The sequence below is a fragment of the Pristis pectinata genome, chromosome 33 (assembly GCF_009764475.1).
Source record: "Pristis pectinata isolate sPriPec2 chromosome 33, sPriPec2.1.pri, whole genome shotgun sequence".
Lineage (NCBI taxonomy): Eukaryota > Metazoa > Chordata > Chondrichthyes > Rhinopristiformes > Pristidae > Pristis > Pristis pectinata.
This window is the reverse complement of record NC_067437.1, coordinates 17937049-17995489: the sequence shown is the minus strand read 5'-3', so window position 1 is coordinate 17995489 and position 58441 is coordinate 17937049. Positions and strand designations below refer to the sequence as shown.

The window sequence follows — 58441 nt, the reverse complement described above, 5'->3', positions numbered from 1 at the left end:
GTTTCCTGCCACATCCCAAAGGTGTAAGGGTTGGTAGATTAAGAACTCAGTGCCTCATTGATGCACTGTTATATCAGACACTGCTGTTGGCTAAGTTTTTAGCCTTTAACAAAGGATGTTTATTATCTTAGCTAACAACAGCGTACCAGACTTGTGGATAGTGAAGAAGGTTGTCAACCAATTCAGTAGGATATAGGCCAGTAGGAAATGTGGGCAGAGAAATGGCAGATGGAGTTTAATCCAGACAAGTGTGATGTGTTGCACTTTGGGAGGTCAAATATACAGTAAATGGCAGGACCCTGAGGAGCATTGATGTACAGATGGGTCTTGGGGTGCAAGTCCATAGTTCCCTGAAAGTGGCAACACAAGCAGATAGGGTGGTAAAGAGGCATACGGCATACTTGCCTTCATCAGTTGTGGCATTGAGTATAAAAGCTGGGAAGTCATGTTGCATCCATATTAATCTTTGGTTAAGCCACATTTGGAGTGTTGTGTGCAGTTCTGGTCACCACACTACAGGAAGGGTGAGGAGGCTTTGGAGAGGGTCCAGAAGAGGTTTATGAAGATGACCCCTGGACTAGAAAGTAATCGCTATAAGGAAGAGTTGGACAAACTTGGATTGTTTTGTCTGGAATGTTGGAGACAGATCCAATAGCAGGGTTTAAGACACATGAACAAACTGGGAATGGAGGGATATGGACCAAGTGTTGGCAAATGGGATTGGTTAAATTTGGCATCATGGTCGGCACAGACATCATGGCTCGAAGGGCTTGCCGCTGTGCTGTACTGGGTTATGTTTCTTTAGAGGTACTAAATATATTGGATCTTGGGACACACTGGGCACTGGGGCCACCTCGTGTCTCTGGCTGGTTCCAAACTCTTATCGGGTGGTCATTGAATTCTTCAGTTTTGGTTTCTGGCCCCACTACTGTTAAAGGGTCAGGGTGATTCCTGACCTCGGATTAGCAAATGCCAGTGCCTGTCATGGGCGGACATCCTTGCAACCCCTCACCTGAACGCTGACATGAACGTGTGCCTGGATCAGTGGAGGAACATCCGGGGCAGGGATGACTGACCTTTAATAAACTCAACCACACTCACCTCTCTGGTGAAACAGGGAGTTGCTTGTGTCGAGACTCTGTTCTAATTAACTTGTCAGAATGAGAAGGTTGGTCTTGGTTTATTAATGTCACCTCAGTAACAGTGAAAAGCTTTTGTTTTACGTGGCATCCTTTTCCCATTCCTTCCTTGCTGACCCTACCTTTCCAACAGTTAACGTCCTTTGTATTGAAGTTGCCAAGGAGAACCAGTTCGGTTTCATTGGCCAGGGATTGCGTGCGGTCAGATCCCTCATCCATGTTCGTAGGTGCAGAGAGTGCACTGTTGAGTCGCGAGGCCTTCACTTTCCCTAATGAGGCAGCAGACACTGACATTGAATCCAACCACGGAGGTGACATCCTGTTTGCCCACCGTCTTGTCCTTCCAGCTGGCGTTCGCCCATCAATCCAATACCCCGCTAGTCCCACCTCTTCCCACACCCTGGATCAACCACATACATACTCAGGCACACAGACAAAAGTCCAGTCAGCACTGGACAATAGCTGGCCTTGCCCACACCAAAAAAAAAGATAATGAGGAAGAGGACAGAGAAAAAGAGACAGAGAGCCCAGAGTCATTCTAGTCAATTTTCATGAAACTTCCTCCAAAGAGATGTGCCAATAATTCTCTCCGGACTTCTCTGTTTAGACTTTGGAATGTCCTGTGTTCTAGCCAAGTCCTGTACCAAAGCTTTGCCAAATCCAAGGGCAGGCAGGTGGCGTTTGCAGAGAATCGGACAGCAAGATCTCAGAGTTCAATCTAATAGGAAGTGTCGCCTGCAGAGGTGGGCCAAGAGCACAATCACCAGGTGGGCTCCACCAGGACTCAGGACCCTGCCTGTATTCCCAGCCTGCATGCAGCTGCATTCCCCAGCCTTGGGGCCTTCAGGCCCAGGGGGTTCTGCTGGGACGTCACAGTGCATCCAGTCATGGGGCGTCGAACCCTTAAATTCAACCTCAATTTCACCAGCTCGCATCCTCCAGTAGGTCAACCCTTTGAAGAAATATGTGGTACCTGAGGGAGAAAGCAATGAAGGAGGGTTATTCCAAGGCCTGCGGCATTTGGCACAACGTTGCAGGAGGGGTGGAACCCTGGAACAAATAACTTTTGGGAAGTGGGAGGTATTGGTGAGCTGAACTGTGGATAAATCCCCAGGGCCAGATGAGATATATCCCAGGTTGCTCAGACAGAGAAATGTTCAAATCTTCTGTGGTCACAGGTTGAGATGCCAGAAAGTATGGCATCTTTTATTCAAGAAGGGCAGCAGATAAGCCAATTAATTATAGGCTGGCAAGTCCAACATCAGTGGTCGGGAAGTTATTGATAAAAGTTCTGAGGGACAGTATGAATGTCTATAGAAGAGCTGGGACTAATCAGCAGAGTCAGAGGAGGTGACTAATTGTGTTGATGAGGGTAGTGTGGTTGACAATAATCTACATGGACTTCAGTAAGGCCTTTGACAAGACCCCATTTAGAAAGCTGGTCCAAAAAGTAACATTGGGATCCAGGGCAAGGTGGCAAATTGGATCTGAAACTGGTTTGGAGACGGGAGGCAGAGATCGATAGTGAAAGGTTGCTTTGTGATCGAGAGCCTGTGGTGGAATCAGTGCTAGAAACCTTGCTGTCTGTTATATTCATGTGTCTGTAGGAGATATGACTAGTAAGTCTGCAGATAACAAGAACGTTGGCAGTGCTGCGGACTGTGAGGAGCCTTTGGCTATAGAACAATATTGAAGAGTTGGCAAAATAGGCTGAGAAATGGCAGGTGGAATTTTATCCTGAAAATGTGGTTTGACACATTTTGGGAGGACTTATCCCAATCAACAGTAGGATCCCAGGAATCACCCAGGAACAGAGGGACCTTGGTGTACATGTCCAAGGATACCTGGAGGCAATAGTCAGGGTATATAAGGTGACAAAAAAGGCAGACAATTGCCTTCATTAGCCAGGGCATAAAATATAAGATGGGATGTACAGTACAACTACATAGATTTGTAGTTTGGCTGCAGGTGGAGTACTGGGTGCAGTTTTGCACACCACGGCCTTGGAAGGACGTGACTGCACTGGAGAAGGTGCGGAGGAGGTTCACAAGGCTGTTACCTGGGACAGAGCGATTCCGCTAGTGAGAAGGGACTGGATACGCCGGCCATGTTTTCCTCGGAACAGAGGAGGCTGAGGGGGGTTTCCTCAGAACAGAGGAGGCTGAGGGGGGACCTGACTGGGGAAGAAACTTTGCTCTATAGCGTGGCTGTCGTCGATCAGAGGGCACAGGTAAAAGGCAAGGGGGTATGAGACTTGGAATGGATTTGAGGAAGTTTTGTTTTCACCCGGGAGGTGGTTGACATCGGGATGACACAGAGTGAGTGGTGGAGGTAGAGATTCTCGCGACATTCAAGTAGTATTGGTCAGCACTTGAAACTCCAAGGTATAGACGGCTACAGGCCAAGTGCAGAGAAATGGGATTAACATAGATCAGTATCTAATGGGCAATGGGAAAACTGGGGGCAGGAAGGGCCAGTTCCTGTGTAGGACCCACCGTGCAGACAGCACATTTGTTATATATGTTACGGTTGAATCAGTGCATCTACAAATTCAACTTGCACACTCACTAACAAACTGCCTATCTTGCACATGTACACACACACACACACACACACACACACACACACACACACACACACATTTATATTAACACACTCAGTGGCATCCCCCAACACACACACACACACCCTCACAATCCCATTCTCATCCCGAGTCACCGAGTATGGAAGAGCCTGTTTGGTTTGTATCCCATCCACACCCCAGTGTTCATTCCCTCTGTCACTGCTGCATTGAAACAACCTTCTCAGGATTTTGCAACAGCAGCTCCCAAGCTCGCGAGCTCCATTGTGCAGAATGCCAAGGCAGCAGGTAGATGGGAACACCACAGCCTGCCCTCCCCTGAAGGAAAACACACAACAATATGTTTCAGTATTCCTTTCTCACTGCACAATACCCAGTCTATGACAGTCTGATCTCATCTGTTCTCAATGTATTGGGCCGCAGGACCACCCCTGGGGTTCTGCCTCCACAGTACTATTGATAATTTGGTGAGTCCAATCTGTGAGTAGATAAAGTCACCCATGACTACAGCTGTAACCCTGCTGCAGACTTCCTGTTTAATGCGTCCCTTCCACCACTGCCACAGTCCGGCGGCCAATAGACAACCCCCACTGATGCTTTCTGCCATTTGATGTTTCCTAGCTCCATCCATCCAGGTTCCACACCAAGGTTTATGACCAAATGTTCATTGGCTCCATTGCACTGATTTCCTCCTTGACTAATGGCACCAACACACCTCCCTTACCGCTTCCCCCCCCCAGCATGGTAGTGTAGCAGTTAGCGTAACGCTATTACAGTGCCAGCGAGCCGGGTTCAATTCCCACCGCTGTCTGTAAGGAGTTTGTACGTTCTCCCCGTGTTTGCGTGGGTTTCCTCCGGGTGCTCCAGTTTCCTCCCACATTCCAAAGATAAGATAAGGCATCTTTATTAGTCACATGTACATCGAAACACACAGTGAAATGCATCTTTTGAGTAGAGTGTTCTGGGGGCAGCCCGCGAGTGTCACCACGTTTCCGGCGTCAACATCCACGCCCACAACTTCCTAACCTGTACGTCTTTGGAATGTGGGAGGAAACCGGAGCACCCTGAGGAAACCCACGCAGACACGGGGAGAACGTACAAACTCCTTACAGACAGTGGCCGGAATTGAACCCAGGTCGCTGGCACTGCAAAGTGTTACGCTAACCGCTGCACTACCATGCCTGTCCACAGGTACAGTACATGGGACATACAGGTTAGGAAGTTGTGGGCATGCTATGTTGGTGCCGGAAGTGTGGCGACACTTGCGGGCTGCCCCAGAACACTCTACGCAAAAGATGCATTTCACTGTGTGTTTCGATGTACATGTGACTAATAAAGAAATCTTATCTTACTGGGTACCCTGGTGTTCAGTTTCCATCCTTAGTCACCCTCCAGTCACCTCTCAATAATTGCAACAATGTCAAAACTGATTTTTATCTGTGTGCGCTCTTAATCTATTACAAACCCTCGGCGGGTTATAGTACAGTACTGCAGCAGGTAGTGCTGCTGCCTCACTGCTCCAGTGACCCAGGTTCAATCCTGACTGCGGGTGCTGTCTGCGTGGAGTATGCATGTTCTCCCTGTGACCGTGTGGGTTCCTCCTGGGTGCTCTGGTTTCTATGTCCCAAAGACGTGCAAGTCGATACGTTAATTGGCCGCTATAAATTGCCCCAGTGTGTGGGTGTGTGGCAAGAGGCGGGGGGGGGGGGGGTGGGGTTGATGGGGATGTGAGAAGATAAAGTAGGATTATTGCGGTTGAGTGTAAGTGTGTGATTGACTGTCAGTGCAGACTGAGTGGCCGAGACAGTCTCTATCCGTGCTGTAATGACTCCAGAATTCTTTCTGTAAACAGTTTTAGCCCTCTTTGCTTTTGAGTTATGGCCCTATTTACCACTCACCCTCATGTCCTCTGCCTTCTGATCTCGCATCTTCCTCTTCTGCTTTATCTCTCCGTGCTTCCCCTTCCCGTCTCCCTCATACACATACCAACAGTCCAACGTGCACACCAGCACCTAGTCACATGCACTGAAACGCCCTCACCTACCTACACCCACGTATACAAGTACCCAGCAACAAACACACACACATGGATTCTCACACTTACATCCACCCCATGTAACACTCTAACGTTCACATAGACTCAAATACATACATGAGCAAACAGTAACACGCACACACACACACACACACACACACACACACACACACACACACACACTAGCAAGCACAGATATGTAGCAATGCTGTGCATACTAAAACTCACAAACATGCACATGTTAACATATAAGCACATGATAACACACATGCACTAACACTGGGACCAATGCATACTCTAGTGCTTACACAGACACACAAAAACTGAGACTTTCACATGCTAACACCCACACATACCAGCTCCTGAACATACAAACATACAATACTTTAAAACTTGTGCAGGCACAAGTGTAAAAACTGGAACACACACACACACACACACACACACACATACACACACACACACACACACACACACACACACACACACACACACACACACACACACACTAACATTGACACATACACACTAACATTGGGACACACAAACACTAAGACCCATCCACAAGAACATGCATGCATACACACTGACGTACGTACATATTAAGTACAGTTCACAGCCACCAAGACAACAACTCACATACTGACCGTTATCGAAGCCCATGATATCGTCCAGATGAGGCGGCACACCCTTCCAGAGACTCACTTTCTTGGGGTAACCCACGTCCATCTTTTTCCGCTGCTCATCAAATCGCCAGAAGTCATCCCCTCTGAAGAAGTAGGTCTTGCCGTTGTGTGCCCAGACAAAGGCTGCGTCCACGCTGTCTACTGGCAGTTCAAAGTCCCTAATGGACCGTGGATAGCCCGGTTCCACGTCCGTGTTGGTGAAGACCCAGTACTGGGCCCCTGGGAGACGGCAGAGAATGGAGTTAGCAATGCAGTGGTTTTGTTGGTTCACTTGCTTATCAGGAAGCCACATTTCCTGTGACAAATTTTTGCCTCTGTTCTTCCCTTCAGGTCAACCAATCAGCACCTAGGCAGGATTGGAGGCATTCAGTCATAATGCCAGGGATGGCAACTTCTCACGGTTGGCTTTTCACTCAAGCACGTCGAGCAAGTGTCCGAAGCTGCGGTTCCCCTCCTACTGAACAGGTTGGAGGCTATCTACTGCAGCCAACGTCATCAGTAGGGTCATACTAACCCGTTTTGTCACAGTCTAAGTCCAGCTCACGTTCCCATATAGTGGGTGAACCGGTTAGGGAAGGGATCTCAAGAACTCTGCTGCCCCCCCTGCTTCCCCATCTGCTCCACGTACCTTGTCTCCAGGCTTTCTCCAGGCTTTCATCAGCTAACTCAGGGACCGGGACATTACTGCTCACTGCCTCGGTAAAGCAGCCAGCATAATCAAAGACCCCACCCACCCCGGACATTCTCTCTTCTCCCCCCTCCCATCGGGCAGAAGATACAAAAGCCTGAAAGCACGTACCACCAGGCTCAAGAACAGCTTCTATCCCACTGTTATAAGATTATTGAACAGTTCCCTAGTACAATAAGATGGGCTCTTGACCTCACAATCCACCTCGCCAAGGCCTTGCACCTTATTGTCTGCCTGCACTGCACTTTCTCGGTAACTGTGACACTTTATTCTGCATTTTGTTTTTCCCTTGTACTACCTCAATGTACTGATGTAATGAAATGATATGTATGGACGGCATGCAAAACAAAGTTTTTCACTGTACCTCGGTACATGTGACAATAATAAACCAAGTTCCCAAGTGTGTGTGGGGCTCTGTGTGGGATGGCGGGCTGATACAGGTTAGGTGCCTCACCTATGAAGAAGACAATCTTGTGGTCAGTTATCCTCTCGTAAACGCTGTCGACCTTCTTCAGATCCAGAGGTAACCCTCGCCAGAAATTCTTAATCTGTGCTGCACTCAGGGAGACAAGATTGCCAGCTCGTTGCATGCGCCAGAAGTAATGATCTTTGTAAGAAAGGAAGAACTGGTTAGAACACAGCACAGGAACAGGGCCTTCGGCCCAACAGGTCCATGCCGACCATGATACCAATCTAATTAATCCCATCTGCCTGCACATGGTCTGTATCCCTCCATTCCCTGCTTGTTCACATGCCTCTTAAACCCCTCTATCGTATCTGCCTCCATCACCACCCCTGGCAGCACATTCCAGGCACCCACCAGTCTCTGTGTAAAAAACTTACCCCACACATCTCCTTTAAACTTTCCCCTTCACACCTAAAACTACGTCCTCTAGTATTTGACATTTCCACCCTGGGAAAATGACCATCTACTCTATCTATGCCTCTCATAATCTTATAAGTTTCTATCAGGTCTCTCTCCAGCTCCCAATGTTCCAGAGAAAAACAATCCAAGTTTGGCCAACCTCTCCTTATAGCAAAGCTCTCCAATCCAGTCAACATCCTGAAGAACCTCTTTCCTTAGATTCCTCAAAGGACTTGTCCGGTTTCAGCTTCTTAAACCTGTCATATGCTTTGTATTTGTTCTTGACTAAACTTTCACTACCTCTTGTCATCCAGGGTTCCCGATATATAGTCAAACTCCTTGTCCCAGCAAGCAATGACTGGGCAATCACAGCTCGGTTCAAATATTAAGTCATGCTCCGTTGCTACAAATACTCTCTGAGGAGGAACAGCAGTGCTTAAATACAGAGTATAGTTCTCTCCACACTGCCACATCAAACACTGGGCAGGTACAACATGGGTGTGGTCTGTCACCCAGTCCCTCTCTGACCTCCCCACAAAGCACTCAGCCTGTGAGATGGAGCACACTGACGGTCAGATGTTGTGGAAACACCGAATCCTGTGGCTGAGATCCTCCAGCTGAATCACACCCGGTGTGAGTCTGAGGCACTCTGATTAACTCACAACAGAAAGCAGAACACCTCTCCCTCCACTGCAGTCACATCCACCATCTGTTCCCAAGACCTGAATCAGCCTTTGCTGACAGTAATTACCTGGTAACCAGCTCTAGCTAAACAGCCGATTAACTACGTCAGAGCAAAGAGCAATCACTGACAAATAATGTGAAAGAAATCACGTTAATGTTAAAAGATGCAAAATTCTGGAACAAGAGTAACCCATTCAAAAGCTCAGAAATCTCCTCCACACTAAACGCCTAAGTTTCACACTGTGTAGACTCAATGGAAGTGAAGGTTATACAGAGCACCAGATCAGACCCTCCTTGCCACTGTCCTCTTGACCATTCCATCAGGTTGTCCCCTCTGCACCTCAGGTGAGACACAGTGTTTTCTGTGTCCAGATCGATGTCAACCTCCCTCAGCGCATCAGAGACAACTCCGCTCACCACAATCCCTCAGTACCTCAGAGACTACCCCGCTCACCACAATCCCTCAGCAGATCACAAACTATCCTGCTCACCTTTGAAAAAGAAGGATTCACCTCGGATATTGGCAACTGCATCAAATGTTACAGTACAGCGGTCAGGGGATTCATGCCCAGGCCTAAACAAAAACAAAGAACAAACAATCTTCATAAGGAAGACAACATTTCACTAACCATTCCCCCAATCCCTCAATCCCAACACCTCTGACACCATTTCCTTCTATCGCTCAGTACAAGATTCAAATTGTGTTCCCCAATGGCACCTTCCCTCCACCCTACTGATGATGTGTTGCTGCAGTAGTAATTCTGCTCAGTACACGAGGAAGGGCAGCCTCAGACATGGTGAGTGTGGCTGGCCGCGGAGCCAGGAGTACAAAGCTGCCATCCATGGGATTATGACTGAAAGTCTCTAAAGCAGAATCCCAGCTGGTATACTGCAAGGATCAGTGCTGGGACTCTTACAGTTGTTGTAGAGAGTAGTGATCTGCTCAGGAACGTAGTAGGTAGAATTAGTAAGTTGACAAATGATATGAACGTTGGTTGAGATGTTGGTGGATGTAGGCTGCAGGGTGCTACTGATCGGTTTTACTTACTTGCTACTAGGATGTGGTATTGGAACCTCAGGGATACTTGGATGGAGAGCTGGGTCTTCTGGTTTTTCTTCATTTGGATGCTGCCTCCTCCCTGTTAATAAAAGAGAAATTATGAAAATATCATCCTGTTATTTGTTTTCTCTGAGAATTTTTATGTGTGTGTGAGAGATAGATAGAGAGACGTAATGGTATGAGTGTGCGTGAGAGAGAGCGTGTGTGTGTGAGAGAGGGTGTGTGTGTGTGTGTGTGAGGGAGAGTGTGTGTGAGAGAGGGTGTGTGTGTATGAGAGAGAGAATGTGTGTGTGAGAGTGTGTGTGTGTGAGAGAGAGAGACGTAATGGTATGAGTGTGTGTGAGAGAGAGTGTGTGTGAGGGATAGTGTGTGTGAGAGAGGGTGTGTGAGAGAGGGGGTGTGTATGTGAGAGGGTGTGTGTATGAGGGAGAGTGTGTGTGAGAGTGTGTGTGAGAGAGGGTGTGTGTGGGAGGGTGTGTGAGAGTGTGTGTAAGAGTGTGAGAGAGGGCGTGTGAGTGAGTGCAGTGTGTGTGTGTGAGAGACGGTGTGTGAGAGAGTGCGTGTAAGAGTGTGAGAGAGAGTGTGTGAGAGAGGGTGAGTGCAGTGTGCGAGTGTGCATCAATAAAGAACAGTAACACCATTCTCAATCAATGTACATTCTAATGGAAGATAAGGAACTCCATAGGAAAGGTCGACAGCTAATTGCACTGGTTAAGTGTTGGATAAGATAAAAGGATCTCTGAAGTCTTGCCAGCAATCATTCCCATAATTTCTGGGGGGTTTTTTCTCAGTCGGTTGTCAGGCTCCTGCTGAAGCCCATTTGCTGACCTTCTGATTCACCACCCACAGAGTTTCCACAGCCTGAGCCCCAGCCCTTCCATCACCAGGCTGGTGACCCACACGGAGCTGACCTCCGTCAGCACACCTGGACACAGGCACAGTGGCAGCGCAAAACACCCAACTCTGTGGTCTGAGTACCCAACATGGCAAGAGTTTTCTGTCTAACTCTCTTCTCATTTGTGCTAACCTTTGACATTTTCTTAGTTCATTAAAGGACTTCCGGTCGTACATTTCGCCCTGTCTGAAGTGGCCGTGAGTTCATTGCTTTGTGCTCAGTGACATTATCTTGACAACTCCATCTCGTGCACATGACTTTTATCTCCCAACATGTTTCTTCATCAAAGCTAATAACTCACATGAGGATATTTTGGATGGAAGAATAAGATGCAGAAACAAAGAGCACAGGGTGCGAGACTGGAGATGCAGGGTATTTGCTGAAAGTGGCAGAGCTGCTGAAGAATATGGTTAAAACAAAATCCAGGACCCCAGGGTCTGTAAACAGAGGGAGAGAGGACAGGAGCAAGCAAGTCACGGTGAACTTTTATAAAACGCTGGTTCAGAACAATTGGAGCATTATGCCCAGTACTGGGGGTTACGTCTTAGAAAAGATGTGAAGGCTTTGGAGAGACGTGCAGAATAAACTTACCAAATGATTCCAGGGATGAGGGACTTTAGACCATAAGACAAAGGAGCAGAAGTCGGCCATTCGGCCCATCGAGTCTGCTCTGCCATTCTATCATGAGCTGATCCATTCTCCCATTTAGCCCCACTCCCCTGCCATAACCTTTGATGCCCTGGCTACTCAGATACCTATCAATCTCTGCCTTAAATACACCCAATGACTTTGCCTCCACAGCCGCCCGTGGCAACAAATTCCACAGATTCACCACTCTCTGGTTAAAGAAATTTCTCCGCATCTCTGTTCTGAATGGGCGCCCTTCAAACCTAAAGTCGTGCCCTCTTGTACTAGACTCCCCTACCATGGGAAACAACTTTGCAACTTTAACAACTAAACAACTTTAGTTCGGTGGTTAGACTGGAGATGCTGAGGTTGTTCTCCTTGGAACAGAGGAGGCTGGAAGAGGATTTGATTTTAAAATCATGAAGAGATAGGTCAATTAGTCAAGAACTAAAGGCCATAGAATGAAGGTGACTGGCAAAATAACCAAATATTTAGTCAGTTGGGGTCTCGAATGGAGGCAGGTACAATGTCAAAGGGGAGCTGGGGAAGTGTGTGAGAGGAAAGAGTTTCTGGGGCTGTGGAGAGGGGAAGGTGAATAGCTCTAGCCCCACTGCGGTTACACAGAGCTGGTAAAGATTGCACGGAACCACACGTGACTGTGTAAACGCACCCAGGTCCTGTTGCTGGGGAGCTCACAGAGTCAAAGGTTTGTGGGGTCAGAGGGTGCATCACGGAAACAGGCCCTTCGGCCCACTGAGACCATGCCGACCATTTACACTCCTCCCGCCATCTTATTCTCTCTACATTCCCATCAACTCCCAAACCTGTTCCAGATTCTACCACTTCCCTACGTACCCAGGGCAACTGGAAATGGCCAACTAACCCGCCAGGTGTGGGAGGAAACTGGAGCACCCGGAGGAAACCCATGGGGTCACAGGGAGAGCATGCAAACTCTTCTCAAAGTATCTGAGTCCTTTTCCCAGGGTGGAGATGTCAGATACTAGAGGGCATGGGTTTAAGGTGAAGAGGGAAAGTTTCAAGGAGATTTACGAGGCAAATTTTTTACACAGTGGTTGCCTGGAACGGGCTGCCAGGGGTGGTGGAAGCAGATAAGAGATATTTAGACAGACACAATAACGGGCAGGGAATGGAGGGATATAGACTGTGTGCAGGCAGATAGGATTAGATTGGATTGGCGCCATAACTGGCATAGACATGATGGGCCAAAGGGCCTGTTCCTGTGTTTTCTGTTTGTTCCACACTGACAGCACCAGAGGTCAGGTCAGGACCCAGACCTGTGGAGATGTGAGGCAGCAGCTCCAAGTCTAAGTAACCCCAAAGTCAGTTTGAAAAGTATTACAATTAAAGAGCAAAAAAGAAGTGTTTCTGAAATATGTTGAAGTGAACTTCCCTGTGCTACCAACCTAACGGACAAGGAGGCTTTCCCAGAGCTGATTCTGGGAGAATTGTAACACATATCAGTGGGAACAGTGATCATCAGATCCAAAGGTTTAACTGAATAAGAGAGGAATGGAGAAATCTATGGTAGAACTTCGAACTTGGAGGAGAGCAAATTCCAATAAAGTGAGAAGGGACCTGGCTGGATAAATACTGCTGGAGTAATCCTGTGGTGGAAAAATGGGTGACCTTCAAAGAGCAGACGCTTCAGGTAGAGATGAGGTATGTTTCCAGGAGGAGAAAATCCAGAACTAAAAGTCAGAAAACAGGAGATACTAGAAATCTGACATAAAGACAGAAAATGCTGCAGTTCTGGTGAAGGCTCTTCAAGCTGGTTTCTCTCTCCACATGTGTGTCCTGACCCGTTGACTGGTCCCAATCCCAATCTAGAACATAGAACACTACAGCACAGTACAGGCCCTTTGGTTCATGATGCTGTGCTGACATTTTATCCTGCTCTAAGATCTATCTAACCCTTCCCTCCCACATAGCCCCCCATTTTTCTATCATTCGTGTGCCCACCTAAGAGTATCTTAAATGTCCCTAATGTATCTGCCCCCACCACCTCTGCCGGCAGTGCGTTCCACGCACCCACCACTCTCTGTGTAAAAAAATTTACTCTGACATCCCCCTTATACCTTCCTCCAATCACCTTAAAATTATGTCCCCTCATATTAGCCATTTTCACCCTGGGAAAAAGTCTCTGACTGTCCACTCGATCTATGCCTCTTATCATCTTGTACACCTCTATCAGCTCTCCTCTCATCCTCCTTCTCTCCGAAGAGAAAAGCCCGAGCTCGCTCAACCTATCTTCTCTGTTTTAAATCTTTGAACATAGAACAATCCAGCACAGGAACAGGCCTTTCGGCCCACAATGCCTGTGCCGACCATGATGCCAAATTAAATTAACCCCATCTGCCTGCACAGGGTCTGTATCCCTCCATTCGCTGCCTGTTCCTGTGCCTGTCCAAATGCCTCTTAAACAACACTGTCGTGTCTGCTTCCACCACCACCCCTGACAGTGTGTTCCAGCCATCCACCACTCTCTATGTTAAAAACAAACTTGCATCACACATCTCCTTTGAACTCTCCCCCTCCAACCTTAAAGCTCTGCCCTCTAATACTTGACATTTCCACCCTGGGAAAAAGACTCTGGCTGTCTACTCTATCTATGCCTCTCATAATTTTACAGACTTCTCCCTTCAGCCTCTGACGCTCCAGAGAAAACAACCCAAGTTTGTCCAACCTCTCCCTATAGCTCATACCCTCTACTCCAGGCAACACCCTGGTAAACCCCTTCTGCACCATGTCCAAAGCCTCCACATCCTTCCTATAGTGTGGCAACCAGAACTGCACACAATACTCCACACGTGACCTAACCGAAGACAGCTGCAGCATGACTTGCCAACGTTTCTACTCGATTGTCAGGAAGTCATGTTGGGTGACAAAGGATATAAAGATGTTGAAAGGAAAAAAAGTTTTATGGAGCATGTCAGGTAATCACTGCAGTGAGAACCAAGCTGAAGATAAGAAGCTGAAATGGGAATTGAAGGAGAAAATCAGACAAAGAGACAGTGTGAGAAGGCAATCAGCATCAAAGGAAATTCAGAAGCCGTTTATGGTATCTGAATAGGTGTGAGACTGATTCGGGATAAGTAAACGATCTGTGCAATACGGCAGAAGGCAGGGCTGGGATCCCGAACGTGCGCTGTGTAGTTTGACTGGAGATGAAGGGAGAGGTACCAAGGAACTGGGTTGTGGGGGGAGGGTTGTTCTGAGGGATGGGAGAGGGAGGCAGAGGGACACTGCACGCTGAGGTTGAGGGCGAGACGGATCGGGAATGAGGGCATAGAGAGGGGATAAAAAACTGGGTGATTAAGTCAAGTGTAGCAGGACAGTTCAATAAGGTAGTTAAGTCGGCAACTGGGTTGCTTGCCTTCATTGGCCATGATATAGACTATAAGGAGGAAGGGGTTATGTCTGAAAATTGCAAAATACTGCAGATGTTGGAAATCTGAAATAAAGACAGAAAGTGCTGGAAACACTCGGCATTGTCTTTGACCCGAAACATTCAGTCAGAAAGCAGCATTCACAGAAAAACAGATATTAAACATAAACTATTCACAATTTTTACAAGAACGCAATTAGAACAAAAAAAAAAACAAAAGTCGATTTTAGTCCAAAGTGGTCATAGTGTTGCTAAACTGTAGTGATCAGGGTTGTGCCGGTCGGTTCAAGAACCGAGTGGTTGAAGGGAAGTCGCTGTTCCTGGACTTGGTGGTGTGGGACTTCAGGCTTCTGTACCTCCTGCCCAACCCAACACCTCCTCCTCAATATCAACATGTCCTCGACTATCAACACACCCCTCCCTGATCTCGCCATCATGAATGCCCTTCTGCTTGGTGAATACCGGTGCGGTACTCAGTTAGGACCTCTCCCACTTCCTTTGGCTCCAGGTGTAAATTCCCTCCTTTATCCTTTACTCTTTCCCTACCTACAGTCTTACTATTAATATATGTATAACATACCACGGGCTTCTCTGTAATCCTACTTGCAAAGAGCATTTCATAGCCCCTTTTTGTCCTCCTAGTTCTTCTTTAAGTCCTTTCCTGCTTCCTTCATATTCTGCAAGGTCCTTGTCTAATTTCAACTTCTTAAACCTTACAGGTGCTTTCTTTGTATTTTTGACTAAACATCACCTGACATCCAGGGTTCCCGAACCTTGCCATCCATATCTTTCATCCTCACAGGAACGTGCTGGTCCTGAACTCTAACCAGCTGGCCTTTAAAGGATTCCTAAATGTCAGGCGTGAGTTTAACCCCAAGCATCCGCTCCCACCCTGCTCTCGCCAGTTCCTGCCTAACCCTGCTGGAATGACCCTTCCTCCACAACTGAGGGGAAGTGACGAAGATTGCAGAAGCAGGAGGAGGCTCTGGGTCTAGAGATGGAATGGGAGCTGAGTTCCAGAGACGGGAAAGAGACATGGGGAGACACAAGAGATTCTGCAGACGCTGGAATCTGAAGCAATACACAAAAAGTGCTGGAGGGACTCAGCGGGTCAGGCAGCATCCATGGAGGGAAATAAACAGTCGACGTTTCGGGCCGAGACCCTTCATCAAGACTGGAAAGGAACAGGACAGAAGCCAGAATAAGAAGGTGGGGGGAGGGGGAGGAGCACACACAGGCAGGGAATAGGTGAGTCCAGGTGACAGGTGAGTCCAGGTGAGAGGGGGAAGGTAGGTGGGTGGGGGAGGGGGAGAAGATGTGATAAGCTGAGAGGTGATGGGTAGAAGAGGCCGAGGGCCAAAGAAGAAGGAATCCGGTAGGAGAGGGCAGTGGACCATGGAATAAAGGATGGGGGAGAGGAGGAGAGGAGATGGGCAGCTCATCAAAGCAGGGGAAGGGAGCCACAGGAATAAGGGAAGACGAAGGAGTGGGGGGAGGGGGGGGAGAAAAAGAAGGGGAGGGGTTACCGGGAGTTAGAGAAATCGATGCTGAGGCCGTCAGGTTGGAGACTCCCAAGGCGGAATATGAGGTGTTGTTCCTCCAACCTGCGTCTGGCCTCAACGTGGCAGTAGAGGAGGCCATGGATAGACATGTCAGTGTGGGAGTGGGATGTGGAATTGAAGTGGGCGGCCGCCGGGAAGTCCTGGCTGTTGCGGCGGACGGAGCAAAGGTGCTCGACGAGGCGGTCACCCAATCTGCGTCGGGTCTCACCGATGTACAGGAGGCTGCACCGGATGCAATAAATGACACGTAGAGGGTCTGGATGTGCAGGATGGAGAAGATGCTGAGGAGCTGTAGGCAGGGTGAGGGTGGAGGGAAATGGAATAATGGGAGAAGTGAGGGTGAGCGAGCAGCTGGGACAGGCCCTGAGAGGTGAGCCTGAAGGAGAGAGCAAGAGATCGGAGACTTGGCATCTGCGGGGTGGAGGGACACTGGGGAAAGGAGAGGTGCAGCGGGGGTGGTGATGGACCGGGAATTAACGTGAAGGAGAAACAGAGTCTAAAGATGACAGGAGACGGGGTAGAAGGGACACTGAGATACTGGGAGGGGGAGAAAGGAGATGGAGACAGACACTGAATGACCAGAGATGGAGGGAGGGAGAGATTTTACATGGACAATTGTTTGAGGAGAGGAGAGAGGAGGGGAGATAAAAGAGAGGGAGATTTCGGAAGCAGGGAGGTTTATTCCCAATGTGGGCGAACACTAACCATACAGTTGTTCAATTCCATAGACGTCATCCTGAGGGAGTTGATATTGTCTGACTTCTCCGGCCGGACCTTGGTAATACGGCTGCATTATCGACTGTCCTGCCGAGGAATGCGCCAGGCCGATGGCATGTCCAAACTCGTGGATGGCGACGGCAAACAGGTCTGTACCGACATCACCTGGGTTACAAGCAGAATTAGTGTCACCGCAAGATACACAAACCCAACAGGAAGCTTCACCTTGTACCCGACCTGCTTCGTACCTGTACCTGGGTCCACTGATCACAGGATTTTACTCTTTACCTGCCATGTGTTTTTATATATTTTTAATTTTCAAAAACAAGTAGGTAGACAGGGTGGTGAAGAAGGCATTAGGCACACCGGCCTTCGTCAGTCAGGGCACTGAGTGTAGAAGTTGGGATGTTGCAGTGGTACAAGATATGGGTCACGGCCGCACCTGGGGGATGGTGTAGAGTTTGGGTTACCCTGTTATAAGAGCTGGAAAGAGTGCAACGAAGATTTACAAGGATGTTGCCGGGACTCGAGGGCCTGAGTCATAGGGAGAGGTTGGGCAGGCTAGGACTTCCTTGGAATGTAGGAGACTGAGGGGTGACCTCATTTGGACAGGTACATGGATAGGAAAGGTTTAGAGGGACACGGACCAAATGCATGGAAGCTTAGATGGGTGTCTTGGTCAGCATGGACAAGTTGGGCCAAAGGGCCTGTTTCTGTGCTGTATGACTGTTATGTTAACTAATACGTCCCCTGCCCAAGATACCCTCCAGATGCCACAAAACCCATCAGTCCTGGTGGCTCCAGCGAGACCTGGGCATGATCTTAACCTTGCAGTCAGGTTGCATGGACACACCCACCTCCAAACCACAGTGACCGCTGCCCAGAACTGTGAATGGCCACTCTGGCCGGGCCCAAGAGCAGACTGACCAGGAAATCTCCCGTCCGATCCGCCCCCTCTGCACCAAGCACCAAATATCAGTCAAAACATGAGGGGCAGTCACTTCAAGGCTCAAAGAGCATCCACAAGTTATCACGTTCTTTAGTAGGTGGACTCACAACTACAGGCAAACCAGATGTCACTAACTCACCCAGATACTCTGTCCAGCACCCTCCAACACATGAAGTGGGAGGACTCCACTAGTGATCCCTGGGTAACTAAACAGAATCATCAGGGCACGTCTGGACACACTGGAAGCCATTGGTGTTTTGTGACTGACTCCAGGCAGGGCAGGCAGGAGAACGGTCCGCCCAAGTGAAGGTTGGCACAGCAGGTTCACCTCATACTCTTAAACCCCCCTCAACAGCCACCCTGATGGGCTTCCCAGAGTGGACATTGCCCAGCTCACTCCTCCACCATCCACGTTCTTCCCACATCTGGTTACCCTTTAGCCCAACTCATCCCTGCCAACCAAGATGCCCACCTAAGTTACTCCCACTTGCTCACATTTGCCCCATATCCCTCTAAACATTTCCTATCCACGTACCTGCCCAAATGTTGTTATTGTACCTGCTTCAACCACTTCCTCTGGCAGCTCTTTCAATACACTCATCATCCTCTGCGTGAAGAAGTTGACCCTCAGGTTCCTATTAAATCCTTCCCCTCTCACCTTAAACCTCTGTCCTTTTGTCATTGAACAAAGTTCTGAGAGACAAGACTGATCTACACTTGGGAAGGTAAAGGTCAATCAAACAAAATCAGCATGGCTTTTTTACTGAGAGATGCTGTCTGATTAATTTGATTGGATTTTTCAAAGAGATAACAAAATATATTGTTGAGGGCAGTGCAGTTGATGTAGTCTATAGCCAGAGGTCGTTGTACAAATTGGTACCAACCACACAGGTAGAAAAAGGGATATTCCTGTAGAGTGGACGTAGGGAATTCAGTTTAGGGTTAAAAAGCAAGACATCAAGAGTTGTTATCTCTGGATTTCTCCCAAAGACATGTGCTAGTGAGGGCAGGAATAGGAGGATGGGGCATATGAATGTGTGAGATGGTGCAGGGATTCAGGTTCTTGGATCATTGGGATCTCTTCTGGGGCAGAGGGGACCTGTACAAGAGGGGCGGGTTGAACCTGAACTGGAGGGGGACTAATATCCTGGTGGGGAGATTTGTCAGGGCTACTCAGGAGGGTTTAAATCAGTCTGGCAGGGGGTGTGACCAAAGCAGCAGTGTGGCAGCTGAGCAAGTCGAGGCAAATATAGAAGTTAAAGCAGGCAGGGGCAGGGCAGGGGCAGGGCAGGGGCAGGGCCAGGGGCAGGGGCAGGGCCAGGGGCAGGGCAGGGGCAGGGGCAGGGGCAGGGGCAGGGCAGGGCAGGGGCAGGGGCAGGGCCAGGGGCAGGGCAGGGGCAGGACAGGGGCAGGGACAGGGGCAGGGCAGGGGCAGGGGCAGGGCAGGGGCAGGGCAGGAACGGGCAGGGACAGGGGCAGGACAGGGGCAGGGGCAGGGCCAGGGGCAGGGAGTCTGATAGACTAAACTGCATTTATTTTAATGCAAAAATCCTAACAGGTAAGGCAGATGAGTTCAGGGCATGGATCGGTACAGGGGACTGGGATATTGTAGCTTTAACAGAAACCTGGTTGAGGCAGGACTGGCAGCTCAGTGTTCTGGGGCACATGCTGCAGGTGTGATAGAGGTGGGGGGTAAGGGATGAGGGGGAGTTGTGATTAAGGAGATCGTCATGGCAGTACTTCGAGAGGATATTCCTGGGGGATCGTCCAATGAGGCTGCATGGAAGGAACTCAGAAATAAGAACTCCTCAGACTCCTCAGACAACTCCTCAGACACACATTCATATGCCCCATCCTCCTATTCCTGCCCTCACTAGCACATGTCTCTGGGAGAAATCCAGAGATAACAACTCTTGATGTCTTGCTTTTTAACCCAAAACTGAATTCCCTACGTTCACTCTACAGGAATAAAATATGATCACTTTGTTAGGATTGTACCAATAACCAGTGGAAATTAGAGGAGCAAATATGTAGGGAGATCGCAGATCAGTGTAAGAACAATAGCATTTTAATGGCAGGTGAAATTAGCCTCCCCAATATTGACTGGGACTGTCACAGTGCTGAGGGCTTGGATGGGGCAGAATCTGTTAAGTGTGTCCAGGAAAGTTTTCACAAGCAATATGTAGATAGCCCCACTAGTGAGGAGGCAACACCCAACCTCTAGGAAATGAGGCAGGGCAAGTGACTGAAGTGTCAGTGGGGGAGTAGTTTGGAACCAGTGACCGTAATTCTATTAGTTTTAAAATAGTTATGGAAAAAGATAGGACTGGTCCACAGGTTAAGGCCCTACATTGAGGAAAGGCTCATTTTGACGGCATTAGACAGGAACTTTGAAAGGTTGAATGGGAGAGGCTGTTTAGCAGGTAAAGGGACATCCGGCAAGTGGGAGGGTTTTAAAAGTGAAATAGGGAGAGTTCAGGGCCAACGTGTTGCTGTTAGAGTGAAGGGCAAGGCTGGTGGGAGTAGGGAACCCTGGCTGACAGGGGATAGTGAGACTCTGGTCAGGAAACAGAAGGAGGCGTATGACAGGTACAGGCAGCTGGGATCAAGTGAATGCCTTGAGGATTATAAAGGGTGCACAGCACATACTGTATAAGAATGAAATTAGGAGGGCAAAAAGAGGACATGAAGTAGCTTTGGCAGATGAGGTAAAAGAGAATTCTACAAGATTCTATAAGTATATTAAGGGTGAAGAGGTAACCAGGGAGAGAGTAGGTCTCCTTCAGGATCAGTGTCCATGGGAGCTATGGGAGGACTTAGATGAATATTTCTCATTTCTATTTACCGTGGAGGAGGTCATGGACGCTAGGGAATTCAGGGAAGAGATTCATGATTTCCTAAAACATATCCACGTTACAAAAGAAGAGGTGCTGGCAGCCTGGCCAAGCGGTCTGAGGTGCTGGATTAAGGCTACAGTCTCTACAGAGGCATGGGTTCGGATCCCACCACTGCCATTTGGGTTAATTTAGGGTGAGCACGGCGTGTAGCGGTTAGCATAACACTATTACAGCGCCAGCAACCCGGGTTCAATTACGGCCACTGTCTGTAAGGAGTTTGTACATTCTCCCTGTGTCTGCGTGGGTTTCCCCCGGGTTCTCCGGTTTCCTCCCACATTCCAAAGATGTACAGGTTAGGAAGTTGTGGGCATGCTATGTTGGCGCGGGAAGCGTGGCAACACTTGCGGGCTGCCCCCAGAACATTCCACGCAACAGATGCATTTCACTGTGTGTTTCGATGTACATGTGACTAATAAAGATATCTTAAATCTTAAAGTACATAAAGGTGGATAAATAATCCCTGGGGTCTGACCAAGTGTACCCTAGGACATTGTGGGAAGCAAGAGAAGAAATTGTTGGGGCCCTGGCAGAGACATTTGTATCATTGCTAGCCATGGGTGGGGTACCTGAATTCTGGAGGGTAGCTAACGTTGTGCCTTTAGTGAGGAAGGCCTGCAAGGACAAGCCAGGGAACCACAGGCTGGTGAGCCTAACATCAGTGGTGGGAAAGAGGAAGAGGTAGAGATAGGTAGGATTACAATGTTTAAGAGACATTTGGCAGGTACATGGATAGGAAAGGTTTAGAAGGATATGGGCCAAACACAGGCAAATGGGACTAGCTCAGGTAGCAACTTGGTTGGCATGGACGAGTTGGGCCGAAGAGCCTGTTTCTGTGCTGTATGACTCCATGAATCTATGAATCTACACGGGTGGTCCAAAAGGTTGGTTGCAAGGCAAGCTGGCAAATTGGATCCAAAGCTGGCTTGGTAATAGGAGAGAGAGGGTGATGGTGGAGGGTTGCTTTTATGCCTGGTATACGGCAGGGACCGTTACTGCTTGTCACACACATTAACCATTTAGGTACGAATGACGGAAGTACATGTAGTAGGTCTGCAGATGACAAGAAACTTTGTGGTGATGTTGACGGTGAGGACAGTTTGAAATTGCAGAATAATGTGCTTGATTTGGTATTGGGAAATGAACCTGGTCAGGTGTCAGATCTCTCAGTGGGTGAACATTTTGGTGATAGTGATCATAATTCTATCTCCTTTACGATAGCACTGGAGAGGGATAGGAACAGACAGACTAGAAAGGCGTTTACTTGGCGTAAAGGGAATTATGAGGCTCTCAGACAGGAAATTGGAAGATTAAATTGGGAACAAATGTTCTCAGGGAAAAGTACGGAAGAAATGTGGCAAATATTCAGGGAATATTTGTGTGGAGTTCTGCATAGACATGTTCCAATGAGACAGGGGAGTCATGAGAAGATACAGGAACGGTAGTGTATGAAGGCTATAATAAATCTAGTCAAAAGGAAAAGAAAAGCTTACAAAATGTTCGGAGAGCTAGGTAATGTTAGAGATCTGGAAGAGTATAAGGCTAACAGGAAGGAGCTTAAGAAGGGAATTGGGAGAGCTAGAAGGGGCCATGAGAAGGCCTTGGCGGGCAGGATTAAGGAAAACCCCAAGGCATTCTACAAGTATGTGAAGAGCAAGAGGATAAGGTGCGAAAGAATAGGGCCTATCAAGTGCAGCAGTGGGAAAGTGTGTATGGATCCGGAAGAAATAGCTGAGGTACTTAATGAATACTTTACATCAGTATTCACTACGGAAAAAGATCTGGGGGATTGTAGTGGGGACTTGCAGCGGGCTGAAAAGCTTGAGCATGTAGATATTAGGAAAGAGGAGGTGCTGAAACTTTTGGAAAGCATCAAGCTGGATAAGTCGCCAGGACCGGATGAGATGTACCCCAGGCTGCTGGGGGGGGGGGGCAATGGAGGAGACCGCAGAGCCTCTGACGATGATCTTTGCATCATCAATGGTGACAGGAGAGGTTCTGGAAGATTGGAGGGTTGCGGATGTTGTTCCCTTATTCAGGAAAGGGAGCAGAGATAGCCCAGGAAATTATAGACCAGTGAGTCTTACCTCAGTGGTTGGTAAGCTGATGGATAAGATCCTGAGGGGCAAGAATTATGAACATTTGGAGAGGTATAATATGATTAGGAATAGTCAGGATGGCTTTGTCAAGGGCAGGTCCTGCCTTACGAGCCTGATTGAATTTTTTGAGGATGTGACTAAACACATCGATGGAGGGAGAGCAGTAGATGTAGTGTATATGGATTTCAGCATTGCATTTGATAAGGTACCCCATGCGAGGCTTATTGAGAAAGTAAGGAGGCATGGGATCCAAGGGAACATTGTATTGTGGATCCAGAACTGGCTGACCCACAGAAGGCAAAGAGTCGTTGTTGAAAGGTCATATTTTACATGGAGGTCGGTGACCAGTGGTGTACCTCAGGGATCTGTTCTGGGACCCCTACTCTTTGTGATTTTTATAAACGACCTGGATGAGGAAGTGGAGGGGTGGGTTAGTAAATTTGTGGATGACACAAAGGTTGGATGTGTTATGGATAGTTTGGAGGGCTGTCAGAGATTACAGAGGGACATAGATAGGATGCAAAGTTGGGCTGAGAAGTGGCAGATGGAGTTCAACCCGGATAAGTATGAAGTGGTTCACTTTGGTAGGTCAAATATGATGGCAAAATATAGTATTAATGGTAGGACTCTTGGCAGTGTGGAGGATCAGAGGGATCTTGGGGTCCGAGTCCATAGGACGCTCAAAGCGCCTGCGCAGGTTGACTCTGTGGTTAAGAAGGCATATGGTGTATTGTTCTTCATCAACCGGGGAATTGAATTTAGGAGCCGGGAGGTATTGTTGCAGCTATATGGGTCCCTTGTCAGACCCCACTTGGAGTATTGTGCTCAGTTCTGGTCGCCTCACTACAGGAAGGGAGGGAACTTGGCCTTTCCTCCTTGGAGCGACGGAGGATGAGGGGGGACCTGATAGAGGTGTATAAGATGATGAGAGGCATTGATCGGGTGGATAGTCAGAGGCTTTTCCCAGGGCTAAAATGGTGGCCACAAGAGGACATAGGTTTAAGGTGCTGGGGAGTAGGTATAGAGGAGATGTCAGGGGTAAGTTTTTTACTCAGAGAGTGGTGAGTGCGTGGAATGGGCTGCCGGAAACGGTGGTGGAGGCGGATACGACAGGGTCTTTCAAGAGACTGTTAGATCGGTATATGGAGCTGAGAAAAATAGAGGGCTATGGGTAAGCCTAGTAATTTCTAGGGTAGGGACATGTTCGGCACAGCTTTGTGGGCCGAAGGGCCTGAATTGTGCTGTAGGTTTTCTATGTTTCTATGTTTCTAATAAATTGATCACCCTGTATGTTGGGTGGAGCAATGGCAGATAGAATTTAATCCAGGTTAGGAAGAGATGCAGCATTTTGGGAGGACTAATGAGGATAGGACATATCCAATGAATGGCAGGCTCCTCGGGAGTATTGAGGAAGAGAGGGATCTACGTGTACAAGTCCAAAAGCTCCATGAAGGTGGAAGCACAGGTAGACAAGGTGATGAGGAAGGCATACAGAATACATGACTTCACTTTCTAGAACATAAAAGCAGGGAGACTATGGTACAACTTTGTAAAACTTTGGTTACTCTGTAGCTGGACCACTGTGTATAGTTCTGGTCACCACAGGAAGGTTGTCAATACACTGGAGTAGGTGCAGGGGAGATTCTCCGGGATGTTGCCTGGGATGGGGTGTTTCAGTTATAAGGAGAGACTGGATAGGCTGTGTTTTCTTTTCAGCAGAGGAGGCTGAGGGGGGAACCTGATCGAGGTGTACAAAATCATGAGAGGGATAGAGAGGATTGATAGAAACGCTTTCCCATGACAGTAGTGTCCAAGACCAGAGAGCAGAGGTTTAATGTGAGGAGTAGGAGGTTTGGAGGGGATCTGAGGTAGTATCGTTTCAGCCAGAGGGTGGTTGCAAACTGGAACACACTGTCCGAGAAAGTGGTGGAGACAGAAACTCTCGCAACATTTAAGGAACATCTGGACAATCACTTGAATCCCCAAGGCACTGTAGACTACAGACCAAGTGCCAGTAAATGGGATCAGTATAGATAAGTACTTGATGGTCCACATGGACAGGATGGGCTGAAGGGCCTGTTTCTGTTTCCCACAGATACAGCTATGTCTTTGTTTCAATTTGTGTCTCATCATCTTGTTCCAAATGCCAGCTTGTAAAGTAGTTTTAACTTTGACACTTGGGCTCTGCGTCCTATCACAGACATTTCCTTTTTACCTGTCACCCACACCAACGTGAAACTGAAAAAGTCTGTTGCTCCACTTCTCCCAATTCTGATTGAACTGAAAGGCTGACTCAGGTTCTTTCCCCACGGATACTGCTTGACCAGCTGAGCACTTCCAATATTCTCTCTGTTTGTTTGTGATTTCCAGCATCTGCTCCAACTATAAATTAATTTGTAGTTGCCTGGGATCCCCTATCTCCTTCTGAACAAGGGTGATCTCCATCTACAAGTTTGCAGATGATACTACCATTGTAGGCCGTATCTCAAACAGCGATAGAGATAGAGAGCTTAGTGATATGGTGTCATGACAACAACCTTTCCCTCAATGTCAACAAAACAAAAGAGCTGGTCATTGACTTCAGGAAAGGGGGCGGTGTACATGCACCTGTCTCCATCAATGGTGCTGAGGTCGAGAGGGTTGAGAGCTTCAAGTTCCTGGGAGTGAACATCACCAACAGCCTGTCCTGGTCAAATCATGTAGATGCCACGGCCAAGAAAGCTCACCAGCGCCTCTACTTCCTCAGGAGGTTAAAGAAATTTGGTTTGTCCCCTTTGACTCTCACCAACTTTTACCGATGTACCATAGAAAGCATCTTATCTGGACATATCACGGCTTGGTACGGCAACTGCTCTGTCCAGGACCACAAGAAACTGCAGAGAGTTGTGGACACAGCCCAGTGCATCACGGACACCAGCCTCCCCCCCTTGGACTCAGTCTTTACCTCTCGTTGTCTTGGCGAAGCAGCCAGCATAATCAAAGACCCCACCCACCCAGAAATTTCTCTCTTCTCTCCTCTTCCATCGGGTAGAAGATACAGGAGCCTGAGGGTACTTACCACCAGACTTAAGGACAGCTTCTACCCCACTGTGATAAGACTATTGAACGGTTCCTTTATACAATGAGATGGACTATGACCTCACGATCTACCTTGTTGTGACCTTGCACCTTATTGCACTGCACTTTCTCTGTAGCTGTGACACTTTACTCTGTACTGTTATTGTTTTTACCTGTACTACCTCAATGCACTCTGTACTAACTCAATGTAACTGCACTGTGTAATGAATTGACTTGTACGATTGGTTTGTAAGACAAGCTTTTCACTGTACCTTGGCACAAGTGACAATAATAAACCAATACCAATACCAATCACCAGATATCTAACCGTGCTGTACCTGCCTCACTGTGTTTTACAGGATAACATAGATGGGATTTGCAAGGTTTGTATTCAGTACAGTTCCTGTTCTTGAGAGTGTTTGAGTGTTGACAGAGACCTATTCTACATCTAACTTGTGCTTAAGTTACCTACAGAGTGTTTGATGGGACAGTGAGGCATGAACTTCACTCTGTGTCCCCGTTCATGCTGGGATGATACTTACTGTTGTAGGTCCATGTCTCATCTTCATCAAAATGGGCATCTCCAGATATTGGATGGTCCCCTGGAAAGAAAGCATGTGCCAAGGTGCCCCCAGCTCCATCAAATGGGTATCCATCGCCATGCTGAGATTTCCCAAACTCAATGAGAATGTCCACGTCCTCATTCGGGCGCTGATGGAACTCCAAGGGTGAGACCTTACTCCAGACCTGGAAGGCATGGTGTAGCAACAGAGTGATTGTGTTCTGCTCCAGGTTGCTTTGCTCTGGATATTTCTTGATCCTGTGGGAGAGAGAGGGAAGGGTTGGGATAGTCAGTCTTAAAGGGTGCAGGGACAGTGAGCTGGGGATGCACCATCTTTGAAGGTGACAGGACAATGTGGGATAAATAGATTGGGAACAGGAGTAACTGTTTTCAACTAATTAGTCTCCAGCTGTATTTAATTGGGTAGTGTAGCGGTTAGCGTAACACTTTACAGCACCAGCGACCCGGGTTCAATTCCGGCCGCTGTCTGTAAGGAGTTTGTACGTTCTCCCCGTGTCTGTGCGGGTTTCCTCCGGGTGCTCCGGTTTCCTCCCACATTCCAAAGACTTACGGGTTAGGAAGTTGTGGGCACGCTAGCGTGACGACACTTGTGGGCTGCCCCCAGAACACCCTATGCAAAAGATGCATTTCACTGTGTGTTTTGATGTACATGTGACTAATAAAGATATCTATCTTAATTCTGGGCTTCTTTGGAATGAATGTCAGGGTCATGGAAAGGATAGAGGGAAGATATGTGAGAATGACATGGAGGGACTGGAGGAGTGGATAAACTCCTCAGGGTTTAGGGTACCTTTAATGGAGGTGTTTGAGATCACGCTGAGTTTTGCCATGGTTAGTTTTGTATGGTTGTCACAAGTTAGCCTTAACTCAAGTTCGGAGAGTCACTGCATGGGCTTCTGGTTAGTGTCATAGAGTCATACAGCATGGAAGCAGGCCCTTCAGCCCAACTCGTCCATGCTGATCAAGGTGCCTACCTGAGCTAGTGTCATTTGCCCGCCTTTGGACCCTTCCCTCTGAACCTTTCCTATCCAGGTACTCATCTAAGTGTCTTTTAAATGTTGTCATTGTACCTGCCTTAACTACTTTCTCTGGCAACCCGTTCCATAGACCCACCACCCTATGGGTGAAGAAGTTGCCCCTCAGGTCCCTTTTAAATCTCTCCCCTCTAACCTTAAATCTATGCCCTCTAGTTTTTTCTTTCTTTTGGCTATCCCTGGGAAAAGACCTGTGTGCATTCACCCTATCCATGCCCCTCATGATCTTATACACCTCTGTAAGGTCACCTCTCAGTCTCCTATGCTCCAAGGAATAAAGTCCTAGCCTGGCCAACATCTCCCTATAACTCAGGCCCTCGAGTCCTGGCAACATCCTCAGAAGTCTTGCACTCTTTCCAACTTCTTTCCTGTAAAAGGGTGACCAAAACCGTACAAAATAGTCCGTATGCATCTTGTGCTTAGTCTTGTTGTATTCCACGTTTAGAAGTGAAGAAAATGGGATTCCCAGTTAGGGCAGCTTCGACTTATGCTTAAAACGGGCAGATCTACTAAGGCCATCCGGATATGGTTAATGGCAGGCTGCCGGTACTGCAGTGAGGGAGGAGACTGTGGGCCCAGATGTGGTGACCATCTGTGACCATATGGTGCATCCTGACGTCTCCCTCAGGCTGTGGAACGAGCTGCCGGAAAGGATGATAGAAGCAGAATCAATTGTAACTGTCAGGGAACTGGATACAGGCAAAGTCCAGGGACCGGGCAACTGACTGGACACATCAACTAAAAAGCCAGCCGGACAGAATATGTTGAATGGCCTTTCTCTGTGTGGTAAAGCCAGGACCCTTTTCCACCTGAATTAAAAGGTTCACAGCCTTTATTTCAATCGGGAGGGGAGCTCCGAAATGTTCTGGGGTCAATGTTGCCCCTTTAATCAAATTGCTAAAACCGATCATCTGGTTGCAGCACATTGCTGCCTGTGAGACCTTGTTCTGCACAGCTGCAGAAAGAAGGAGAAAATTTATCACAGACTCAATGACTCCATTGGGAATATGCTGATTGGAAAACACTCCCCAGTCTTCCAGCTGTGTGTGTGTGTGTGTGTGTGTGTGTGTGTGTGTGTGTGTGTGTGTGTGTGTGTGTGTGTGTGTGTGTGTGTGTGTGTGTGTGTGTGCAGCATCCTGGTCACTGAACACAGAACGGTACCGCACAGGAACAGGCCTTTCAGCCCAGCATGTCTGTGCTGACCATAGCCTAAACCCATCTGCATGCACATGGTCTGTTTCCCTGCATTCCCTGCCTGGTTGTGTTCCTGATTAAGAGCCTCTTAAACATTACGATTGCATCTGCCTCCACCACCACCTCTGGCAGTCCAATCCAGGCACCCACCACCCTCTAGGTAAAAAACAAACTTGCCCCGCACATCTCCTTTAAACTTTCCTCCTCCCACCTTAAAGCTCTGCCCTCTAGTATTTGACATTTCAATCCTGGGAAAAAGACTCTGGCTGTCTACCTTATTTATGCCTCTCATAAAGTTCTATCACCCCTCAGCTTCCAACACTCCAGATAGAACAATCCAAGTGTGTCCAACCTCGCCCTACAGCCAATATTCTCCAATCCAGGCAGCATCCTGGTGAACCTCTTCTGCACCCTCTCCAAAGCCCCCACATCCTTCCTGTAATAGAGTGACCAGAACTGCACATGAGAAAGCAAATGTGGCCTAACCAAAGTTTTATACAGCTGCAGTATAACTTCCTAACTTTTATACTCAATGCCCGAAAATGATTGTCACAGAATTCTGTTGTCACTTTCAGTGAGCTGTGGACTTGCACCCCAAGGTCCCTCTGTACATCAGTGCTCCTGAGGATCCTGCCACTTCCTCGTACGTCTGACCTCCCAAAATGCAGCACCTCACACCAGTCTGGATTAAATCTGCTATTTCTCCACCCACGTTTCCAACTGGTCGATATCCTGCTGTATCCCTTGACAACCTCCCTCACTATCCACAACTCAAACATTCTTTGTATTGCCTACAGACTTACTAATTGGATCTTTTCATCCAGATCATGTATACATATCACAAACAGAGAAGTCCCAGCACTGATCCACCGGAACACCACCAGTCACAGAATAACACCCCTCCCCCACTGTGCCTTGGCCAAGTCAACTTTGAATTCAATCTACCAAGTCACCGTAGATCCCATCTGACTTAATCTTCCCGATCAGCCTTCCAAGAGGGACTTGGTCAAAAGCTTTACTAAAGTCCATGTAGATAACATCCACTGCCCCACACTTTGTTACCTTCTTAAAAAAAACCCTATCAAGTTTGTAAGACATGACTTCTCCCCTCAAAAAGCCACACTGACTATCCCTGATGAGTCCATGCTTTACCAAATGCACCTCAGCTGCTCTTGTCTGACATGCCTCCTATGTTACAGTGGCGAAGTCCATTGTAGTCTGTGAATCCTGTATGGACCTCAGAGGTGTGCACATGTATGACTTAGCAACACCCATCCTTAAATGAGGAGGGGCAGCACAGTGGTGCAGTAGGCACAGCTGCTGCCTCACAGCTCCGGAGCCCCGGGTTCAATCCCGACCTCGGGTGCTGTCTGTGTGGAGTTTGCACATTTGCCCCTGTGACCCCGTGGGTTTCCTCCAAGTGCTCCAGTTTCCTCCCACATCCCAAAGATGTGTCAGTCGGTAAGTTAATTGGCCCTGTAAATTACCCCTTGTGTACAGGTGTGGGATAGAATCTGGGGGAGTTGTTGGGAATGTGGAAAGAGTAAAATCAGATCAGTGTAAGTGAGTGTTTGATGGTCGTCAGGGACGTGGTGGGTCACAGGGCCCGATTCTGATACTGCATCCAACACTCCAGATGTGGCCTTACTGATGTCCAATGCAACCTCCCTACTTTGCATTCAATTCCTCTTGCAATAAACAAAGATGTTCTCGCCTTCCCAATTACTGTGTAATGAATTGACCTGTACGATCGGTATGCAAGACAAGTTTTTCACTGTAGTTCAGTACAAGTGACAATAATAAACAATACCAATACCACTACTTTCTGTATCTGCATACCAGCCTTTGTGAATCAAGCACTACCTCACCCACTGCTTCCCACAGCTTTGTAATACCTCACTATTCATTAGCTTTATTTTCCTGCAAATAGCTATCATTTTCCGTTCTCTGTTTGCCAGTTCTTGAGGCATTTTGAGCCTCGACACTCAATCAGACCAGTGAACTCTACACTCCGCCTGTGCCCAGCCCAGCCTTCCCTTCCTCCATGTCATGCTTACCTCCAGGTGAGGGCCGTCTTCTTCCAGGCGTTTCCAGCCAGCGCATACCGCCTCCTCCTCCTCCTCCTCCTCCTCCTCATGATCTCTGAGGTCCCGATGATGTCGGGGAGCGAACACCTTGGTCTCTTCATCATGTCCAGTGTTTTCTGATCTGGCACAGAGATTCGGGGATATAGTCAGGGGGGTGGCAAAGATTGAGAAAGAGCAATACAGAGAGAGGGAGAGAGAGAATAAAGCCTTAGGTTTCCTTATCCAACACCTTTGCCCTACCTGGCTGAAGGGGAGACTTTTTATTTCAAAAATAAACTATATTCATAATTAAAGATATATACAAAGAGAAACACAGTGCAAAAACTTTTTACATCCTTGGTGTCATTGGTCAATAAATTAAACTTTTTAAATTTTTTTAAAGTTTTATTTACAGTGTGGTAACAAGCCCTTCCGGCCCAATGAGTCCGCGCCGCCCATTTTAAACCCAAATTAGCCTACCCGTACGTCTTTGGAATGTGGGAGGAAACCAGAGCACCCGGAGGAAACCCACGCAGACACTGGGAGAACGTACAAACTCCTTACAGACAGCAACGGGAATCGAACCCCGATCACTGGCGCTGTAATAGCGTCACGCTAACCGCTACGCTACCGTGCCGCCCCTAAATATAGTGTCAGTAATGTTAACTTATTTTTTAAACCACAGCACCATTGCCACACACGTGACCCCCTGAGGAGATACCCCTTTCATTGTTCAAGGGGCTTCCCCACCCAACTCAGCCCCTCCATGTGTGGTAGCGGAAGGACCCTAGAATGTGGTCCTTCCCCACCGAGCCTTAGCATTGGCTGCACCCAGCTTCAGTGCGTCCCTCAGCACGGACTCCTGCAGCCTGGAATGTGCCAGTGGGCAGCATTCCCTTATGGAAATCTCGCTGTGCTGGGAGACCAACAAGTTTCGGGCAGACCAAAGGGCGTCTTTCACCAAGTTGATGACCTTCCAGCAGCAGTTGATGTCCGTCTGTGTGTGCGTCCCTGGGAACAGCCTGGAGATCAGAGAATTCTCTGTTACGCAGCTGCCGGGGATGAAACGTGACAAGGACCTTTGCATCTTTCACCACACCCTCCTCGCAAATCCACAGCCTGCAAGGAGGTGGGCGACCGTCTCGCCCCCAGCGCAGTCTTCCTCAGGGCAGCACACGCTGGGGGTGATGCCCCAACCATGCAGGACGGATCTGACTGGGAGGGCCCCCCTCACCGCCAGCCAAGCGAGGTCTTGGTGCTTGTTGGTGAGTTCTGGCGATGAGGCAGTCCGCCAGGTGGTCTGGACGGTCTGCTCAGGGAACCACCCCACAGTGTCCATCGAGTCCTTCTCCTGCAGTGTCTGCAGGATGTTCCATGCTGACCTCTGTCTGATGGACATGGTCAAAGGTGTTGGTCTGGAAGAACTTTTCCACAAAGAAAAGGTAGTGCAGCAACGTCCAGCTGACTGGGACATTGCGCGGCAATGGGGCCAGGCCCGTCCTTCACAACACCGGGGACAGGCAGAACCTCGGCACGTAGTGAACCTTGGCTGAGGGTGACTGTCGAACCAGAACATTCTACTTCTCTGCTGACGGAATGGGCAGTAAGTGCTGGTCTCTAAAATCTACTGTTCTTGTTGTTCACCCCCCCCCCACTCCCCACCCCCCCCCGTGTCTCGAACAGCTGGACTAAACATCTGGAAATTCAAATTCCACCAAGGCAGCTGAGGAATGAAAAGTTCTAATCAGTCATGGCTGCCATGAAACCATTGGGCTGACGTTAAATTATATCGATTTCACATATGTCCATTAGGGAAGGAAACAGAAGCCTTGCATCACCAAATCCCTGAGAGTATATATCAAGAGAGAGAGAGAGAGAGAGAGAGAGAGAGAGAGAGACAGAGAGAGAGAGAGAGAGAGAGAGAGATGAGAGATAGAGCATATGACGAGGGAGGGAGAGAGGGAGCATATGACAGAGGGAGAAACATGAGGAGAGAGGCAGTGAGGGAACAAAATGGAAAGACAGGCAGCAAGAGAGAAGCCATTGTGCTGTTGGCTGTGCTGGCAGAAGGACTGAGGGAGTGCTTCAGGGTTGCAGAGGCCGTACTGCTGCAGCTTAGGGGATGCTGTCGTCCAGCTGGTTAGGGAGCGGTGCAGTTGGAGTCCTGCATTGTTGGAGAAACTGAACTGAGGGAGCCGAGGTAGTCTGAAACCTGGGGTCGAAGGTGACCTGCGTCCACTCCAGTTCTGATGGGTCGGAGGTGACTGAAGGTACCAGGCAGGACCCAGAGACTCTGCCACAGGTGGGACAGGGATTGGTGTGTCCTTTGGGATGATCTGAGCTCCTGCTCTTTGCGTTTGTCTTCCACATGTTCCTGGTGTGGAGACCCGAGAGTCTCAGTGCCTTCCCAATGCCCCTTCTCCATTCTGGACAGTCATGGGCCAGGCACCCCCACGGATGGGTTAGGAGGCCACCCTCTGGCCCGGAAGGACCTTACTTCTGACTGTATTGCCAGGCAGGACCTGCCCACTGGAGCTGCTGGAGTGCGGTTAAAGCCTGAAGGATGGGAAAGTGGGCCCAGTTTACCCATCCTGTCCGTCAGTCTCCAAGTTAGTCTCCAATGCCTTGAGGTGCCTGCTGTAGGCTGTCCACAGTTACATCTTGTACAGGAGGGTAGCCCTGCACCAGCAGTGGGACAGAAAGAGAGCACGCTGTTACAGAAGGGTACAGTCCTTCTGTTAATGTCGATACAGCTGTCCATCTTACTCTTTCCCAGCCTGGTCTCTCCAGACAGAGCAACCCTCCTCATCCTATCCAGCTCCCGGTCACTTATGACAACACAGACATTGATTCAGCCAACATCTCCCACCGCACCAGATCTCACCGAGAATTCCAGTCTCCTGAATCCCAGCAAATCTTTGCATGGATCTGATGGCATCGGTCAAGCTCTCCAGGGTCTGGAGCTGGGACGTCAGAGGGTCAGGGCGTGGCAGGTAACCGTAACGGGTCAGCCAGTCCTGGAAGGGAATGAGAACAAACGGTGACATCTGTAACTCTGACCAGTGTAACCCAGCGTCAGTCACTGTCTCACAGTGACCAGTGTAACCCAGTGTCAGTCACTGTCTCACAGTGACCGGTGCAACCCAGTGTCAGTCACTGTCTCACAGTGACCAATGTAACCCAGTGTCAGTCACTCAGTCTCACAGTGACCAGTGTAACCCAGTGTCAGTCACTCAGTCTCACAGTGACCAATGTAACCCAGTGTCAGTCACTCAGTCTCACAGTGACCAATGTAACCCAGTGTCAGTCACTCAGTCTCACAGTGACCAGTGTAACCCAGTGTCAGTCACTCAGTCTCACAGTGACCAATGTAACTCAGTGTCAGTCACTCAGTCTCACAGTGACCAGTGTAACCCAGTGTCAGTCACTCAGTCTCACAGTGACCAATATAGATAAGATCCTTATTAGTCACACCTACATTGAAGCAGCGAAATGCATCTTTTGCGTAGAGTGTTCTGGAGGCAGCCCGCAAGTGTCGCCACGCTTCCGGCACCAACATAGCACGCCTACAACTTCCTAACCTGTACGTCTTTGGAATGTGGGAGGAAACCGGAGCACCCAGAGGAAACCCACACAGACACAGGGAGAACGTACAAACTCCTTACAGATAGTCGCGGAATAACTCAGTGTCAGTCACCCTCTCAACAGCATATCCCAGTGTGTGCGACTGACATGCAATATTTAACTCCAAAAAGTCAAAGGGATCAGGTCATTGTACTATAAAGGCAGTTTTGCGGTCTTTATGTTCTTCAAAATAAAGCAGATGCTGGAATCTGGAACGTAAACCAGAACACTGGAAGAACTCAGTGGGTCGAGCAGCATCTGTGGGGGCAGGAGGTGTCTGTCAATGTTTAGGGTCGAGACCCTACAATAACACACCATACTTCATATCCCAGCATTCTAGACCAGCTGTGAGGGAATTCTGTTCCCTTCCTGATGCCTTGTGATCTAGTTGTCCACAAGATTTACACGTGCAGAAAGAAGTCACAAATGTGCCTTCACAAGTATCATGTCCATCCCCAAAGCCTTGGAAATGTTAAATCATTGCTGGAGTAAAAGTTATTCAGGAGCTTTTTAAATTGCTGGTAATCCTAGAACTCTTCCCATCAACAGCAGCCTTGTGTGATGCTGGTCAAAACATCCATCAGGAGGCCCTTCCCTTGGGAAAACAATGGATTAATTCAATAGCAGAAGAGAGAAGGAACCTTTCCGCAGATTTACAGCAAACAGACAAGGTTATGATGAAGAGGGTACAATTAAAGTGGGGTGGGGTTGTGTCAATCAAATAGACATGGGTGTGATCTCTGAGGATCAAACAAGGCAAACTTCGACAATTTGGAAGGAAACTGCAACTGGGATTGATCACCTACGTGGGAACAAACTCCCCTGAGTGACTGAGGGGACACGTCTGAGATTATCAGCATCTAACAAGAACTGTAGATGTGAGTAATATTTACAGCTGAAGAGAAGATTGCAAAGAAATGTTAGACAGCATGTACAGATGGGGATGGCTTCTTCAAGGGATCTCGCTGAGAGCAACTGGGTGAGTCGATCCAGCAGAGGTCGATTAGGTGAGCCTGTTTGAAGGGAAAGGAAGGAATACCAAGTGGGAGGCATTTGAGGGTGAGATATCAAGAGTCCAGGGGCAGCATGTTCCTGTCAGGGTGAAGGGTAAACCTGACAAGTTTAGGGAACCTTGGCTGACGAGAGATATTGAGGCTGTGGCCAAGAAGAAGAAGGAAGCATACATTGGGTTTAGAAGGTCAGGGACAAGTGAATCCCTTGATGACTATAAAAAAATTAAGAATACTCTTAAGAGGGAAATCAGAAAGAGATGGTATGAGATGGATCTGGCAGGTACGGTTAAGGAAAATCCCAAGAGGTTCTATAGCTATATTAAGAATAAAAGGGTGGCCAGGGAGAGAGTAGGTCCCCTTAGAGATCAGCAGGGCCACCTATGTCTCAAGCCACAGGAGATGGGTGGGATTTTTGACGAAGATTTCTCCTCGGTGTTTACTAAGGAGAAAATCATGGTTGTTCAAGAGATAAGGAAAACTAGTGGAGATGTTTCATAGAACATTCATTTTACCAGGGAAGAGGTATTTGCAGGCTTACAGAGCATTAAGGTGGATAAATCCCCAGGGCCTGACCGAGTGCATCCTAGGACTTTGTGGGAGGCTAGAGGAGGAACTGTGGAGTCCCTTGCGGAGATATTTGCTTCATCGTTAGCCACCGGTGAAGGTCCCGAAGACTAATGTTGTTCCGTTGTATAAGAAAGGTAGCAAGGACAAGCCAGGGAACTACAGGCCAGTCAGCCTGACATCAGTAGTGGGAAGTTACTGGAGGGAATTCTGAGGGACAGGATCTACCAGCACTTGGATAGACAGAGTCTGATTAGGAGGAGTCAGCATGGCTTTGTGTGTGGAGAGTCATGCTTGACAAACCTTTTAGAGTTTCTTGAAGAGATAACCAAAAGGCAGATGAGGGTAGGGCAGTAGATGTTGTCCACTTGAACTGTAGCGTGGCCTTCGACAAGGTCCCACATGGCAGGCTGGTCTGGAAGGTTAGGTCCCATGGAATCCAGGGAGAGCTAGTTAGGTGGATTCAAAATTGGCTTGGAGGTAGGAAGCAGAGGGTGGTTGTTGAGGGTTGTTTCTTGAAATGGAGGCCGGTGATAAGTGGTGTGCCGCAGGGGTCAGCATTGGGACCCTTGTTATTTATAGAAATGATTCGGATGTGAATACACAAGGCTTGATCAGTAAGTTTGCGGATGACATGAAATGAGGAGGTGTTGTTGATAGTGAAGAAGGCTATCGTAGACTACAGGAGGATCTTGATCAGTTAGGGAAGTGGGTTGAGGAGTGGCAGATGGATCTCAATACAGATGTGTGAAATGATGCGTTTTAGAAAGTCGAACCAGTGTAGGACTTTTACTATGAAGGGTAGGGCACCAGGGAGTGTAATGGAACAGAGGGACCTAGGAGCACATGTGCAGAGTTTGTTAAAAGCGGTGTCACAGGTAGACAGGGTGGTGAAAAAGATGTTTAGCACGCTGGCCTTCACCAGTCAGGGCACTGAGTATGGGAGAAACAAAGGACTACAGATGCTGGAATCTAGTTGAAAAACATGATGTAGCTGGAGGAACTCAGCACCGAGCTCTCCAATTCACTTGGACTATCTCTGACACCTCCCTCGATCTTTCCGTCTCCATCTCAGAAGATTGCTTATCCACCGACATCTTCTACAAACCCACTGACGCCCACAGCTACCTCGATTACAGCTCCTCCCACCCTGTCTCTTGAAAGGAGATGATCCCTTTCTCTCAATTTCTCTGCCTCCGCCGCATCTGCTCCCACGATGAGGCTTTCCACTCCAGGACATCCCGAGATGTCCAACTTCTTTTCTAACCGTGGCTTCCCCCCGACTGTGGTCGAGAGAGCTCGCACCCGTATCTCTGCCATTTCCCGCACCTCCGCTCTCACCCACACCCCTTCCAGACCCAACAGGGATAGGGTCCCCCTTGTCCTCACATTTCATCCCGCCAGCCTACGTATTCAAAGCATCATTCTCCGCCACTTCCGCCATCTCCAACAGGACCCCACCACCAAGCATATCCTCCCCTCCCCACACCTTTCTGCCTTTCGCAGGGACCATTCTCTCCACAACTCCCTCGTTCAATCCTCCCCACTCCCCCCCACCGATCCCGCTCCCACCCCAGGAATTTTCCACTGTCCCCGCCATAGATGCAACACCTGCCCCTACACCACCTCCATCCAGGGACCCAAACAGTCCTTTCAGGTGAGACAGAGATTCACCTGCACCTCCCATATCATTTACTGCACTTGGTGCTCCAAGTGAGACCAAACACAGACCAGGTGACCGTCTCGCAAAACACCTGCGCTCCGTCCGTAACCGCGATCTGCATCTCCCCGTTGCCGGTCACTTCAACTCCCCCTCCCACACTATCACTGATATGTCAGTCCTCGGCCTCCTCCACTGCCGGGAGAATTCCAAGCGCAAACTAGAGGAACAGCACCTCATTTTCTGTCTTGGAACCTTGCAGCCTAACGGCATGAACATTGAATTCTCCCACTTTAAGTAATCCCCACCCCCCCTTCCCCACAACACCCCCCACCCACCAGGCTTCTTCTCTTTCCTAGCCCTTTTATCCCTCTCTCTCTGACTCGTCCCCCAGTGGATCTGCTCTCCCTTCCTCCCCCGCACCTGCCCATCACTATCTCTTACCTGCATCGACCTATCACCATCCTGTGCCCACCCCACCTCCCCTCTTCTGTCCACCTATCACCGCTCTGCTTTTCTCCCCTATATACTGGGCTTCCCCTTTTCCTAACTTCAGTCCTGAGAAAGGATCCTGACCTGAAACGTTGACCGCCTGCTTTTCTCCACGGATGCTGCCTGGCCTGCTGAGTTCCTCCAGCATCATCGTGTTTTTCACTGAGTATAGGAGTTGGGACATTATGTTGCAGTTGTATAAGTTGTTGGTGAGGCCGCACTTGGAGCACTGTGTACAGTTTTGGTCGCCCTGTTATTGGAAAGATGTGACTAAACTGGAAAGAGTGCAGAAGAGATTTACGAGGATGTTGCCAGGACTAGAGGGTCTGAGTTATAGGGAGAGGCTGGCCAGCCTAGATCTTTATTCCTTAGAACATAAGAAAATGAGGGGTGACCTTATAGAAGTGTTTAAAATTACGAGAGGCATAGATAACAGTCTTTTCCCAAGGGTAGGGGAGTCCAAAACTAGGGGGCATAGGTTGAGAGTGAGAGGGGAAATATTTAAAAGGGACCTGAGGGTCAACTTTTTCACGCAGAGGGTGGTGAGTGTATGGAACCAGCTGCCAGAGGAAGTGGTTGCGGAAGGTACAACAGTATCATTTAAGAAGCACTTGAACAGGTACATGGAGGGGCGGGGCTTGGAGGGGAATAGGTTGAACGCAGGAAATTCCATTTTACACTCTCACAAGGCTCTTTGTACACTGATTTCTCATTTTCTGAGAATAAATAACGGCAAGTCAGACACACACTTAATGCCGATCAATGGAAGGCATGTTTACTGAATGGGAATGGGAAACAGGCGTGGCAGTAAAATACACGGTCGACATATGCTGCCTGTGACACACACTACACTCAGCCGTTACCTACCCCAGGGAGTTACCGTTACTATCAGAAACAGGGGCAGGGTAAAGCACATAAGAACATCGTTACTATCTTGTTCACTCTGCATTTTTTCCAATAAGATCTTTGCGCCATTGCTGCGGTTCCACTGTGGCAGCCAATCACCCACAGCGAGGCTACCAACAACCTCACCCAACGCCCTGAGGCAGGTCACCTTAACGGGGCTTCACTCGCACGGACTGAGGTGAACTTTGCCCACCCATCCTATACTCGTTCAAAGTAAGGAACCGACGAGGATGGTGTTAGAGATGGAAAGATTGCTTGTTTGTAGTTATAGGCTCTGCAAAAGCCATCCAGTCAGATCCCTTTCTCTTTCACCAAGCCCCTAGACATCTGTCCCCCACAGCCTACCGGACCTTTCGAAAGCTCTGACTAAATCTGCTCTCACTGCCATTTCAGCACGTCGCTCTGATCCCAATAGTTCACAAGGTAAATGATATTCTGCTCACCCTCCTCTCTGCTTCTCTTGCAGGCCACGATAAGCCTGTACCCTCTGGCTGCTGAGCCCACTACAGGTGCAAGCACTCAGCCCTTGCTCATGCTACCCAAAGACCACTTTGGTTTTGAAAGCTTCTATCACATCGTGTCCAACCTCTGCCCCAGGGAGAACAGCTTCTCCTCCATATTCAATGGGAGCGGTTGGAAAATCCTTACCACTCCTTTGCTGATGTCCTGCGCTGCTGGTTGCTTGCCGCTGCTTAAGTCAGTAAGGATCAGGATGGTCCAGATTACCGGAATCATTGCTGGTGCCAGGGTTATCCTTTCCACAATGTTCCCGAGCAATGGAATCCTTCTGCCGCACAAGCAGACACGCCGGGCTTTATCCCTGTTTCTCACTCTGGCTTTGTTTCTTCATGGGCCCCTTTTCACCTGGGTTCTGCTCTCTGTTTTGCTTTCTCCCTCTTTCTCTCTCTTCTGTCCCTCCTGTGCTCTCTCCCTTCCTCACTCACTCCCTCTCCGTCGTTCTGTCCTTCTGCCTTACCCAGTTCCTGTTTAGATTTAATGACTGCTCGCTTATCGTTAATTAACCCTTACCCACCTCGCTGGTTTTCCTCTCACTGCCGACTTCTAGCTGTTTCAGACAAACTCTCCGCCTGTCCAACTGTGATATCTGAAATTATCTCTAGTGTTCTCCTTTTTTCTCCATCTCCGATGCTTCTCAGTGTTAAATCAGAGCTTTTCTCTGAGACTTTGAATTCTTTGTTACATTTTCTCTTTTGATCATTCACAGTTTCCCTCTGTCTTACCCTGCCCCTGTTTCCCTGACAGACACTGTCTCACAGTGCTTTACCCTGCCCCTGTTTCTCTCGACGGACACTGTCTCACTTTTACGATTCACTTGTTCATTTCCACCCTCTCTCTGTCTCTCTCTGTAGCTCAGCGAGAGTGGTGCAAGTGCATTAGATGTGGATCCCCATAGGAGAGTGAAATATTACACCAGCAGACGCTGAGATACACACACACACACACACACACACGCGCGTGCGCGTTGGTCAGATGTGCACATTTGAGCAGCAGAGTGGACAGTTCTCTCTCACACATCTCTCCGCAAATTATGAAAAAGACGACTCTCAAGGTGGAAGGAGATAATAGTTCCCTAAAAAATACCCACTCTCCTGAGACAGTGCGAATCTGACAGTGAGGCAGTGCTGAGGGAGTGCCGCACTGTCAGAGATTCAGTACTGAGGGAGTTGTCCAAAGGATAGGTTCGGAGGGCTGGATATCATCCTCATCCACTCCCTCTCCTTGTCTCCTATCCCTCCTCCCTTTCCCTCTTCCTCTCTCTCCCTCACTCCTCCTCTCCCTGCCCTCTGCCCCCTCCTCTCTCTCCCCCTCTTTTCCAGCTTCCTCTCTGCCCTCCCTCCCATCTCTAACTGAGCAGGATCGCCCCAAAATATAACCACTAGTCCCCAGTATCCAGTTAAGCGGTGTGTTGTTCAGGCAGCTCCAGTTCACCAGTTCTAACCTCACAGGGACAGAGGAATCTTACATCAGAGGAGAAGACCATTGAATCCATGGTGTCCCTGTGGGTTGAAAATGATCCCCAGCCTAACCCACCTCCCTGCTCTGGGTCTGTTGCCCTGCAGGGCACAGTTCCTCAGTGTGATGGGGGTTTCTGCCTCACCTACACTTGCAGGCAGTGAGCTCCACACCCCACACCCCTCAGGGGGAAAACATTTTTACTTCATCTCTCCTTCTACCAATTGGTTTAAATCTGAGGCTTGTATTTTGGGAAATATTCCACCAGGTCCCCTTGTACCTCTTGTGCTCCTCGCTATGTGATGTACGAGGTGTGAGGCCACCTTTAGGACCTGAATGCGTGGTGTGAAATGCCTCCTGATGCACTGCTGTTTGAGGTGTGAGGTTCTGCCTTCACCAAGAGAGGATCTGTTCGGCTGAGAGCTCCTCCTCTGCTTTCGTTGCTGGGAGCAGAAGCACTGCAGGGTCCGCCGTAGTTTCACAATCCACGTGGGATTTTCTGCTTGAGGCAGTCACAGGACAGACATCTGATGTGAAGGAATAAAGAGCAGGGTTTTATAAGCAAGCAGTGAGTGTAGCAGGCAGTGGGCTGCTGGTAAACTTGAGAAGCAGCCACACCCGTGTGCCCTGTATGTGTAGTGAGTGGCAATGTTCCTGATAAACGACACCCCTGAGGTCCCAGGAGGGGCACAGAGCAGAGGGTGACCCTCTGCGGTATCGTTGCTAGAGAGTGGGACATTGGTGAGCTGCAAACAATCTGCTGGAGGAACTCAGCAGGTTGGGCAGCATCTGTGGGGGGAGAGGAATTGTCGACGTTTTGGGTCGTGGAGAGGGGAGGTGGCCGGCATACAGAGGAGAGGAGGAGGGCTGAGACAGGCGTCCGAGGCTGAGGAGGGGTGTTAGATGACAGGTAGGGGTGGGAAAGGGAGGGGGAGGGTTGGAGTTGGGGTTCAGGGACAGGTGCGTGATAGACGGAGGTGGCCAGAGAGAGAGGGAAAATGAGACGCAGCTGGAGCGAGGCGGGAGGAGGGGAGGTGAAGGTTGGAGATCAGCTGCTGGAGGGAGATGAGCAGGAACACACAGGGTTCCCAGAGCTGGAGGTGAGAATGGGAACCGTTAGGGGAGAGGTTTACGGCAGGGGGAACCAGAAGCAGAGAGGGAGGGGCTGGTGGAGTGTGTGGGTGAACTGTGTGCGCGGTGGGTGGGTGGAACCACAAGAGGGAGGGGTCAAAGGTGGGTGATGGGGGCTAGGATGGGTGCTCCAGATTCCGGCACAAGCAGCCTCTTGTGTCTACATTGGTGTCTACTGGTGCCACAAACTGCAGGTGAGGTCTCATACGAGGGCAGAGTAAAAACTCTTTTGTACTATTTTTTTTATTTTTGTGACTTACAGTAATTTTTACGTCTTTATGTCTTGCACTGTACTGTTGCCACAAAACAACAACTTTCACGACGTATGTCAGTGATAATGGACCTGATCTTGATTCTGACCCTGAGGGACATTATAATCCAAGACGGCCAGAGGTTTTCCGGAGCTGAAGGCTGAGCAAGTGAAAGCAGGGGAAGCAGTGGAGACCAGCCACCTCTGGCTCTCTGGATCTGCCTTCTGTGCAACTGAGAAGGAGGGAACTCAGGTGACGGGTCTGATTGAACATTGGAGGAAGGGAGCAGAACAGTCACAGCCGTGGGGATGTGCTTGAACACGGAGCAGTTTGCACGCGGCATGATTCCACTGTGAGAACGAGGAACAAACCCCCGGAAGGGGACAATGGAACAATTCACATGGAAGCCGTGAGCAACAGGGCGGCAGCTGGTCACGCCAGTGCTAACGGCCTTGCCATGGATGTTATGGACCAAGTCGGCCTCAGAATGCCCCCTCGACGTGGCCCAGCGCTACGATTGGCACTGCACATGAACGCAAGTTCCAGAAGGCAACAGCGGTCTGCAGAGAGGGTGAGTCCCCTTTGGTTCAAATGTAAAGGAGCAGGTTGATGGAGGACGCTTGACGGAATTACCGTACACAGAGACGGTTGTGAGGAGTGGACAATCTATCGCATAACTTTTCAGTCATTGGCATAAGCCTGAATTGTGCACTGATGGCTGTGTGCAGGGAGCTGGGGAACGTTTTCAACTGACATATACTCAATGGGTTCGATGGTCTTCTCGGCTGGACAGAGGCACTGGGATTCAGGGACACTTGTGTTTGCCAGGATCATATTCCGAGGCGGCAAGGAGATCCAGGGGTGCGCGGATGTCATGGCCCTGGAGATGATTTAGAAAAGGAAAGTCAGAGGAGGTGACAGTGGGAAGGGGGAAGGTCCCGTAGCTGCAGAGAGTCAGGACTGAAGGTGGTGTGAAGACCAACGGACAAAGACCAAGAGCAGCCCAAGTATGGATCACTGTGACTGAGTCAATGGTACCCAGTGATATACCAGATATGATGTATAATTGCACCTACCATTGTTACTGATAAATTAATAACGGAGGAGATAGTGGTCAGGGATGTAGTACTCCAGGTGCTCACAGTCTTGCAAACAAAACTGCAGAAAGGACTGTGGGCCCAGATGTGTCTGAGACCCACCTGGGGAAGTGTGTCAGTGAATTATCCGTACCTGCAGTACATACCTGACCACAGATATTCACCTGGGCACACATGTCACATATGTGCACTAAAAGAACTCACAGACACTCTTCCCCATATACCCACCACTCTCTGTGTGAAAAAGTTGCCCCTTGGGTCCCCTTTAAATCTTTTCTCCTCTCACTTTAAACCTATGCCCTGTAGTTTTAGACTCCCCTGCCCTGGGGAAAAGACTGACCGTTCTATGCCCCTCATGATTTTATAAACCTCCATAAGGTCACCCCTCAATACTCCCAAGTGCGGTCTTGCCAACATCTTGCACAGCTGTAACTTGATGTCCCAATTCATGTACTCAACACCCTGGCCAATGAAGGTCAGTGTGCCAGATGCCTTCTTCACCACCCTGTCCACCAACATTTGAGGGCTAGTGAACAGTGAAGGTGGCTATCTAAGGTTACAACAGGATTTCGATCAGCTGGGAAAGTGGGCCAAGGAATGGCAGATGGAATTTAACTCAGACAAGTGCAAAGTGTCGTATTTCGATAAGTTAAACCAGGGTAGGACTTACACTGAAAATGGCAGGACCCTGGAGAGGCTTGTAGAACAGAGACCTCGGGGTACAAATGCATAGTTCCCTGTAAGTGATGGACCTTGTAACGGAGGTTGGAATAAGTCAGGAGGTTCATTTTTATTTCAAAAATAAACTTTATTCAGAAAAAAATATAGACAAGGAATACAATGGCTTTCTTTATATCCATAATGTTGACCAGCCTATACATTTGTAGTGTTGTCAGATCAATACATTCTACATACAGATCACCAATGCCACTCATGTGGTCTCTTTGAAAAATACACTCTTCAAGTACTTGTGGGACTATCACACAGGACCCAATCCCTCAGTGTCAGATGATGACAGGACCCTAAACTGTGGTCCTTCCCCACCGAGCCCTTGAGTTGGCTGCACCGAGCTCCAGTGCGTCCCTCAGCACGTACTCCTGCAGCCTGGAATGTGCCAGTCCGCAGCATTCCCCTACGGACATCTCGCTGTGCTGGGAGACCAACAAGTTTCGGGCAGACCAAAGGGCGTCGTTCACCAAGTTGATGACCTTCCAGCAGCACTTGATGTTTGTTTCTCTGTGCTCCCATAGAGGAAGTTCTTCAGCGTATCAAAGCTGATGGTCCGGGCTGGGATCTTCCCTGTTACCTGGAGGTAAGTGACCTATGACGCCCACCACTCCGGCCCAGGTTCCCTGCCATTTGCTGGTGGATGTAACCTGGTGTGGAATATTCACAGCCCACACTAAGGTTGATTTGCTCTTGGCCTAGCGTTCTATCTAACTGTCGCTTTGCCCTTCTGTCTCTCTCTGTGTATCAGCTCTCCCTGTCTGTCTCTATTCTCTCTCTGTCTGGCGTTCCATTCCTCCCCTCGCATCTCTCTCTCTCATGATTTCTTCTATTGCTTCTGGTTCTGCATCTCTCAGGCTCTCTGATTGTTACTATTTGAACATAGAAGGCTGCTATTTGGCCCATCAGGACCCTGCCAGCTCAGGTATCCCTTCAGTCTCATTCAGCCCTGCCTGATTCCCTCTGTCCCGCAACCTTTTCTCTCTCACAGGCTCCCCCACCCCCTTTGACCATCTGTGCCATTAACCCACACAAAGAACTGATTTACAGCAACCAATCAACCTCTCAGCATGACTTTGGGGTGTGGGAGGAAACAGATCCTTGGGGGGTGGCGGGGGGGGGTGGGTGGGGGGACCCACACTATCACAGGGAGAATGTGCAAACTCCAAGCACAGACAGCACCCACGGTCGGGACTGAACCTGGGTCTTAGAAGCAGTGAGGCTGCAGCACGACGTCTGTGACCACACGCCTTCCTCTCTTCTTTTGATACCATGTACAATGAAGGTGACATCAGATCATTTGTTGCTGCAATATATATGGTGTGTGGTAACAGGGGAGGGCAGCCCTCCGCACACACACAACAGGGCAGGGCAGCGCTCCGCACACACACAACAGGGGAGGGCTGAACCTACTGTCCTCAGTCCCTCGCTCACAGCATGGGAGCGGCGCCTCCTCTTCCCACCCTCCCCTCTGGTACCCTCCTACCCCTCCGATCCCTGCTTCCACTCAGCTCTCCCCTCCCCTTCGCTCCCTCCACCCTTCCCTTTCTCTCAGCATCAGGAGCTGAGCTGTGGCTGGCACCAGCCCACTACTGGGTGAAGTGCCGGGCTGCTGGGCGAGTCGGCCAGTGTCAATGAGCAGACTCTGAGCGCTCGCAAATCCCAGTGGGCAGATCATTAACAGCACAACCTGCTCCAGCCGCTGCCCAGCTCCCTTCCCAGATCCCAGTCCCCTCCCGCCTTCCCCCTCCCCTGCCTCGAACGCGGCAAGTAGCACTCACCCTGTTGAAGAGGTGCTACTGCACAAAGCCATTCACTCTGAAGAGGGGAAGCTGGAGGAGAGGGATGAGGAGTGGCAGGAGGAGGAGATAGGAGGGGCAAATGGAGGGGGGAGAGATATGAGGAGGAGGGGGTGAAGAGGAAAGGGCTGTCACCCACCCTCAGAGTTTCTTCATCATGCACTGTCCTCGATCAATGGGGTCTCTCTCCCACCAGCCCTGAGCCCACAGATGCTCTGCCTTCCCTTCCCCTAACCCCACGGGTCCTCTTGTCTCTGACATTGTCCCAAAACCCACTCCCTGAACCCACAGGCCTCTGTCCCCTCCTGTGCCTAAACCCACAGGCCCAATACCTCTCACTGACCTTAATCCCATGGGGCCTCTGTTCCCTCCCCCTTCTTCCCAAACCAACAGGCTCTCTGACTCCCACCATAACTAAACCCCTGGGGCCCGTCTCCAGCACTGTCCCAAATCTCAAAGGGCTTCTATCTCCTATTGCTTCCATACCCGCAGAGCCTTGGTTTCCCACTGCCCCCAATCTATGGGCTCTCTGTACCATGCACTGCATCAAAACCATGGGGCCTCTATCTGCCATTCATGGGATGTTTGACTCCTGCACTGCCCCTAGACCCATGGGGCTAATGTCTTCTGCAATGTTCCCAAACACATGGCCTGTGTCACCTGCCATACCAAACCAAAGGGATCACCGTCCCCTTCTAACCCTGAACCCATGTGGCCACTGTCTTCCCAACAACTCCTAAGCCCCCCCCCGAGCCTCCTTCTCCCACCCAGTCCCAATCTGCTAACACCTCGGTTTCCCACAGCCTCCATAGCCATGGGGTCTTGTTGCTACGCACCAAAGGTCCTTCTGTCCAAGCTCACCCCAAACCTACAAGTCCTCTGCCAACAGCAATGCCTTAAAAGGACCTCTCTCCTCAACTGTCCCTAAACCCACTGGGCCACTGCTCCCTGAATGTGACATCAGAGCGGGTGCTTATTGCGATACATGTGGTTGTATGTGGCAACGGGAACTAAGGCAGCAAGAAACAAGCTACTGTTACTCTGCTTACTGCAACCCGTTTTCATTAGTCAGTGAGTGCATCACAAGGTGTGAGACAGAGCTCCCTCTGCCCAGCAGGAAGACCCAACTTCAACCTTCATCCGCCTTCAATACCATAATTCAAAACTAACTCCAAACTCCTAGGCCTAGGACTCAGCACCCTCCTCTGCAACTGGATCCTTGACTTCCTGACCAATAGACCACAGTCAGTGAGGATAGGCAGTAACACCTCCATCACGATTATCCTCAACACTGGTGCCCCACAAGGCTGCGTCCTCAGCCCCCTACTCTACTCCCTATACTCCATGACTGTGTGGCCAGATTCTGCTCTACCTCCATCTATATGTTCGCAGGTGACACCACCAAGGCAAACCAGATCTCAGATAAGGACAAGATGGAGTACAGGAAGGAGATAGCGAGCCTAGTGGCATGGTGTCAAGACAACAACCTTTCTCTCAAAATAAAAGTGCTGGTGACTTCAGGAGGCAGGGTGGAGTACACGCCCCTATCTGTATCCATGGTGCTGAGGTGGATATGGTTGAGAGCTTCAAGTTTTTGAAGGGATACGTACTATGAAGATGAGGTCGTCGTTCAGGGATCACTTGCAGGATGTTAAAACATATCCCTTCGGCCTACAATGTTGTGCCAACATAGCTAATCCCTCCCTACCTACAGAATGCCCATATCCCATCTTCCTCTCATTCATGTGCCCATCCAAGCCCCTCTTAAAAGGCCCCAATGAATTTGCGTCCACCACCCTATCAGGCAACACATTCCAGGCATCCACCACTCTCTCAGTAAAAATCTTACCCCCTACGTCTGTTCTGAACCTACCCCCTCTCACCTTAAATGCATGCCCTCTGGTACTGGATCGCTCAATAATGGGAAAAAAAATATGTAGATAATCACTTATCATCAATTGGGTGTTGTGTGCAATGTGGCTCATTAAAATAGATCCTGTCAGCAGATAGCTCTAAATTCCTATTTCCCTGTACCTGATGGTCATGAATTTCATCAAGCTGGTTATCTCCAGGGTCACCTAAGTAGATGTGAGTTGATATAAGTCTAAAGTACTGGATGGAAGATGTTGGCGACTATTCAGAAGTCACAGCAAAAGTACGGTACCACATTGGTCAAAAAAGGTAAGCAGAGCAGCACATTCACTAACATTCTGTGAATGTGTTATAACAATCCCTTCATTCTGCCTTCTTGGTTGTACGCCAGCACATCACTCTCCACACCAACTCACTTTGCAGATGGATTCATCCTTCCTGTTTATGCACTTCTATACCATAGAACCATAGGTTTAAGGTGCTGGGGAGTAGGTACAGAGGAGATGTCAGGGGTAAGTTTTTTAGTCAGAGAGTGGTGAGTGCACGGAATGGGCTGCCAGCAATGGTGGTGGAGGCGGATACGATAGGGTCTTTTAAGAGACTGTTAGGTAGGTACATGGAGCTGAGAAAAATAGAGGGCTATGGGTAAGCCTAGTAATTTCTAGGGTAGAGACATGTTTGGCACAGCTTTGTGCGCCGAAGGACCTGAATTGTGCTGTAGGTTTTCTATGTTTCTAGCAGTACAGCACAATACAGGCCCTTCAGCCCACCATGTCGTGCCAACCTTTAAACCACACCTAAGACCAGCTAACCCCTTACTCCCACAGATCCCCCTATTTCAAATTCCTCCATATGCTTATTTAACAATCTCCTGAATTTGACCAATGTACCTGCCTCCACCACTACCCCAGAGAGCGCATTCCATGCCCCAACCACTCTCTTGGTGAAAAACCTCCCTCTGACATCTCCCTTAAACTTCCCACCCATTACTTTAAAGCCATGCCCTCTTGTACTGACCATTGGTGCCCTGGGAAAGAGGTCCTGGCTGTCTGCTCTATCTATTCCTCTTAATATTTTGTACACCTCTATCATGTCTCCTCTCATCCTCCTTCTCTCCAATGAGTAAAGCCCTAGCTCCCTTAGTCTCTCCTCATAATCCATACTCTCTAATCCAGGCAGCATCCTGGTAAATCTCCTCTGCACCCTTTCCAACGTTTCCACATCCTTCCTATAATGAGGTGACCAGAACTGGACACAGTACTCCAAGTGTGGTCTAACCAGAGTTTTGTAGAGCTGCATCATTACTTCGCGGCTCTTAAACTCAATCCCACGATTTATGAGAGCTAACATCCCATAAGCTTTCTTAAATACCCTATCCACCTGTGAGGCAACTTTCAGTGATCTGTGGATATGAACCCCCAGATCCCTCTGCTCCTCTACACTGCCCAGAATCCTGCCATTTACCTTGTACTCCACCTTGGTTTGTCCATCCAAAGTGTACCACCTCACACTTCTCCGGATTGAACTCCAGCTGCCACTTGTCAGCCCAGCTCTGCAACCTATCAATATCCCTCTGCAATCTTCGACAGTCCTCCACACTATCCACAAGGGATAAATTTGTCCCGGTGAGGCAGAGAAGGAATGGCAGGGTGAAGGAACCGTGGGTGACGAGAGAGGTGGAATAACTAGTTAGGAAGAAGAAGGCAGCATACATAAGGTCTAAGCAGCAAAGATTGGACAGGGCTCGTGAGAAATATAGAATAGCAAGGAAGGAACTTAAGAAGGGGCTGAGGAGAGCGAGAAGGGGACATGAAAAGGCTTTGGCGAGTAGGGTTAAGGAGAATCCCAAGGCTTTTTTCTCGTATGTAAAGAGCAGAAGGATGGCTAGAGTAAAGGTAGGTCCGATTAGAGACAAAGGTGGGAAGATGTGCCTGGAAGCTGTGGAAGTGGGTGACATTCTCAATGAATACTTCTCTTCAGTATTCACCAAGGAGAGGGGTCTTGATGATGCTGAGAACAGTGTAGGTGAGGGTAATGTTCTAGAGTATGTAGATATCAAGAGAGAGGATATGTCGGAGCTGTTAGAAAATATTAGGACAGATAAGTCCCCGGGGCCTGACGGAATATTCCCCAGGCTGTTTCGTGAGGCGAGGGAGGAGATTGCTGAACCATTGGCTGGGATCTTTGAGTCCTCGTTGTCCACGGGAATGGTACCAGAGGATTGGAGGGTGGTGAACGTTGTCCCCTTATTCATAAAAGGTAGTAAGGATAGTCCAGGGAATTACAGACCAGTGAGCATTACGTCTGTGGTGGGCAACCTGTTGGAAAGGATTCTAAGAGATAGGATCTATGAGGATTTAGAGAATCATGGACTGATTAGGGACAGCCAGCATGGATTTGTGAAGGGAAGATCTTGCCTCATAAGCCTGATAGGGTTCTTTGAGGAGGTGACCAGGAAGATTGATGAGCGTAGTGCAGTAGATGTGGTCTACATGGATTTTAGTAAGGCGTTTGACAAGGTTCCACATGGTAGGCTTCTTCAGAAGGACAGAGGCTAAGGGATCCAGGGAGGTTTGGCTGTGTGGATTCAGAATTGGCTTGCCTGTAGAAAGCAGAGGGTTGTGGTGGAGGGAGTGCATTCGGATTGAAGGGCTGTGACTAGTGGTGTCCCACAGGGTTCGGTTCTGGGACATCTACTTTTTGTGATATTTATTAATGACTTGGATGAGGGGGTGGAAGGGTGGGTTAGCAAGTTTGCAGATGACACAAAGATTGGTGGTGTTGTGGATAGTGTGGACGGCTGTCGAAGCTTACAAAGGGATATTGATAGGATGCAGACTGGGCTGAGAAGTGGCAGATGGAGTTCAATCCGGAGAAGTGTGAGGTGGTACACTTTGGAAGGACAAACTCCAAAGCGGAGTACCAGATAGATGCAGGATACTGGGCAGTGTGGAGGAGCAGAGGGATCTGGGGGTTCATATCCACAGATCACTGAAATTTGCCTCACAGATGGATAGGGTAGTTAAGAAATCTTATGGGATGTTAGCTTTCATAAGTCGTGGGATCAAGTTTAAGAGCCGCAAAGTAATGATGCAGCTTTACAAAACTCTGGTTAGACCACACTTAGAGTACTGTGTCCATTTCTGGTCGCCTCATTATAGGAAGGATGTGGAGACTTTGGAAGGGGTGCAGAGAAGATTTACCAGGATGTTACCTGGATTAGAGAGTATGGATTATGAGGAGAGACTAAAGGAGCTAGGACTTTACTCATTGGAGAGAAGGAGGATGAGAGGAGACATGATAGAGGTATACAAAATATTAAGAGGAATAGATAGAGTGGACAGCCAGCACCTCTTTCCCAGGGCACCGATGCTCAATACAATAGGGCATGGCATTAAGGTAATGGGTGGGAGGTTTTTCACCCAGAGAGTGTTTGGGGCATGGAATGCGCTGCCTGGGGTGGTGGTGGAGGCTGATACGTTGGTCAGGTTCAAGAGGTTGTTAGATAAGCATATGGAGGAAATTAAAATAGGGGGATATGTGGGAGGAAGGGGTTAGATAGTCTTAGGTGTGGTTTGGTCAGCACAATGATGGGCCGAAGGGCCTGTATTGTGCTTTATTGTTCTATGGTCTATGGTTCAAGTTCCTAGGTGTAAATATCACCAATTTATCCTGATCCAGCCACGTTGATGCGATGGCCAAGAAAGCTCACCAGTGCCTCTACTTCCGCAGAAGGCGAAGGTAATTCAGCATTTTCCCGATGACCCTCACCAATTTTTATCGATGCACCAAAGAAAGCATCCTATCTAGATGCATCACAGCTTGGTATGGCAACTGCTCTATCAAAGACCGTAAGAAATTGCAGAGAATTGTGGACACAGCTCAGCACATCAAGGAAACCAGCCCCCCCTCTATGGACTCTGTCTACGCTTCTCACTGCCTTGGTGAAGCAGCCAACATAATCAAAGACCCCACCCACCCCAGACATTCTCTCCTCTCCCCTCTCCCATCAGGCAGAAGACACAAAAGCTTGAAAACACATACCACCAGGCTCAAGGACAGCTTCTATCCCTCTGTAATAAGACTATTGAACAGACTTCTTGTATGATAAGATGGACTCTTGACTTCACAATCCATCTCGTCATGACCTTTGCATCTTATTGCCTGCCTGCACCATACTTTCTCTGTAACTGTAATACTATATTCTTCATTCTGTTATCGCTTTTCCCTTGATGTACTGATGTGGTGAAATGATCTGTATGGACGGCATGCAAAACAAAGTTTTTCACTGTACCTCGGTACATGTGACAATAACAAACCAATTACCAATCCAATGATAATATATCTTTCCTTAAGTCGGATGATCGAAGCTGTTCCCAGTGCTGTGGATGTGATCTCACTGGTGCCTTGCAGTAACTTTTATACTTCAACTCCTTTGAACTAAAAGGCAGCTTTCCATTAGTTCTGTGGCACATGTACACTAGTGTCCAGTGTTTTGCACACAAGGATCCACAAATCCCCATATCCCTTAGCTTTCTGCAGTCTTCCTCCACCGAAATAATATTGCCTTATCATTCGTCCTTTCAAAATGAACATTTTCACAGGTTCCCCTATTATGTTCCACTTGATTTCCCTGATATTTTGAATCATTCCTAAATATGGCTACAGTGCATTTGCTTCCTTGCATTTGTCAGCAGCTGTGTTTCACCACTGATCTCTCCAGCACCCCCTTAATCCCTTCTGGCTGCTTCCTGCCAGTCAGCCAGTTCTCCATCCATGTTAGTACCTCCAACAACGTGAACACTTATCTGGCAAAGTAACTTCTTGAGTAGCACCTTGTTTCATGCCTTTTGAAAATCCATCCCTGGTTCCCTTCTATCTGTTCTGCGCTGATACTTCCTCAAAGACTTCCGATAAATTTGCCCAACTTGCATTTCCCCTTCCTGAGCCGTGGCTGACTCAGCTTGATGGGTGCATGACTTCCCAGAAGCTTAGTGATTACCTCATTAATAATTGATTCCAACATTTTTCCAATAACAAATGTTAGGCTAACTAGCCTGTAGTTTCCTGCATTTTGTCTCAGGTCTTTTTGATTCTCCGGTCCCTCTCCGGAATCTCAAGATTTTGGAAGATTCCACCAACCTTCACTGTTGTCACTTCTTTTAGGATCCCAGGATGCAAACCATCAGGTCCATCAACCTTCAACCTGTTAGCTTGTCTAATACTAACTCTCCGGTCTGGGCATGGTACTTAATCCTTCCCATTTTGTTTCAGCATTTGTGGGATGTTTGTAGTATCTTCTACCATAAAGATGATTCTAAACATCTACTTAACTCCTTTACCATTTCCTAGTTCCCCATAAGCAATTCTCCAATCTCTTTATTTAAGGGGGCCTCAGTTCATTTTGATCTCTGTTTCATTTTTATGTACTTAAAGAAGATCTTAATATCAGTTTTTATAATTCTCATTGTTTATTTTCTCTTCCTCAAGTTCTTGCTGGTCTTCCTTTGCTGGATCCGAATCTATCCCAATCTTCAAGCCTATCAGTAACTTTTGCCATCTTCTCCTTCAACCTAATACCCACCTTAACCTCCTTGGTGACTCAAGAATGGTTCATCCCCCATTTCCCCTGCCACCTTACAATCCTCTCTCCTCACTGGGCGTTACTTTTGCTGAGCCACCCCATGCTGCCTATTGTCATAACCTATTTGCCCAGTTCATTCCAGCAAACTTTCTCTCCATTCTTTTGCAATTCCCCTTTATTTAAGTTTAGCCTTGTTGTCTCAGACCAGAGTTTCGCACTCTCCCGCTGAATGCTAATTTCTGTTAGGTTCTGATCACCACTTCCAAGGCAACCTTTTACTCTGAAATCATTCATTAATCCCGTCCATTTATACATTACCACATCCAAACTCGCCACTTCCCTGGTTGGCTCCATAACATGTTGCTTGAGGAAACTCTCCCAAATAGGCTTCACAAATTCATTGTTGTGGCTGCAATATCCAATTTGATTAACCCAATCTGCATGACAATTAAAGTTATCCATAATTAATACATGACTAAATAATAATGCCTCATTATTTGAATTATACCCTCTGCTACACTAGGGCTACTGTCTGGGGACCCATACACTTCTCCGAGCATCATCGTCTTTCACTACTACTCTTCCCCTCCAGGCTAGTAGACTCACATCTCCTAAGACTCTTACAACTGTATTTCATTTTACCTATTATCAGCAAGAGCTACGCCAGCTTTCCCAGCTGCCTTTCCTGAATATGGAGTTCTCAGCCTTGAAGTCTTTGTAAGCGTGTCTGTGTAATGGGGAGTGGAACACCCATCACCCAGGGAGTGTTTCTTACCTGGGTAAACAGTGACTCTGCACTGTCACAGATGTGAGTGGCTTTACCCTGGGCAACCTGTGATTCTGTACAGTTAGACAGTGAATTTTTTTTTAAATTCCAAAATAAACTTTATTCATCATAAAAGAAACAAACTATGTACAACGATAAAACAATGCAAACCTTTACATTCGTGTGCGGATCAATCATTAATGTTACCTTTTTATATAAAAACCAGCACACCAATGCCACTCGTGTGGCTCCCTGGGGTGCTACCCCAATCCTGTATTTACAATATCCGAGGGGCTTCCTCGCCTGACCCCGCCCCTCCCTCTCCTGTGGCAGAAGAACCCTAAACTGTCGTCCTTCCCCACCGAGCCCTTGCGTCGGCTGCGCCCAGCTTCAGTGCGTCGCTCAGCACGTACTCCTGCAGCCTGGAATGTGCCAGTCCGCAGCATTCCCCTACGGACATCTCGCTGTGCTGGGAGACCAACAATTTTCGGGCAGACCAAAGAACGTCTTTCATCGAGTTGATGACCTTCCAGCAGCAGTTGATGTCCGTCTGTGTGTGTGTCTCCGGGAACAGCCCGTAGATCAGAGAATCCTCTGTTACGCAGCTGCTGGGGATGAAACGTGACAAGGACCCTTGCATCTTTTGCCACACCCTCCTCACAAACCCACAGCCCACAGTGGGCGACCGTCTCGTCCTCAGCGCAGTCCTCCCAGGGGCAGCACATGCTGGGAGTGCTGGGAGTGATGTTTCGACCATGTAGGAAGGATCTGGCTGGGAGGGCTCCTCTCACTACCAGCCAAGTGAGGTCTAGGTGCTTGTTGGTGAGTTCTGGTGATGAGGCATTCTGCCAGATGGTCTGGACAGTCTGCTCAAAGAACCACCCCACAGTATCCATCGAGTCCTTCTCCTGCAGTGTCTGCAGGATGTTCCGTGCCGACCATTGCCTGATGGACTTGTAGTCAAAGGTGTTGGTCTGGAAGAACCTTTCCACGAAGGACAGGTAGTGCGGCAACGTCCAGCTGACTGGAACGTTGCACGACAGCGGGGCCAGGCCCAACCTTCGCAACACTGGGGTCACGTACTTCTCTTCCTTTGCATTAGCTGTGTTTCTGTAAAATGTCATAGTGTGGGCAGGCACAGTAGTGTAGCGGCTAACATAACACTTTACAGTGCCAGCGACCCGGGTTCAATTCCCACCGCTGTCTGTAAGGAGTTTGTACGTTCTCCCCGTGTCTGCGTGGGTTTCCTCCAGGTGCTCCGGTTTCCTCCCATATTCCAAAGACGTACGGCTTAGGAAGTTGTGGGCATGCTATGTTGGCGCTGGCAGCGTGGCGACACTTACGGGCTGCCCCCAGAACACTCTCCGCAAAAGATTTATTTCACTGTGTGTTTCGATGTACATGTGACTAATGAAGATCTTAAGTACCTCGACATTGAATAAAAAGCAATTCAACAGGTATGAAATGTGTGACTCTTACTCCTGATGAGCATAAATCTCTGTATAATTATAAAGTGGGTGACCACTGTGCTCATAAAAGTTTCTCAGTTACACAGTGAGTCATCTTGACCATAAGTGGACAGTGATACCAGGATGAACACTCCTTTTAGGGTCATAGATCTGTACAACTCGGAAATAGGCCCTTCAGCCCACAACTTCCGTGCCGACCTTTTTGTCCATCTTCTTCAATCTCATTTGACTGCACTAGATCTGTGTGCTTTTACGCCTTGCCTATTCAAGTACCTGTCTAAACTTCTCTCAAGCGTCATGATTATATCTGATTCCACCACATCCTCTGGCAACAATCAGATACAATCATTCCTCTCACATTAAGCCTATGCCTTTGTGTTTCAGACACACGCACCATGAGAAAAAGATTTTTATTAACTTCAGTCTTGGCACAGAACTCATGGTCTGCTGGGCAGTAGTGATCCCTGCCCTCCTAAATGCTCCTGAATCTACCTGGACCAACGATTAATGGAAAGAAAGCGTCAGGTTGTCTCCAGAAAGTCGTCCACGTGCACTGTTCAGGCAAGCAAACCGCCATCAGTGTCCTCTCCTGGGCCAGCACTGGGTTGCACTCAGTCACCTACTTTAGGCTTGCCTGACACATACCTGACACTGGATTCCCAGAGAGACTCTTGACATGGGGAGGTTACCAAGGAGACGGAGGAAAAGATTCCAGGATATGCTCAAAACTTCCTTAGAAGTATACAACATCCCCACTGATCTGGGAGTCTGAGTGGAGGAGGAGTATTCGGGGTGGGACTGGGAACCTTTTTCAGCTGCCCAAAGCCCAGTGCGAGTGGCAGAAGGAGTGCACCCCTTCCCACACCACCCACCCAGCCACCCGTCAAGGACTTCCTACTCATCTCTGGCAGCCTGCTCGTCCCTCAATGGCCTGATCGGTCACCTCAGAATCCACACATTCAGAGTGGAATTAGGTCATTCCTGATCCTGAGCAACTGCCTAAGAAGAAACAAAAGAAGAAGACAAAGAGGTTCTGAGACAGTTCGAACAGCAGAACCAGACCAATAGGATGTACAGACTGCAGATGCTGGAATCTGGAGCAGCAAACAATCTGCTGCAGGAACTCAGCGGGTCGGGCAGCGTCTGTGGAGGGAGATGGACAGTCGACGTTTCGGGCCGAGACCCTTCCTCTGGATTGAAAGATAGAGGGGAGATGGCCGGTGTAACGAGGTGAGGGGGAAGGGGTGGGGCAGGAGCTGGCAGGTGATAGGTGGATCCAGGTGAGGAGGGGTGGAGTCAGGTAGGGGAGGGAGGGGTGAAGATAGCGAGAGAGGCCGGGAGGTAAGATGTGGAGGCAACAAAGGGCGGCAGATGGTGGAGTCTGACAGGAGAGGAAGGTGGAGCATGGAACCAAGTGAGGGGGGTGGGGAGGGCAGGTGGGAACAGTGGGGGGGGGGAAGGGGACCCAGTGGGAGGGGTGTGTGGGTGATGGGCAGATGGCGAGGGTGGGGGAGGGGAAAGAAACAGGGAGATGGGGGGCTGGGGTGGGTGTAGGAGGAACTGGGTAGACCAGGGGGAGAGAGGAAGGGGCCAGAGGGGGAGTGGGTCACCGGAGGCTGGAGGATTCAATGTTCGTGATGTAAGGTTGTAGACTACCCAGGGGGAATATGAGGTGTCAAAGTCAAGTTTATTGTCATCTGCACAAGTACATAAGTGCACAGATGCAATGAAAGACTTACTTGCAGGACAGACAGGTCAGTGTGGGAACGAGGAGGGGAATTAAACTGGCTGCAACTGGGAGCTCTGGATGGTCATGGCGCCAGTGCTGGGCAAAGCAGTCGCTCAGCCTGTGATTGGTCTCTCTGACGTACCATGTACGTTCACCCGACGTATATGCAGCTGCAATTGCCTTCCTTGGTTCTGTCTTTCTAACATGATGCAATCCAGATGGGCGAGTGCTGTTCTACAATATTGATTATGGAGCCCATTAGTGCAGTAATGAGGGAGGATGTCCTAAAACGCTCTTCAAATTAGGTCAGTTGAATAGAACCGGAAGGGGACGATCACTTTCCTGAGTTTATCACAGGCCTCTGAACAGTCGTCATGAGACAGAGATAGATATGCAGATAAAACACAGAGAAAGGGTAGGTTTTAGTCATAGGTGATTTCAACTTCCCCAGTGTAAACTGGGACCATTTTAATATTAATGTCTAGAGGGGGAGGTCTTTAAGGGGCATTTCGGAAAGCTTTTTCAGCCAGTATGTAGATAGTTCAACAAAAGAAGGGATTGTGCTGGACCACATCTTAGGGAATGTATCCAGGCAAGTGATTGGAATGTCAGTGGGAGGCCGGAACTCTGCAAGTTCCAGGGTAGTTATGTAACGGCAGAAGGATGATCTGGGCTAGGTTAATTACCTGCAAGTAGATCTACAACCGACAAATGGGAAGCACTTAATTGTGAAGTAGTGAGAGTTTGGGGATAACGTGTTACCGTGAAGTTGAAAGCAAGTGACGGGAAAGGGAAAAGGGGAACATACTGTAGGTATAGGGAACTGAAAATGGGAAGTCCTGCAGGAGTATGGAAAATGTAGGGACTATTTAAAAAAGAGATCAGGAGAGCAAAGAGGGGGCATGAAATATCACTAGGGGCAGAATTAAGGAAAATCCCAAAGCTTTCTTATAAGTACATTAA

The 58441-nt window shown here is 48.8% G+C and overlaps 1 protein-coding gene across 1 annotated transcript; it reads right to left on the bottom strand.

Annotated features, from left to right (window-relative positions):
• Positions 1-1164: 1164 nt before the first annotated feature.
• LOC127585711 (matrix metalloproteinase-17-like) lies at positions 1165-40421 on the bottom strand. The gene is made up of 10 exons (XM_052043422.1): positions 39729-40421; positions 33706-33838; positions 30813-30963; positions 26487-26764; positions 16934-17110; positions 9727-9817; positions 9170-9252; positions 7584-7736; positions 6403-6660; positions 1165-2112 (listed from the first exon to the last, which is right to left on the bottom strand). Exons 1-10 carry the CDS (start codon positions 39813-39815, stop codon positions 1853-1855), a joined length of 1671 nt encoding a protein of 556 aa, XP_051899382.1. The 5' UTR covers positions 39816-40421; the 3' UTR covers positions 1165-1852.
• Between the last annotated feature and the right edge of the window lie 18020 nt (positions 40422-58441).

What these genes read in the sequence shown, in the direction of transcription:
- LOC127585711 (XM_052043422.1), bottom strand. Translation starts at nt 39,815, where the DNA reads ATGATTCCGGTAATCTGGACCATCCTGATCCTTACTGACTTAAGCAGC. An exon ending in AAGACGGCCCTCACCTGGAG is followed by an intron (nt 26,765 to 30,812) that starts GTAAGCATGACA and finishes TCTCTCCCACAG; the next exon opens with GATCAAGAAATATCCAGAGC. An exon ending in CAAGATTGTCTTCTTCATAG is followed by an intron (nt 6,661 to 7,583) that starts GTGAGGCACCTA and finishes GCCGTCTCCCAG; the next exon opens with GGGCCCAGTACTGGGTCTTC.